A 72089-nucleotide genomic window follows, 5' to 3' on the forward strand; every position below is an offset into this window, starting at 1 on the left:
TCAGAAATTACTCTAGCCTTTCACATTTAATTTCCTTCTACTAAAGCTATTAGAATATATAATATTTTAATTTTTGTTGTATTAGAATAAAATAACACATTTTATTCACTATCAATAACAAATTCTTTGAGATCATTATTAAAGTACCACTCTTTTACTGCAGCAGTGAAGCATAGGTTCTGTATGAATATAACTTGCAAAATCAAAACCAAAATAAATAATGATAGTTAATGCTGCAAATAAAAACAAAAGTAGATGACACAGTCTTAATTTCCTTCAATATTTAAATAAATATAATCAAATAATGTTACTATGGTAACCATTTCTTTAATCAACAAAAGAAAGTGGTCTTCATAGTTTAAGTAATAATGTAAATTTCTGCCCTAGATGATTACAGAGTAGTAAAATAATTCAATAAATTAGTAACTAGTTCAAAATAAAGTAAATTGTGTGGTATTTTGTGAGGAGGATGAAAACTCTTTTTCAGAAGAAGGTGTTGGGTTTTGATCCTGTTCAAATGGAAACACAAAACTAAAATCATCTCTTCCAGCTCCCAATGTATGAGTTGAAGAGTCCAATGGAAAAGAAAAAGTAAAGGTATCTTCTCCTTCTGGTTTCCCAAATAAGTTTCCTGAGGAAGATAAATATTACAATATCATGCTATTCATGTTACATAATATGATTAATTTGGTTATAATCTACCAAATTACAGTTTACTGCACACAATAAACAGGGTAACATTGAATCACATATTTAACTGTTTTTCTCTTATGTGTAAAGCATTGTCCTTTGTACTGTGGAAGGTTAAACAGATCCAAACTTAAACCCCACTTACATGTAATTTGAATTCAAGTATATAAAGAACTAGTATATAAGGTAGAAAGAGGAGTAATAAATGTCAAATGGAGAGAATAACACAAAGGAACAGAAATAGGTGTACATAGGAAATATAAGTGTAACAGAAGTCAATTCAGCTTATCAGAACCATTGAGAAATAACAAAGAGTTATTAAAATGGAATTAATAAAGATGAGCTTGTAAAGACTGCTGAATTTCCAGCTATAGGATCTGGACTTTATTTGATAGATAAGATGAACTCATTAAAAGTTTACAAGCAGAAGGGCTTCCCTGGCGGCGCAGTGGTTGAGAGTCCACCTGCCGATGCAGGGGACACGGGTTCGTGCCCTGGTCCGGGAAGATCCCACATGCCGTGGAGCGGCTGGGCCCGTGAGCCATGGCCGCTGAGCCTGCGCGTCCGGAGCCTGTGCTCCGCAACGGAAGAGGCCACAACAGTGAGAGGCCCGCGTACCGCAAAAAAAAAAAAGAAAAAGTTTACAAGCAGAGATATGACAAGATTTGAACTGCTTTATAAGGATTACTCAGGAGAGAATGTGTAGAAAGCCTGGAACAGGAAAATGTTTAGAAATGGGGCTAACAGGAAAGAGATGATGAAAGCTTGGCATTACCTACAATCATAGAAAAGGGAATGGAGAAAGAAATGCTAGATTTGAGACATACTGTATAAGTCAAATTTATTCAACTATTACTTATTGCATAACTACAATATACTGTTTATGGCATTGTTCAAGGAAATTGACAGAACAGTGAAAAGGATTTTATAGCTTTAAAAGGAATTTTTGAAATCAACTTTACATAAAGAATTACTTGGTTAATGATTCCCAGAATTGCCTTTAAGGGAAAATATTGTTTTTCATTCATTATATTATTTAAGACTATAATTATAAAAATATATTTTCAACATCTTAATTAGAATTTTTAATTACTATTAAACAATTTTAAATGTATGGTAATCCAAAGACTTACTTGAAATAAGTCTTTTAAAGCATCTATATTTTTTCCACAGAGAACCAATTCAATTAATACGTTAAGCAAAACAATTTACTTTGTGCCACTTTGAAATTTCATTTATTTTCAAATATCTCAGTTATTTTACCCTAAATAAAGCTGAGCCAACCAGCAATAGGGTGGGTGGGTAGATGGATGGCTGGAGGGATGGACAGATCAGGATGGACTGATCCTTGGGTTCTTCCTCTCTCCCTTTCTCACTTCAGTACATATCCATAAGACTTAAACAAAGGAAAACAGCTATAACATAGCTATAGATCCAGAAAGAACTAAAAATCTTGAATCTCCCTTTGAAAAATGCATTTGACATTATTTTAATTTCAGAACAAAAGAAGTTCATATGAAGTCTTCATAAAACTCCTGTGATCACCTTAAATAAAATAATAGATTACTGTACAAGATTACTGTGTAGTCTAGGTGCTGTGGAGAATTCAAAGGTAAACAAGAGTCCCTGTCCTCAAAGAACCTATGATTAGAAAAGATTATATATATATTCATAAATAATGACAGTATAATAATGGTATAGATACAAAAAAGTATTTTAAAAAAGACATTCAGAAAAGTGAAAGAGCTTTTTTTTCAAAATAGAAAATAAATTTTATTTCTATGATAACGATGACTAAAAATTCAGAAAAATATCTTAAAAATTTATAATTTGTGATAGTATGTGCAGAAGTCATATACCTAGAAATAACCTAATTAAATATGGCTACTTTACTTTTACCATGTTTTAAAAATGACTAATGGAAAGTCAATTCCAATTGCTGTCTGTCTGTTGTTGATCTGGGAAGTTTTCATAGACTCAGTTACTTAGTCTTCAGATAATATCCTCTTTACTTTCTGTTAGGCAACCAGAGCCCCAAGTTTTACAGCTTGGGGAATAGTCTTCATCTAGGCCCTTTTAGGGAGAGACCTTTTTGGAATGGAATGTCAAAGGGGAAAAATAAAAGGTTCTGTGGAAGAGAACTTGGTCTTGAAAAGATGGTTAGAAAGTGATAGAAGTTGAGGATTTCAGGAAGAAAAAGTGGGTAAGAAAGTGTGGGCAGATTTGGGATGCAGTGAGTTCTTCAGTATGGCCAAAGCACAGATTATTTTTATAGGAGAAAAGGTTTAGGAGCTAGGTTAGAAAACTGGGAGCATAATTTGCTACTCCAGGGGAGCCACTAAAGGTATTTAACCAGGGCAATGAGATGGCCAACATTATGCATAAGGAGAGTAATTGGGGTATGATCTATAAGTAAGCTAAAAGGATGAAAAGACCAATCACAATGTTACTGCAATAGCCCAGGTGAAAGGTAATAAGACTTTGAAATATAATGATTTCCATATAATGAAAATAGAAAAGAAAATAAATATTTCAGAGACAGAGCTGATAAAACTTGATGACTAGCTGAATGTAGTCACAGGCACAGAAAGAAGTTAAAATTAACCCTGATGTTCTGAGTCTTGGCAACTAGAATAATGGAGAGACCATTAGGTATATCAGAAAGAGAACAAGTTTGATTTCAGATATACTGAGTTTTTAATGTCAACAGATGCCTTAGATATAAAGAGATATCAATTATACAATTATAATTAAGGTCCTACCAGACGACTTCACTGGTGAATTTTACCAAACATTTAAAGAAGAATTAATTGTCAATCTTTCTCAAGCTCTTCAAAGAAATCAAAGAGGGAACATTTCCAAACTCATTTTATGAGGCCAGCATTACCTTCGTACCAAAGCCAGAAAAGGACACTACCAGAAAAAAAACTACAGATCAATATCTCTGATGAATATAGATGCAAAAATTCTCACTAAAATACTTGCAAACTGAATTAAGCAGCATGTTAAAAGGATCATTCATCATGCTCAAGTGGGATTTATACCTGGGATGCAAGGATGGTTTGATGTATGCAAATCAATCAACATGATACATCACATTAATAGAATGAAAGAAAAAAATCATATGATCATCTCAATAGTTGCAGAGACAGCATTTGACAAATTCAACTCATTCATGATAAAACTCTTAAAAAATTACGTACAGAAGAAACTCACCTCAACATAATAAGCATAATAAAGGCTATATACGATAAGCCCATAGCTAACATCATACGCAATAATAAAAGATTGAAAGCTTTTCCTCTAAGATCAGGAGCAAGATAAGAGTGTCCACTCCCATTCAACATAGTATTGAGAGTCCATGTCAGAGCATTCAGGCAAGAAAAAGAAATAAAAAGCCTCAAAATTGGAAAGTACGAGGTAAAATTATTTCTATTTGCAGATGGCATGATTTTATATATAGAAAATCCTAAAGACTCCACCAAAAACTTGTTACATCTAAACAACAAATTCACTAAAGTTGCAAGATACATAATAAACATCCAAAAATCAGTAGCATTTCTGTACACTAACAAATTATCTGAAAAAGGAATAAAGGAAATGATCCCATTTACACCAAAACAATTAAATACTTAGGAATAAACTTAACCAGAGAGGTAAAAGACCTCTACTCTGAAAACTACAAGACACTGGTGAAAAAAATTGAAGACAGAAATAAATGGAAAGGTATTCCATGTTCACAGAAAAAATTGAAGACAGAAATAAATGGAAAGGTATCCCATGTTCACAGATTGGAAGAATTAATATTGCTAAAATGCCAATACTACCAAAAGCCATCTATAGATTCAGGATGATCTCTACCAAGATTCTAATGACATTTTTTACAGAAGTAGAAAAAAATCCAAAAATTTATATGGAACCACAAAAGAAAAGCCAAAGCAATCTTGAGAAAGAACAAGGAGGGAGGCATCACACTCCTGATTTCAAGCTACAGTAATCAAAACAGAATGGTACTGATATAAAAACAGACAAATAGATCAATGGACCAGAACTGAGAGCCCAGAAATAAACCCAAGCACACACAATTAACTGATATTTGACAGGGGAGCCAAGAATACTCAATGGAGAAAAGACAGTCTCTTCAATAAATGGTGCTGGGAAAATAGGATATTCATATGTAAAAGAATGAAACTAGACCCACTACCTTACATCACTCACAAAAATTAACTCAAAACAGAGTAAAGACTTAAATGTAAGACCTGACACCATGAAACTCCTAGAAGAAAATATAGGAAAAAAGATCCTTGATATGAGTCTTGGCAACAATATTGGATATGACACCTAAAGCACAAGCAACAGAATGAAAAATAAATGGGATTGCATCAAACTAAGAAGCTTCTGCACAACAAAAGAAACAATCAACAATGTGAAAAGACAACTTACAAAATGGGAAAATATATTTGTAAACCATATATCCAATAAAGGGTTAACATCCAAAATATATAAAGAACTTATACAACACAACAGCAAACAAACAAATAATTCAATTAAAAAATGGGCAGGGCTTCCCTGGTGGTGCAGTGGTTGAGAGTCCACCTGCCGATGCAGGGGACACGGGTTCATGCCCCGGTCCGGGAAGATCCCACATGCCATGGAGCGGCTGGGCCTGTGAGCCATGGCCGCTGAGGCTGCGTGTCCGGAGCCTGTTGCTCCACAACGGGAGAGGCCACAACAGTGAGAGGCTCGCGTACCGCAAAAAAAAAAAAAAAAAAGGGCAAACAATCTGAATGGGCATTTTTCCAAAGAAGATATACAAATGGCCAACAGGTACAAGAAAAGATGCTCAACGTCACTAGTCACTAGGAAAATGCAAATTAAAAACACAATGAGGGACTTCCCTGGTGGTCCAGTGGTTAAGAATCCGCCTGTCAATGCAGGGGACATGGGTTCGATCCCTCGTCCAGGAATATCTCACATGCTGTGCGGCAACTAAGCCTGTGCACCACAACTACCAAAGCCCGTGCACTCTAGAGCCCACGCACCACAACTACTGAACCCATGGGCCACAACTACTGAAGCCCACGCACCTAGAGCCCATGTTCCACAACAAGAAAAACCACTGCAATGAGAAGCCCGCACACTGCAACAAATAGCCCCCGCTTGCCACAACTAGAGAAAGCCTGCATGCATCAACGAAGACCTAGTGCAGCCAAAAAGAAAAAAGAAAAAAACAACAACGGAAACACAATATCTTCTCATACCTGTTAGAATGACCATCATCAAAAAGACAAGAAATAAAAAATGTTGGAGAGGATGTACAGAAAAAGGAACTCTTGGGCTTCCCTGGTGGCGCAGTGGTTGAGAGTCTGCCTGCAGGTGTGGGGGACACGGGTTCAAGCCCTGGTCTGGGAAGGTCCCACATGTTGCAGAGCAACTACGCCCATGAGCCACAACTACTGAGCCTGCTTGTCTGGAGCTTGTGCTCTGCAACAAGAGAGGCCGCGACAGTGAGAGGCCCACGCACTGCGATAAAGAGTGGCCCCCACTTGCCGCAACTAGAGAAAGCCCTCGCACAGAAACGAAGACCCAACACAGCCAAAAATAAATAAATAAATAAAATTTAAAAAAAAAAAGAGAAAAAGGAACTCTTGTGCACTATTGGTGGGATTATAGACTGCTAAAACCACTATGGAAAACAGTATGGAAGTTCCTCAAAAAATTAAAAATAGAACCACTATATGATCCAGCAATTCCACTTCTGGGAATATATCCAAAAGAAATGAAACACTAACTTGAAAAGATATCTGCGCCCCTATGTTCATAGCAGCATTATTTATAATAACCAAGATATGGAAATAACCTGTGTGTGAAATGATGGATGAATGGATAAAGAAGTTGTGAGATATCTAAATATGTATACATGCATATACAAATATTATTCAGCCATAAAAAAGGAGAAAATCCTGTCATTTACAACCACATGGATGGACCTTGAGGGCATTATGCTAAGTGAAATAAGTCAGACCTGTATGATCTCACTTATAAGTAGAAACTAAAAAATTAGAAAAGAAAGAAACCAAACTCCCAGAAAAAGAGATCAGATTTGTGGTTACCAGAGGTGAGGGTATGGAGAGGGGGAAATTGGGAGAAGGTGGTCAAAAGGTACAAACTTCCAGTTATAAGATAAATAAGTACTAGGGATGTAATGTAAAACATGATGCCATAGTTAACATTACTGTGTTATACATATGAAAATTGTTAAGGGATTAAATCCTAAAAGTTCTCATAACAAAGAAGAAAAAATTTTTTTAATTGTTTCTATATTTGATGAGAGATGCTAACTAAACTTACTGCAGGAATCATTTCACAATATAAGTACTTCAAACCATTATGTAACACACCTTAAATTTATACAGTGGTGTATGACAATTTTATCTCAGTAAAACGTGGGGGGAGACTAAGAAAAGTAAGGTCCAGGAGTTTAAGAGAGTTAGGAGAAGTCAGGGAGGGAAGATATGTATTATAATATTTGAAAATGCTGAAGTGAATGAGTGTCAAATGAGAGTGTCAAAGGGGAGAATGTAAATAGATTTAATATTTTAGATAGTCGCATTTAAAGAATGTCTACAATTGCTGGATTCATTCTGGTCTTGTGGCATTTAATAACCATTTATGACAATTCCAAAATTTATGTCTCACCCCAATGAATTCCAGGTTCATATATAAAATTTCCTACTTACTTTCACTCAGATATCTAATATAGGCTTTTCAGTGATAACACTTCTAAAATTAAACTCCTGTCAATCTCAAATTAACTTCTACAGCCTTCTATATTTCAACAGATGTTAATTCCATTCTTAAAATTATTCAGGTCAAAATCTTGGCATCATCCTTCTTTCTCTTAATCCTTACATCCAGTCCATAAGCAGATCCTTACAACTCTACCTTCAGAAAACTTAATAACCAAAATCTGATCTTCTCACCACTTCCACTGACATCATCCGCACTATTATCAGTTCTCACCTGTACTATTTCAATAGCTCCCTGATCAATCTCCCTGATCTCCCCCAGGTTTCCATATGGTCTGTTCTCCGTATAGGAGCCAAACAATTCTTTTAAAACCTGTCAGATCATTTCAGTCCTTGCTGAAAACTCTCCAATAGCTTCCCATCTCAAACAGAAAAAAAACACCCCAAAGTCCTTAAATGGTCTAAGTGTCCCCTATGGTTTGCTCTCCCTCCAACTTCTCTGATTTAATTTCTTACCAGTTTTTCCTTCCTTATTTGATTCCAATCATATCAATTAAGCTACTGTTCAATGAACATGCTGAGCACACTCCCATCTCAAGGCCTTTGAACCCTCTGCCTAGAACAGTTATCCCAGTAGCTTGTACCTGCACCTCCTTCAGGTCTCTGCTCAAATGCTGCCTTTCAGTGATGCCTTCTCTGATTCCCTTGGAACACAGCAACTATCTTCCCAATCCAAATACTCCCTATTTCCCTTACTCTGCTTTAGTTTTCTTCATAATACTTAACCCCACAAGTGAGTAGAGTTAACATCAGGCCTGTGCTGATCCAGGCCCACCTGGAAGAATGACCTTGGAGTCTGACTCCTCACAGCACTGTTTTCTTAGAAAATAAGAATTAAGGTAAATGTATAATGATGTGTTTGACTAGTATACTGGGTGGGACTACACCTGAATTAGAGGACCTGTGACTTGGTATATAGTCCTTCCTAGCTCTCAGGTGGGAAACCAAGGCTGCAGCTTTTGTGTGTCAAGGTGATCTACCTGCATCATGCCTTTTGTCCTAGCAGCTTTACATATCCCATGTAGACGAGGTAGCAAAAGAAAGCTTATTATTTGGGTTGCTGGTGGGCCTCTCAATAAGATAAAGACGCTGTACATGCTGTTATCTCCTATCCTGTATCTTTCTATAAAGTTAAGTAAATCTAAGATTAAAATTGTGACAGTGAGTCTGACTGCCAATTCAAATCCATATCAACTGTTTTTTAGTGCATTACCTTACATATAATCATTGTCTATTTTCAGTTTATCCCACTAGAACATAAACCCTATGAGAATTTTGCATTCTTGTCCACTATTCTATCACCAGAGCCAGAAGCGGTACTTGATATAAAATATACTATATATAAATACATTTATTTTTATATGTTGAATAAATGAACTAATCAACGGATAAATGAAGAAAGAAGGTCCAATAAAAAGTAAGCCCCAGCGAGACAAGACAAAATCCAAAAACTCCAGAAGGGAGATGGGAATAGTCAACAATATCAAATGCTGCAAAGTGACCGAATATGATAATAAAAATAAATACTCATAATGTTTGATAATTAGTAAGTCATTAGTAATATTGGAAAAAGCAAGTTTTGGTAGAGTAGTGAGAAAAGAAGCTAAATTGCTAAAAAATAATAATAATAATTAGTGAATGGTGCAGAAGTAACGGATATTTTTAAAGAATAAACTGAGTGCCTAAGAAAATCAGAGACAAACTAAACACAAATGGTGAAAGTTAACATGGTTTTATATATAGCAAACTTCAAATCACTTACCAATTTCTTGTTGTGATGAGAGAAGATTTAAATTTCCTGCAGAATAATGTTCATGAAACTGAAAAAAATTTTCCATTAAATATTACTCATGAAATCAGTAGAACAGTAGGTATAACATTTATATTAGACTCTAAAGCCTAGTTCGTCTAATAAGCATAATTAGAGTAGACAAAATTGCAACATTCTTTATAGCGCATTATTGTAATTAAAAAGAGATCTATCTTCAAAACTATCATTGACTTATATTAAAATAAGGTTTATTGATTTGACTCTGGCAATAGATAAAATATTAATAGGCTATATATATATATATTATACCAAGGATACTTCCTACTTTGGAATATTAATATAACCTAAAATTCTAATTAACTTTGTTTTATTCTGAAGGCCTTTTACAAATCAGGTTGTTGTTACTGCTTTCCTGACTATAAAAATAATACAAAGTATTACAGCTTCATGTCAGTTCAAATAAAGTTTTGCTGCCAAGAGTCCATTTTCTCTGTAAAACAGGGTTTTCAAAAAATGGGATCATGAAACATAGTTTTCTGTCCTCTTAACATTGCATTATGAGCATTTTTCCACATAACTATTCTTCCAAAACCTTATTTTATGGCATTTTATTATTCCTCTAATATGGACATACAATATAGTTTCAATCATGCTTTTGTTTAAAACATTTAGGTTGTTTCTATTTTTTTCTAATATAAATCACACTTGAATATATACTATTATGCACAGATTTATACTTCTTTGACAATTAATAAGGAAAGCTGATTTTCCCAGAGATTTTATAAGGCACTTGAATTTCTTTTTCGGTGAATTATCTATTCACCAAATAGACTCTGTCCATAACTCTATTGAGGCAGTAATTTTCTTGCTGGTACATATAAGCTCTTTATATAATAAAGACCTTAACTGTTTGTGATATTATTGCAAATATTTTATAACACATTATCATTTTGCCTTTAAATTTTTTTAACATATAAAATTTTGTATGTAACCAAACCAAAACCCTCTTTATTTTCTTTTGGCTCTTCTTCCACTGTTTTTATGCTTAGAGAATACTTCCTTCTCTTAAGATCTGGTAAATATTCACCTATATTTCTTCTGAAATATTTTATGGTTAACATTTTAAAATGTAATGCATCTATAATATCTATTGGTGTACAGTGTAAGACAAATGCCTAATTTATCCCCACTAATTTGTGGTCCTATCTATATTGCATTCTAAATTCTTTTGTTTCAAGACATTTCCCATGCCATTGATCAATCAATCAATCCTTGTACCTTTACCACACTATTTTGATTGCTCTACGCTTATAGGATATTTTAATATGTAAAAGTGAAGTTCCCCCTTATCAGTCTTCTATTTCATACTATTCTCTTATTATTAAAATCAGTAGGAGCCATAATAATATCCTCTCTTTCATTCCTAATATAGGTAAATCTTATCTTTTTATTTGTCAATCTAGTAAGTTTATAAATTTTGTCAATTTTTTTCAAACAACCAACTCTGGCTTTGCTAATTTTCTCTATTGTTTGTTTTCTATTTCATTGACTTCTTATTCTTCGTAGTTTTTCATTCTACTTACTTTGGGTTTACTTTCTTCTTTTTTTAGCTTTTCAAGGTGGAACTTTAGGTCACCGATTACAGACCTTCTTTTCTATTAATTTAATTATTTAAATGGTTAATTAAATTATTTAAAGTTATTTTGCTCTCGTTTTGGCAGCAACCTACAGTTTCTGATATGCTGAATTTTCATAACCATTCATTTCAAAATCTTTTCTAATTTCTTCTTTGATCCATGGCCTAAATATTTAGGACTTTCCTACTATCTTATTGATTTCTAATTTAATTCCATTATGATCAGATAACATATTCCGTATAATTTCTATCCTTTTAAATTTATTAGGAGCCATTTAATGGCCCAGAATATGGTCTATCTTGGTGAATGTACCACCAGTGCTTGAAAAGAATAAATATGCTGCAGTTGTTAGATGTGGTATTCTATAAATGTCTGTTAGGTCAAGGGGGTCGATGGGGTTGTTCAGATTTTATATGAGATCTGCCTAATTCTATCAATTGCTGAGAAAGGAGTATTAAAAACCTCCAACTAAGTTTGTGTTTTTGTCTATTTCTCCCTTTAATCCTGTCAATTTTTGTTTCTACATACACATGTAGTTGAAAAGACCAACTACCTACCTGAAAATTTTTTCACACTGAGAATATATGAAGTTTGTTTAGAATTACAAAGCCAAATTAATTTTTAAACTGCCTTTAACTGCAATTTAAATCATTGCTATCCTGAGATTCTGTTTTATGAACTGATGTCAATTTGAGCCACCTGAGGTTGAAAACATAAAGATAATGGGGGAACGTTGTTATGCTATCAATACTCAGAATCTTTTAAAAATTGCCTCTGCAAGTGGTATTGGGAAAGTTGGAGAGCTACATGTAAATCAACGAAGTTAGAACACACCTTCATGCCATACACAAAAATAAACTCAAAATGGCTTAAAGACTTAAATATAAAACAAAACACCATAAAACTCCTAGAAGATAACATAGGCAAAACATTCTCTGACATAAATCATACCAATGTTTTCTTAGGCCAGTCTCCCAATGTAATAGAAATAAAAGCAAAAATAAACAAATAGAACCTAATCAAACTTACAAGCTTTTGCACAGCAAAAGAAACCTTAAACAAAATGAAAAGACAACCTACAGACTGGGAGAAAATATTTGCAAATGATGTGACCAACAGGGCTTAATTTCCAAAACATACAAACAGCTCATACAACTCAACAACAACAACAAAACAAACAAGCCAATCAAAAAATGGGCAGAAGAATTAAACAGACATTTCTCCAAAGAAGACATACAGATGGCCAATAGGCACACGAAAAGATGCTTAATATCGCTAATCATTAGAGAAATGCAAATCAAAAGTACAATGAGATACCATCTCACACCAGTCAGAGTGGCCATAATTTAAAAGTTGACAAATTACAAATGCTGGAGAGGCTGTGGAGAAAAGGGAACCCTCCTACACTGTTGGTGGGAATGTAAATTGGTGCAGCCACAATGGAAAACAGTATGGAGGTTCCTCAAAAAACTAAAAATAGAGTTGTCATACGATCCAGCAATCCCAGTCCTGGACATATATCCAGACAAAATTATAATTCTAAAAAATACATACACCCCTGTGTTCACAGCAGCACTACTTATAATAGCCAAGACGTGGAAACAACCTAAATGTCTATCGACAGATGAATGGATAAAGAAGATGCGGCATATATATATATACAATGGAATACTACTCACTCATTAAAAAGAATGAAATGATGCCATGTTGCAGCAACATGGATGAACGTAGAAATTATCATACTAAGCGAAGTAAGTCAGAAAGAGAAATATAAATACCATATGATATCACTTACATGTGGAATCTAAAATATGACACAAGTCAACATACCTACAAAACAAAAACAGACTCACAGATATAGAGAACGGACTTGTGGTTGCCAAGGAGGCGGGAGGGGAGGGAAGGATTGGGAGTCTAGGATTAGCAAAGGCAGACTTTGTATATAGGATGGATAAACAACAAGTTCTGACTGTCCAGCACAGGGAACTATATTCAATATCCTGTGGCGAACCATAATGGAAAAGAATATGAAAAAGAATATATATATATATATAAATATATATATAACTGACTCACTTTGCTGTACAGTAGAAATGAACACAACATTGTGAATCAACTATACATCAATAAAAAAATTTTTTAAATAAAATAAATTGCCTCTGTTTTGTACTGTGCTCCAAGGAAGTTTAGTATTAAAGAATTAAACTTTCTGAGGTTTCAGTGTACAATTTTTTTAGAAATAAAACTTTAGCTTCTCATATTACCTGATGTGATGAGATTTCTGAATCAAATACAGAAGAATCAAATAAATTCAATCCAGGAGATCTAGAAGTATAACTCATAAGAAAAGAAAATCCAGGGGATTCCTTTTGTGTTTGACATTCAGTAGCTGTATTTCTATTTCTGATACAGAGAAATAAGAAATCATCAAAATGTTAAATACATATTATTAAATATTGCAGACTGGTAAGCACCATAGGCAATGGCATAGAGGTAAGAATTAGCATAGCAGGAAAAGGGAGGAAGTAGTTATTGAAGTGACAAACCTATGGAGAAAAAAACAAACCTATGGTTTTGGGTGGAGAATAATATTAACTAAAGTAGAATAATCAATTATGAAATGATAATAAAGAATTCCTACTAAGAATATACTGTCAGGCTCTATTCTATGTATTTTCATTATCATTAATTTACTTATTCCTCACAATAACCCTATGAGATAGCTACCATTATTATCACCTCCATTTCAGAGAAGAGGATTTTGAAGCATAGGAAGATTAAATGATTTGCTCAAAAGAATGTAAGTGCCAGAGTTGGGATTTGAATGTAGCAACAAAGATTCAAAGTCTAAGCTCTTAAGCCTGATGCTATACTGTCCCCAAGATCTTGAAAGCAGTCACAAAATTTTAGTCTTAATGAGAAGCCAGCCATCAGATTGCTTCATAAGGGAGTTAAGTTATAAAATGATTTGGGAAAAATAATTAGACAAGACAGTATATAACATGTGGTTAAAACATGAATTCTGGAGGCAGAACTGCCTAGGTTTAAATCTCAACTCTGTCACCAATGAGTTGTATCACCTGTGATTCTATTTCCTCATCTATAAAATAAGGATAATAATGTACTTACATCTCATAAAGCCGTTGTGAATATGAAAGGAGCAATATTTATTAAATGCTTACACATAGTGTTATTAAGTGCGTGTTAAATAATAGAAGTCTGAAGATACTTCTATAACTCTCTCCATGACCATTAATGAGTCACTTTACAGACTGGTTTTCTCATCCATAAAGAGAGGTTTTAGTATACGATTGACACATACTTTTACAGTTCTCAGATTTGATGATGAGTTCCACTTTGAACATGCTGTGTTTGAGTCAACAGCATGACATTCATATATAAAAATCTTAGTAGCAATTTAAAAAACAGAGTAGAACACAGGTGAGAGATTTCTGATGAAGTGAAATCTGTTTGACATATATTTTAGAAGAATCTCAGGGTTCAGATTTAAGAAAAGATTGAACTAAACAGAGAGCTTGAATGCAGCACTATTTTCTTGGCTGTAAACTACAAATCTGTATTTTCCAAAGTTAAATAATGATGTTACAGATATTTATGCCTACTAAGGTTACTTAAAAGAATGGTAACTCTTGTTTTAGACACTATAACATTAAGGAAAAATGACTGCTGGAACATTATTCAATGATGTACACAACCTACCAAATGTGATAGTAACTTTTTAGCTCGACATTTAAAATTTTTCCATACATTTTTTATTCTTCTTAAAATCTTAAATCTTATACTATTGAACTTGATAAGTACGCATGATCTAGTCCACCTTCAGCTAAATGTTTCAGGGAAAATGGGGAAGAGGATCTATGAAACGAGATGGCAGAATGTTTATAACTGTTCCAACAGAGTGATGGGTACATGAGAGTTCATTATACTTACTCTCTCTCTCTCCTTTGTATATTTGAAATATTCCATAATAAAAACTTTTAAAAGTTTCAGGTATTAGGCATTTTACTATTCCTATCAATTACTTACATAACTCAATATGTAGATTCTTTCATTATAATTACTAGTTAAAATCTTACATTTCAAATGAGGGGGTTTTAGGTAATTTCTCCACAGAGTCAGGTGTTCTCACAGCTTCAGGAGTCCTTAAAAATAAAGGAATTTCAGGAGTTCGTGGAAAAATCTCAGCCCTTTCTTCTACTTCATCACTATTACTTTCTATTGGCTTCCCCAAATGTTCGGCATATGTAACCTGCAAATTCAAAGTAACAGAAAACTATAAAAATGAATGTTATTGCATTAATAAACTCATATATGTAAAAATATGAGGTTAAAAACATCCTATTAACATACGATGTTATCATTTCATAGACAAAGTAAGTAAAATAAGAATAATTGGTGAAAGTGATATCAAAATATATCTGTTCAAAAAACAGGAAAATAATTATTTTTGATTTTCCAATTTTTCTTTTCTTCCCAGCTCTATCTCACCTACCCCTACCTGAAAAAGTAACTCATAACCAGGACATACTCAGATTGATGAAAAATGGTTAGGAATGATTTTTCTTTTAAAATTTCCACATCATGCTCTGGGTCAAGATTTGTATACGATATCCCCTTGAAAGAAAAGAGCAATCTTGCTCTCACTTCTTATGTTCTTTGCACTTTTTGCCCTAATAAATTCATTATACTACTTTCCCTGCAAAGATTGAGAACTTGAATACTAATTTTCCTTTATATCATTTTGTAGGCTTAGGAATATGATTTCTCAAATGTTTTGTTACCAAACCCATTACGGAAACAGTTTGGGTCCCTCCAGCAAAAAAATGAAAATGTGCTTTTTACCTGTATTTCTTTACAGCAGAATACTACTCTTGTTTCTCCTGTCTTATCCCTTAGTAGCTACGGTACATTGCCTACACCTATCATCACTAAAGCTTTCCACTATTAAAAAATATTTTGAAGATACTTTTGTGGCAGCCTGGGCAAATAATTCAATCTTACCAAACAAAATTGTTTTCTTCAGTTATGATTTAGTTGTTGTGGTATCAATTATATATAGTCAATTATTAATGACAATTTTTTGTGTAAATTTTCATGTAAACTTTTTGTGGCTTCATTTTTAAATCTATAACTCCTCCAAGGGATAGAATCTGTAACATCACAGCAACTTGATTACCAAACTAATAAGATCTAGACCTCACATAAATAATCTTCATTATACCAAATTGAAATTAAAATGGAAACAGAATACTTTAAATTGTAATATTTTGCTTAGAAATTAGAAACCAAACATTTGACTTACTTGTGAAGTACATTTTGATTCTCTCAATTGTTTTACCGTCTCTTTATCTCCACACTCAGCATCTGTTTGTTATATGAGAACAAAATATATTTTCTGTTTGTAATTTAATTGTAAATGAAACATATTAGCCAAACCATATGAAATTGCCAATATTTAACTATTCTGGGTCTATAAAAATGGAAATTTTAGGGCTTCCCTGGTGGTTGAGACTCTGCCTGCCAATGCAGGGGACACGGGTTCGAGCCCTGGTCTGGGAAGGTCCCACATGCCGCGGAGCAACTAGGCCCGTGAGCCACAACTACTGAGCCTGCGCATCTGGAGCTTGTGCTCCGCAACAAGAGAGGCCGTGACAGTGAGAGGCCCGTGCACCGCGATGAAGAGTGGCCCCCGCTCGCCACAACTAGAGAAAGCCCTCGCACAGAAACGAAGACCCAACACAGCCAAAAATAAATAAATAAAATTTTTTTTAAAAATGGAGATTTTAGATAGTTCAACCCAATACATAAAGAGAATAAAACCTATATGAACAGTTTAACGAACGAAATTATAAAGAGAACATCCCATGTAAGCACCACCTAGGTAAAGAAATAGAACATTATGAGTTCTCCATAAGGCCCCATATTCCACATATCTTCCTCCTCATCGGTAAACACTAACCTGACTTCTGTAATAATCAATACCCTGATTTGCTTTATACAGTTTTATCACCTGAGCAATATAGTTTTTTTCCTGTTTTAAAATGTTATATGATGAAATAATAATACATTTTTCGTGCTTTTTTGTTTAGTATACACTTATGAGATTCGTTATGTATTGTTGCATATAGACATAGTTTGCTTCCTTTTACGGATGTATTCCATTGTACAAACACAATATATCTATCTATCCATTCTATTGCAAATGGACATTTGGGGTGTTTCTGCTTTGAGGCTATTACAAACAATGTTGTTAACATTCTTCTATATATATACTTGTATATTTATGTACTTGTATTTCTTTAGGTATATACCTAGGAGTGGAATTACAAAATATAGGGTAGTGTATCTTTCATTTTACCAGATGTTAAACTATTTTCCAAACTTTAGTTTTGAAACTATTCACCAATTTTTGTTGTGGCAGCTAGCCATCCTGAGCTATCCTAGGAAATCATTCGATTTCACCAGACAAAATTACTAGTTCCAATTATAATTTAGTTATATGACAATATATTTCATTTATAAATGACAGTCCCTACCAATAGTTATGAGAGTTCTAACTGTCCTACATTCTCATCAACATCTAGTATTGTCAGACTTTCCGAATTTTGCTCATCTGATGGGTGTATAATATCTCATTGTGGGTTTATTTTTCAGTTTCCTGATTTGTTGAACATCTTTTCATGTTTATCTGCCACAAAAGTTTCTCTATTTGAAGTGCCTATTCATTTATTTTGCACATATTTCTTACTGGGTTGTCCATATTTTTATTCTTGGTTTGTAGAAGTTTTTTATACATTTTTGGAAACTAGTCCTTTGACAGTTTTATGTGTTGGAAATATATTCTCTTGCCTCCCATTCTTTTCATAGTGTCTTTTGATGAATAGAAATTCTTAATTTTAATATAGCCAAATTTATCAATTTTTCTTTTATGATTGGGCTTTTTAATTCTTTTTAAGAAATTCTTTCCTATCTTGAATAAATGTTTCCCTATTTGGTCATCTGAATGCTTTATAGTTTTGTCTCTTGAGTTCAGTCACACTACTATTTTCACAACATATTAACTTCTTCAAAAGATAGGGTTGGAGATTGTTGAAGAGTCTTTTCTTCTTGGAAGATAATTATATGCCTTCTTGGGTGTGAAGCCTCACCATACATGCTCACTGGCAACTAGGACTATGCCAGATACATGCATTTCCCCATATATCTGTATTAGGGGGTATATTGTTCCTAGAGATTATCTGTTCCTCCCTTGTCTAACACTCTGTCAGCTTAGCATATATAGAGGATTATAAACAGGTGAAATATATCACCTGGGCAGATAAGATATAATTCTTTTCTCCAGAAGAAAGCAGGAAGACTATCCATCTACATTAAATAAGCATATTGTCTTGGTTGAATCCTATATTGAGAGTGAGAGGAATAGACTCATAGTATATTATATGACCATTCTGAATGTGCATATATTTGCAGAAAACTACACTGCCAGAATGAGCCATTTTTTAAATTTCAAAATAAGTCAGTAATCCACATGCTATAGACAAGAAGAGGTAAAGACTTTTATATAGCCTAATGAATAGAATAATTACTATGCGTTATTGGGCTACCAAAAAAATATATATATATACATATCTATGTGTCTTTATGATATATTATATATATACATACATGTATACATATACATACACATATATACATAGAGACAGAGAATGAGTCTCTGTCTCTCAAGGGTGCATCAAAGTTCCAATAGCTAGTTGATTCTAGGATAATAAACTCATACATATATATTCTGTGACCTTTCTATGATTTTATTCAAAGAAAGTAATCCAAGATAATAAAATATTTATATAAAAGAATATAGTAGCGTTATTTATAACAGCAAAAAACCTGGAAATAACAAAATATTCACTGTGAGAGAATGGCTAAATAAATTACATCATACCGATGCAAAGACCTATTATAAGTCATCACAAATAAAATCTATTTAATGGCATGGAAAAATATCCTTAACAGTACATCAAGTGGAAAGAAAAGGATACAAAATAATATACACAGTATGCTTCAAATTTGGAGGAATAAACTAAAAGAACAAAACACAGATATGCATAGAAAAAAATATAAGAATATACAACAGTATTATGTAGTGTCAGTTATATCTGGGTGGTCATATTTTTGTTTCTTTTATATTTTTCTCCATTTTCCAAATTTTCTACAATAAAATGTATTTGTTTTATATTTAAGAAAAATGTATTTAAAAACCAGGCATGCATGGTCAGTTAACCAGAGATGCAATCAATACAAATAATTTATTTGACTAGTATAAAAACCTGATATAACTTGTTACTCCCATTTCTTAGGAAAAATATAAACAGCAAATACCTGTATCTCCCTTTTCCAACCATTGATTGCAATCTGATTGTTTTGGTGGAGTTAACAATCTAAAATACAATAAACAAAATTTTTATATTATTTACTGAGCTGATAAATTATTTCAGAAATTAAAGCATTTTCTTATTTTTAAAGGTTACCTGAACTGCATAAAATTTTGTGAACTTTTAGAAGCCGTAACATGTGAACACTTTGAATGGTTATTCACAGCAGAGTCATTCAATACCTGAACAAAAGAAATTAAGCATTAGAATTGACTACACAAAACAATGTTTTGCTTGCCATGGATACTCAGGGCTCTCCAAGAACACTGTCATCTTCCTCATCCTCACTGTTATTATCAACATCAACAACAACTACAAACAAAACATTAAATTAAATGAAACAACTACATACAAAACATTAAGTCAAACACTGGGAAACAAAAAAGGTTTAACTCTCAAGGAATTTGATGTTTTTGACAAGTATAATAACTATGTCTGATAGTATTTCTTCATTTAAGGTAAACTTTAAAATTTTTCTTCCTTATTCATGATTAATCAAGTGAATCTTACCATTTTCTCAACTAATAACCTGATGTCTGTGTCTCTCCATCCCCTATAATCTCACAAATTGACTATAGGAAAGGAAAACAGTAGGTTAAAAGATTAAAGCCTGAAACTTTCTTTTTAAAATATGTATGATATGTATGACAAAGCTAATATTTCATTTTTAACTTTAATTTTATTTAATACTAATATTATTTTATTTTAACATCTTTATTGGAGTACAATTGCTTTACAATGGTGTGTTAGTTTCTGCTTTATAACAAAGTGTATCAGTTATACATATACATATGTTCCCATATCTCTTCCCTCTTGCGTCTCCCTCCCTCCCACCCTCCCTATCCCACCCCTCTAGGTGGTCACAAAGCACTAATACTAATATTTAAATCGCTACTTTACTAATGTTTGTATTGTCTGTTTCAAGTCTTTCATTCTCCCTGAGTCACTCATTTTGAAGAGTCACTGATTTTTCTTATTTGACCTGAAATTAAAATACCTTTAATAGGAAAGTTTATCCATTTATATTTGTTATAACAGCCACTGGTCTTAATTCTGTCATCTTATGTGCCTTTAGATCATAAGAAAAAGACCTTGTTCCTCAAAGAACACTTGGCCCTTAAAGAACAAGTGTTGTTACAGTTTTGATGTATGTTTTTTTGTTTGGTTTTTTTTTTTTGCGGTACGCGGGCCTCTTGTGGCCTCTTCCGTTGCGGAGCACAGGCTCCGGACACACAGGCTCAGCGGCCGTGGCTCTCAGGTCCAGCCGCTCCGCGACATGTGGGATCTTCCCGGACTGGGGCACAAACCCGTGTCCCCTGCATCGGCAGGCGGACTCTCAACCACTGCGTCACCAGGGAAGCCCTTGATGTATGTTTTAAACAATATACATGTTTGTATATTCCTCCTGGTACAAGTATTTGTACAAGTATTTCAAGTAATTGTTTAGAGTAGGTGCCAAGAAGTGAAATTGCTGAGTGTGTGCGTTTTTATTTTTAATGAGTACTGTGAACCAGTCCTCTAAAGCAGTTGTCCCAAATTATACTCCCACTGGTGTTGACCTCACTAGACATTATCAAATGTTTTAATGTGTGCAAATCTGACAGGTGAAACCAGGTATCTCATTGGTTTAATTTGCATTTCCCTGTTCTCCTGAGGTCAGGCATCTTGTTATGTTTAGTGACCCTTAGTCTTTCCTTTTATGTAAGCTGACTTATCTGACCATTTTTATAGTTTTTTAAATTAATTTTTAAGAATTATTATGTATTTCTTTGTATATTATACATTACAGATACCAATCCCCTAAGTGAGAATTCTGTCGCTCTTTTAACTCTGTTAGTGTCTTTCACCATACAAAAGCTTTTTTATTTTGATATACTCCATTGATCAATTTGTCTTTTATTGTACCACACTGTTATAATAACTGCATTTTGATAATGTTTAAAAATGTTTGGGGATGATGAAAATGTTCTGAAATTACAGTGATGATGGTTACACTATCTTGTGAACATACTATAAACCACTGAATCGTACACTTTAAAACAATCAATTTTATATGTGAATTATATCTCAGTAATGAAAGTTTAAAAATAAACATTTTAGGACTTCCCTGGTGGCGCAGTGGTTAAGAATCTGCCTGCCAATGCAGGGGACACGGGTTCAAGCCCTGGTCTGGGAAGATCCCACATGCCGCAGAGCAACTAAACCCGTGTGCCACAACTATTGAGCTTGTGTTCTAGAGCCCGCGAGCCACAACTACTGAGCCCACGTGCCACAACTACTGAAGCCTATGCGCCTACAGCCCGTGCTCCACAACAAGAGAAGCCACTGCAACGAGAAGCCTGCGCACCACAATGAAGAGTAGCCCCTGCTCGCTCCAACTAGAGAAAGCCCTCGCGCAACAACGAAGACCCAACGCAGCCAAAAATAAATAATTTATTTAAAAATTAATTAAAAAATAAAAAAATAAACATTTTAATATCTGGTAGTAAGAGTCTCCCTAACATTCTTTTAAAAATCTTTATTTAAAATCATTTATTAATCTATTAATATAGGAAATCATATTGTTAGATTTTTCTTAATGCTAAACAATCATTGTATTCTTTGGGAAAACCAAGGTTAATCATAATATATTACTCTTTCAATGTTACATTGCAAAATTTGGTTTGCTAGTAACTTATTTAGGATTTTTACATCTATGTTCATTCTTGAGACTTATGTACCATAATCTTTCTTTTCTTTCACTATCCTTGTCCTTGCTATCTAATGGATTATTCATTTATAACTTGTTGGATAGTTTCCGACTCTTTTTATACTCTGGAATTGTTTGTATAAAAAGATTATTTAATCCAATGGTTCTCAACTGGGGGCAATTTTGCCTCTTAGGAGACATTTGACAATGTCTGGAGATATTTTTGATTGTCATAATTTGGGGATGAGGTGCTATTGGACTCTAGTGGGTCACAAGACGACCCCACAACAAAGAATTATCTGACCCAAAATGTCAACAGTGCCACTATTGAGAAACTCTGATCTAATCCTTAACAGTTTGGTAGAATTCAGCTGAAAAATTGAGTCTGGCGTGTTCTGAAGGGCATGTGTGGTGGAGGGAAAAGGGAGGGAAATAAGGGAGAAAAGAGGGAAATAGGTATTTATATACACTTCCGTTTCACTTACATCAGTTTCTTCTAAGTTATTGATCTATTCATGTTTTTCTTTTTCAGTCTATTTAGCAATTTATATTGTGCTAAAAACCTGTCCATCTTACCTAAATTTTCAAATTTATGGGTATATAGTTTTATAGTATCCTTTTAGGACTTAGAAAAGATGTCTTACATAAGTGTAGAGATATGCACTTTCCCCCCCTTTTATTATTTTCTTTTGTTGGGGGGTATTCTCTTTTTTCTCTACACTTGCTGAAACTTATTAGCTTTTGGCTATATTAATTAACCCAACTTCTAAATTTCATTAATTTCTACTTTCTTTGCATTTATTATTTTATTTCTGTATTTTGAGTTAAGCTTTTCATACTTTGGGTGCAACTTTTCATACTTAAAGTTCAGCTAATTTTAATCTTTCTTATTTTCTAGTATATTTGTTTTCAAATATAAATGTCTCTCTGAGGACCAATTTGGCTACTTTTCACAGGTTTGGGTTTATAGTATTCTTTTAAGTAGTTTTTAAATTCTATTTTGATTTCTTCTATAACCCAGAAGTAATTTCAAAGTATGTGAATTTCTTTTTTCTCAGCCAAATAGTTTTTTGAGGAGAGGGCTATGTTTTCGTTTAACTTGTATTTTTTTATGCTGTGGTTAGTGAAGATAGCAGCTTTTTAGAATTGGTTGAGATATCCTTTTTGTTCTAGTAAATAGTCAATTTTGGTGAATACTGCAAACAAAATTTAACTGAATTCTGTGTATGTTGGGTAAAAAGTTTGCTAATTGTGCTACTCAGATCCTCTACATCCTTACTTATTTTTCATCTATTTGATTTGTTCTTATGACAGAAACTGCCAGTTTTCTATCCTATCCAAAATCTACATTTCCTTTGTGCTGTGATTTTAAAAGCAAACAAACAAAAAACCCATCATATTTCTTAACCTTTCTGCAGATAGAGGTAGCCATGTTACAAAGTTCTGGCCAATGAAACATTAACATAAATTGTTTAAGAAGCTTCCATATAAGATCCCTAAAATGAGGCTGACTCAACTAGCCTTTCTCCCCTTCTTCTTTACTGCCTAGAAGGAAGATATGATGACAAGTTGTAATGGTTAGCTTCTGACCATGAAATAACCTTGAGGTGAAAGCTTAGCGTTAAGGATAGCAGGGAAAGGAAACACCAATGGAGCTTGAGAAATGATGACATTGTGGAGATGGTGCCACAGTTTCCCTCTTCAATACAATTCCTTTAGAAATGTCTTACCGTTTTTGGTCTACTGGGTACAGAGATTGGTATTTTCAAATATGTTTTATTTTTAGAAGTAAGGGAGAAGGCTACAGTATGTGCTCAGGCTGCCATATTGAAACTCTTTTAAGTCTTTTAGATCCTGAGATTGAACTAATGGCTACTTTAACATATTTATAACACACACACACGTCCTAAATGCAATATATTCACTATCTCATTTAATGCAAGCACTTAATTTGTACTATTAAAAAAGAAATACCTACCTGAGTATCACTTTCTTTTTGTCTGAAGTCAATACTGGCAAGTTTTGACTGCTTCACAGAACTTTCTTCTTTTTTATCTAGGTTATTAAATGGTACTACTTCAAATCAATTCCAGAAATAGAATCAAATAGCATGCCCAATATTTAACCTAACCTTGTAATTTTAAAAAATCAAGTTACATTAATATTTAATTTAAATTAAAATAAAGAATTATGAATCACTACATATTCTTAATTCCTCAATATATAATAGCTATTACAATAACCATGAATGAAAAACAGCTGACAAAAATAAATTAATTAAATTTAATTTAAAAAAACAGCTGACAGGGCTTCCCTAGTGGCACAGTGGTTGAGAGTCCGCCTGCTGATGCAGGGGACACGGGTTCGTGCCCTGGTCCGGGAGGATCCTACATGCCGTGGAGCGGCTGGGCCCGTGAGCCATGGCCACTGAGACTGCACGTCCGGAGCCTGTGCTCCTCAACGGGAGAGGCCACAACAGTGAGAGGCCCGCGTACCGCAAAAAAAAAAAAAAAAAAAAAGGGGAAAAAAAATAAAATAAAAAAACAGCTGACAAAACTACATCTTTATAATGGGACTACATCTTTATAATGGGGAACCAAAGAACAAAGAGTGGTGATATTAATGACTGGGGGACTAAAACAGCCAATACAGTTAACCTAACACAATGTAGTTAATCTATCCATTGAATGAAACATTCAAATATCTCAGTGACTAAGTCATAAATATCATTATCACAAGTCTGCCACCCACTTTAATCATACATACTGATAATACAACCTCTCAAATGAAAACTATATAATTATTCATCCTCCCCTGACAGCTGGAAACCAGGCTGAAACACTTTTTAAAAAAATATGGTATGAGTGATTTCTTTTTCAAAGAGAAAAATGTTATGTATAGAAGGCACATCTTGTTTGCTCTCAGAAAAAATCAAAGTGGCACTTTACTGAGTCTATAGGTCTCCAGTATTGTTTGCTCTTGCTTACACCAAATGATAACTAAAGTTGCTCCTTTCTATTTCTTCTTTTATGTGTTTTCAAAGAAAACTAAGTTTTTGAATAATGAACAGATACTGTACCTTTAACTCTTGGTTCTGAAGGATGCATCTTTATTGGTTTGACTAATTTCTGAGATTCATATGGAAGAAATAATTGACTGCTTTGAGGGGTTTTATTCAACATAAGTACATGCTGTTCATCTTTTTCAAAAATTCTAAAGAGTGAATTATAAATATTAGCTAAGTAAAAAATTAACATATTTTAAAGCTAGAAGAGATACTTAGATATTATATAGTTAAAACTCCTCAATTTGCAGATAATGAAAAGAAGTTCCAGAGAATTTAACAAACCTGCCCAATATTATTAAATTACTTACTAGTGTCACAACTAAAATACACTTTTCCTGATTAAGTCCAGTGCTCTTCTCAATGTACCACACCCTCATTTTTAAAACATAATCATTTTAAAAGACTTTCTAAACCTGTGTAAAACATTTTAAACCAAAACTGTATTTGCAAATAGCATGCTTTAGATTTTGAAGTACTACTTCAAACTTTAAAAAGATTTATTCAGAAAAAAATCAACTAGCATGAACACAGACATCATTAAAGCAATATTACAATCATAAATGGATCTCTTAAGTATTTTACTGGAAGAATAATTTCATTGAATTTTTCCTAAATTAGAGAAATAATTTATATTATTGATAGTTAAATAATAATTTAAATACTGGTATTATTTGATAATAACTATCAAAATATAAGTTAAAATAACTAAAGTTATATAAGTTTCTCTCAACAGAGAATTTTTATATTAAAAAGTTAACAATAAATTGAAATTCTGTACATTTCTGTATTTTTCTAATCAATTTCATTATAAAATTAAAGACACATTACCATGGATGTGAGACGTGGGAGTGGGGAAATCAATAAAAATAACAGATCCAAGGAAATAAGATAAGGGAAATTAACTTGGGAGAAGAGTGTGTTGAAAAATCAGATTAAGAGCAATATAGCCTGAGAAGAGGAATTTAAGATTTTAAAAGGGTATAGGCAGAAAGAGAAAAAGTAGAAAGTTTATCAAAAACAGCAACAGTAATACATCTATTTTTCTGTCACACAATAACAGACAAAATCAATCTTTTCTTTTTAAGTGTCTCCAGCACTGATGTCTATTTTATCACCATTAGGATGAAAGACAAGGAAACATATGATGCCACAAATTCAGTAACATTTTGATTCATCTTCACTCTCTGTGGCAAAGGAGAGCTGGTCAAGCTGGCGACAGGGTGATAAAAAGGCAAATACATTGCTGTTCCCATCATTTTTCCTCTTGTTTTACTCCTTTTGGTGACCCATAATGGAAAACTGGGTGAAATGTACAACTGACTGGTTACAGAACAGCAAATGGGCTGCTGCTACCCTATTTCTCTCTACACATTATCCTTTACCTTACTAAATAATAAGCAATTTTGAATATTAGTCCATAATATTTAAAGGTATAAATTAATATTTTTGTAAGAAATGAATAGAAAACAGCCTGCACAATAAACGTTTATAGATACTATGTAAATATTAGTGGCTTGGGCTAGAATATGTAATCAAATTTTAAATGCAGAATAACTGTTCATATAAAATCCCATTTTAAAGTTTACTTATACCTTTCTTTCGATTCCTTTCTCCTTTCTATATTTTTATTTTTTTCTTCCCGAGTTTCTGAAAGATTCTTCATTTCATAAAGTCTTGCAATCTGCTAAAAGGAAAAATGATAAAGCAAAACAAAATAATTACCTGCAAAGCATTAAGGATAAACATATGGTTTATCCTAACTAATGAATATGATTTTTTTCTACATAATCACAAGACATATTTTTGGTAGTATTAGCAATCTTTTAGTGAAAAGAGTCAAAATTAACAATAAATCATACTCCTTTTTTCTTACAACTCCATTAGCAAACCTATTAGATTTCAATGAACTTTCATCTTCTTTTTTAAAAAGGACAGTCAGAAGCAAAGTAGACATTGATTACCTACACAGAGATGTAGTTACCATATATTTTAAAGAAAGTAGCATCCACTTTCTTCTCATTACTAAAATGATATTAATACTACTTGGAACCTCATGCCTATGAATGATAAATATACCATCTTTACACAGTTTTCAGAAAATTTAGAAAATCAGCTATTCAACTTTTTTTCAAGATTTGGAAGTGACTTTGATGGGTTCTCATATCCATCAATGAAAGCCACATTTCAATACAATACTAAAAATGTATTCATGAAGATATCATGCACCATCAATCTTAAAGGCTAAACTAGCTTTATAAAGATTATAGTCATAAATTTTCTAGATTAAGTCTTTTAAATTATTTACTGCCTTGTTCTCTTTTTTGACAACACTGTTGTAAGCTCTGCTAATGCCTTTAAATACCTATTATTAAACTCCATCTTGTTCCTTCCTATCTTCTTTCCTTAGCACCCAAAGAAAGTTAAACTATTCCCCAAAACTCAGAGCTGAATACACTCAATACCTAAAACACATTTTGGCTTCAATGGTAATCTGAGGCAAATAAATTATTATAAGCTTTTCTCTATATCGAGGCTCTTTAGAAACAGCTCTTCTTAGACATTCATCTAACACACCATTACACTTATACATTAACACATATATTAGAAACATATAACAAAATTAATACCTGGTTTAAATAATTAATTTCTATTTCCACATCATCTACTTCTTTCTTCAATTCACATGATCTTTTGGAAAATTTGTTGGCATGTTTAAGAGTATCTTGTGTTTTACATCTCAAATTAACCCTTTTATGTTAAGGAACTATGTTATACAAGTAACTTTCACACTTACATACACTATATAAAAATAATTAGTATTATGTAACATTATTTGTATATGTACCATATAAGCAATATTAATAACAATATCTGAAAATAGCTGTAAGACTAGTACAAACATTTGGCAAACTGACAATTTATTGTTCGTCTATGTTATATATTTAGCTTAAAAATAACATTTCTTCAAAAATATGTGTCAGGATTTTTTATTTCAGTTAAATATTTTCACAGGGTGGTTTTTTTACTTTTGGTTTTTACCCAACTTTATCATGTCATTTGGCATGATGAACATAATCAATTCAGGTCCAAACTTAACATCTTGTGTTTCTATAATTTATTTGTTCCAAAGTTAACATTAAAAATCCACTCAATTTTCCTTTTCTTGCTGTTTAAGATCCATCAGTGCACCCTGCAGAACTCAAAAGAGAGCTGCATCTTCTATCTGAACTTTCTGCTTGAACTGGATTTATACCCAATTTCAAGTAGAGAATTTCTCAGCTGTTAATAGACACCCTGCATGGTTATTAGCTACTACCATTTCCTAAGTTACTCTACAATCCATTTAGGAGAATTTAAAAATGAATAAAACAGTGTCAATGAACAAGAATTCCAGAGAAAATCTTTATCAGACCTTTCCTATTTCACTAAAACTTATGATTTATATGCTAGCACATGAAATTTCAGATGAACATTATTTATAATGCTATGCTGTTATCAAAAGTATCAATTTAAAATTTCAGATATAGACATTTAAATCCTAATCTTCAATTCTCCCTACCTCCATCACCTCTTCATGTCATGTAATCTTATGTCTCATCCGTTTCTACATCCAACTCCCTAAACCCCTGCTGTGCCTTATGCATCTACCAACCTCTGCCTCTTCCTAAACACAGATGGGCAGCAAATGAACAACTAAGTACAGAATAAGCTAAAACCCAAACATGGAGAGAGCAAGCAGCAAAGGAGTTAAAAGGATGATTTGGGATGAAGTAGAATGAAGCAAGGTAGAATGCAGGGATAAAGAAGACTTAGTACAAACAGTGGAGTTATAATCTGATAGGAAAGCATATGAAGGATTGTGGAGGTTGCAAGAGGATTAAAGTTCCAAGTTCATCATCAGGGAAGGTCTCCTTGACAAACAGATGAGACTTAGACCAATTAAGAATTACTTAAGCATCTAATACAATGCCACTGTATTACTTGTTTACATGTCTGTTTCCTCTACTAAACTGTGAGCTCCTTATAAGAAAGTTCTGTATCTTCTTGAGTACTGCCTGGCACAAAGTAGGTACCCAATGAATTGTGACTCACCTCCCTACCATCTTCCATCTTAACAAGTAATAATCAATTGATTTAATTGGAACTCTTTGGTAAGACAGAGCAAGATGACTTTTTCATTGGTTTGGGTGATAAGATATGCCACTTAAAGACAGATACATATACCACTTATTGGCATTAAAATTTCTTGCTTCTGATGACATGCACATGTATGAAAACTAATCCCAAATGATCTTTAAAGTAATCTCTAAATTTTTTAATTAAACAAAATACCAAATCAATGTGATTCTCACAAGGAAATGCAATAACAATTAAAATACAGAAATAATACTTATCCAATAAAAATTCTAAGTAGAAATACTACTGTGGATACATATGTAATGTCCAACTGGTAAGTGATGGAAAGGGAGCAGGCACTGAAAAACAAAGTCATATTTTAGACTAATTTATTATATTTTTATTACAAAAATAATGTTATTAAAACAGTATGTAACAAAACCATTAATACCTAAAAATTCCATAAAAATAGTTTCATTCATTTTTAGTTGTTCAGTACATGCCAACACTCTGTTTTGAATTTCTTCATGTTCTCTTTTCTTCTCATAATATTCATGTGAAAGAGGTGTTTCTGAGTATTTTTGTTGGTATTGCTTTAAAACATCTTTATACTGACATATATAACTGTGGTACATTTTTCTGTTAAAATTAAAAGAAATGATGTCAATATAACAAAAGTATATCTAAAATCACTTGTTAAATAAAGTCTACTAAATTAAGCATAACAGACAAGTTAAAAATCTACTTATTCTGCTTCCTCAATACTGTCTGTCCTTCAAACTTTTTTCTTAACTCTATTACACTTTCCAATTCTCTACTCTTTTTCTCCACTACCTGAGTTACTCACTCCTTAATCATTTTCAATTAAACTTCCACTTCCACCAGTTTAATGAAACTACCCTTCCCAAGGTTATCAATGATCTAATTTGTCCACCTTAGTGATCTCTTTTCACTTTTCATCCTAAATGACACTGCAGAACCTGGTTCTTTTGATGACTTCTTGAATCTCTATCCTCCCTGAGTTCTGAATCTCTATTCTTCCCAGTTCAGCTACCTCTATAACTATGCTATTAAATCTCTTCAGTTTTCTAAGCTAAAGTTATCATGTTCTAGGTGATAGAACTCTGGGCTCACAAACATTCTTGTATACTCCAGAACTATTTTATAAGAAAATTTCAGCACTGTTTGGAGGAACTCCTTCAAGTACAACTAAGGTAGAGGTGCCTGGTCATCTATTTCGGAACCAGTCTTGAATGAGATGGTCAATTCTTGCAAAAGGATATTAACTCTTCCTTCTCATTTGAATTTTGCTTGATCTACAATAGGGGTCAGTTACTATGATCAATGGGCCAAATCTAATCTGCCACCTGTTTTTGTACAGCCTATGAGCTAAGAACAATTTTTACATTTTTAAATGATTAAAATAACAAAAGAATAATAATGTTTCATGGCATATTAAAATTATATGAAAATCAAACTGTAATGTCCATAAATAAAGTTTTATTAGAACACAGTCAATCACTTATGTACTGCCTAAAGTTGCTCTTGTACCACAGTATCAGACTTGAGTAGCTGTGACAAAGACTGTATATTCCCACAAAGCCTGGAATGTTTACTATATGGCCCTTTACAAAAAAAAGTTTGTCAGTCCTCATCTACAACACTGAACATGTTCAATCCAGGTTCATTGCAAAAAACATATTCTTGGGAGGAGAAAAAGATGGCAGAGTAGAGGGACGTGGAGCTTACCTCCTCCACAAACACATCAAAACTACATCTACAAGTGGAACAATTCTCACAGAATACCTACTGAAAACTTGCAGAAGATCTCATACAACCAAAGCTATAAGAAAAATTCCCATGTAACCACTGCTCCTGCAGAAGGGCTGAAATCTGAGCCAATTACCTGCACTTCCCCTTTGGCATGGGGGTGAGGCCTGGGCAGGTTCTTGTGCAGGCAGATTTGCGAGCACACGTGCATGCCTAAAGGACCTCTGAGCTCATTATGAGCACTTCGGCAGTGGATGTGGCCCCTCGAGGGCAGCGCTAACAACAGATTTCTTTGTGGGCGTGCACACCAAGTAGCAGGTGGCATCACAGAGTTGCATGTCCCATTGGACAGCTCCTACGGAAGAACACGCAGTGGCTCCTTTCTCAGAGGGAGAGCTCCCAGTCCCACCTACCTCACATCACAGCTTAGAACCGGATCTGGGGGCTTCTACTCCAACAACTGGGGAGCAGACCCTGACCCTGACAGGGCTGTGACAACCACCAGAGCAAAGAGGAGGCCCCACCCAACATCCAGTGCAGGCTCTGGTCACCACAACACCAAACACATCCCCTATCAAGGGGACAAGGGCCAGCACAAACTGAGGAAAGTCTTGGCAAGCATCCATACCACAAACAGCCCTCGCACCGAAAATACTGCACTCACACAGTCTACACAAGGGTCACTCCCACATAAAAACAGACCTTCAAGACCACAGTAGATAACTGTTTCTCCAAAATTCATAGAGTTGGAGAAATATAAGTAAAATGAAAAAAGCAGAGGAACTACTCTGAATTAAAAGAACCAGAGAAATTCCCTGAAAGAACAATGAAACAGACCTCTCCAATCTACCAGACGCTGAGTTCAAAACGGAGGTAATAAAAATGCTGAAGGAACTACAAAAGACTATCAATAGAAATGCAGATCACTGTAACAAGGAATTAGAAACTATAAAAAGAAGCCAATCGAAATTAGACAACTCAATTTCCAAAATGAAAACTGAGCAAAAGGCATAAATAGTAAACTAAATAATGCAGAATAAGAAGTGATCTGGAAGACAGAATAACTGAAATCACCCAAGCAAAACAGCAGACAGAAAGACAAATGAAAAAATGAAACAAAGCAACATACGAGATCTATGGAATAATAAGAGTAAGCCAATCTATACATAATAGGAATCCCAGGAAAAAAAGAAGAGAAAGGGGGATCAAAAATGTTTTCAAAGAAATTATAGCTGAAAACTTCCCAAACCTAAAGAAGGAAACAGCAATACAGGTACAGGAAGCACAGAGGTTCCCAAACAAGATGAACCCAAACAGTCCAAATCCAAGATATATCATAATTAAAATGGCAAAAGTGAAAGATAAAGAGAGGATTCTAAAGGCAGCAAAAGAAAAAACAAAGAGTCAGTTACAAGGGAACCCCCATAAGGCTACCAGCTAATTTCTCTAAAGAAACTTTGCAGGCCATAAAGGAGGGGCAAGATATATCCAAAGTCCTGAAGAACAACAACCTGCAACCTAGGATACTCTACCCAGCCAGACTGTCATTTAGAATAGAAGGAGAGATAAACAATTTCTCAGACAAGCAAAAACTAAAAGAAGACAGCAATACTAAATCTATCCTAAAAGAAATATTGAGAGATCTTCTCTAAATAGAAAAGAAGCAGGAATCAATAAAAAAGGTAAACTCACAATAGGAAAGACAAATATATAAAAGGATTGAATATCACTTAAATAAGGCAAGTACATGGATTAAAAAAAATTCTGTGAAAGCAATTATAAATACAATGAACAGCAAAAAGATAAACATGAAGATGTAAAACAGGACATTAAAATCACAAAATGTGGGGGAGGGGAGTAAGAAAATGCAAATCTTTTAGAATGTGTTTGAGCTTATATGACTATGAATCTAAAGGAAGTAGATACAGTTATGAGATAACATACTTGAAAACCAGGGTAATCACAAATCAAAAACATAAAATAGATTCACAAAAACCAAAAATAAAGGAACTCAAGCATAATACAAACCACAAACGGAAAAACAAAAAGGGGAGAAAGGAACAAAGATGTGCAAAATGAACCGGAAAACAAGGTTTAAAATGGCAATAAATACATACTATCAATAATTACTTTATATATAAATGGACTAAATGCACCAATCAAATACATAGAGTGGCAGGTTAGATAATAAAACAAGAATCTACAATATGCTGCCTACAAGAGACCCACTTCTGGGTGAAAGACACATATAGATTGAAAGTGAGGGGATGGAAAAAGATATTTCATGCAAAAGGAAATGACAAGAAAGTGGGGGTAGCAATACTCACATCAGACAAAATAGACTTTAAAATGAAGGCCACAAAGAAAGACAATGAAGGCCAACATATAATAAGATGATCAATACAAGAAGAGGATATCACACTCATTAACACATATGCACCCAATATAGGAGGACCAAAATACATAAAACAAATATCAAGAGACAAAAAGGGAGAAACTGATGGGAATACAACAATAGTAGGAGAGTTTAACACCCTACTGACATCAATTGACAGATATTCCAGACAGAAAATCAATAAGGCAACAGAGATCCTAAGTGACACAATAGAACAGACTTAATTGATATCTACAGGACATTACATCCAAAACAAAACAAAATACACATTCTTTTCAAGAGCACATGGAACATTCCCTAGGATAGACCACATACCAGGACACAAAACAAGCCTCAACAAATTTAAGAGGACAGAAATTATTTCAAGCAACTTTTCTGAGTGCAACGGTATGAAACTAGATATCAACCACAGAAAGAGAAATGAGAAAAAAATGATTACATGGAGACTAAACAACATGCCACTAAAAAACCAATGGGTCAGTGATGAAATCAAAGAGGAAATTTAAAAATACCTCGAAACAAATGACAATGAAAACACAACCATACAAAATCTATGGGATGCAGAAAAAGCAGTTCTAAGAGAGAAGTTCATAGCAATACAGGCCTTCTTCCAAAAACAAGAAAAATCTTAAATAAACAACCTAACCTACCACCTAAAAGAATTAGAAAAAGAAAAACAAATAAAACCTAAATTCAGCAGAAGGAAGGAAATAATAAAGACCAGAGAGGAAATGAATAAATGGAGATTTAAAAAATAGAAAAAAATTAATAAAACCAAGAGATAGTTGAAAGGATAAATGAAATTGACAAGCCTCTAGCCAAGCTCACCAAGAAGAAAAGAGACAGGATACAAATAAATAAGAAATGGAAGAGGAGAAATAACAACCAATATTGTTACAGGGAAGAACAAATCTGACTACATGTTGGATCTGTTTCTCTTACTTTAACCTTTGCTTCCTGCTGCTTTTGTTCACTAAAAGGTTACTGTCTATACATAATGGTCTGCTTCAGGGAACCTGCCCCTCTGCCTGAATGTTAAACCAAAGTGCCTTTGTTTGGGGAAACATCCTGACCCTGTCCACCTATGAATGGCTGCAAGAAAGAAGAAATTAACACATCCCCTTCCCAAGGCTGGCTATTCCAGGAGATATCTGCAAGACTTATGGCCTTTTTACTTTACTTCCTCACCTCTGCCCCCTCTCTGTTCTATAGAAGAAACTGGCATCCAGACCCCAATAAGATGGTTCTTCTAAGACACTAGTCTGCCATCTTCTTGGTCTGCTGGCTTTCCGAATAAAGTCACTATTCCTTGCCTCAACACCTCTTCTCCCGATTTACTGGCCTGCCATGTGGCAAGCAGAGTGAGCTTGGACTCAGTAACAATACCATAGAAATACAAAAAATTACTAAGAAGATATTGTGAACAGTTATATGCCAACAAATTTGACAACCTAGAAGAAATGGACAAGTTGCTAGAAACATACAGCCTGCCAAAATTGAATCAAGAAGAAACAGATAAGTTGAACAGACTGATCACTAGAAGTGAAATAAAATCTGTAATAAAAAAGGCTCCCTGCAAACAAAAGTCCAGGACTGGATGGCTTCACTGGGTTATTCTACCAAACATACAAAGAAGAACTTATATCTATCCTTCTCAAACTCTTCCAAAAGACTGAAGAGGAGAGAACACTCCCAAAGTCATTCTATGAAGTCACCATCACCCTGATACCAAAACCAGAAAAAGACACCACCAAAAAAGAAAATTACAGGCCAATATCTTTGATGAATGTAGATGCAAAAATCCTCAACAAAATATTAGCAAACCAAGTCCAACAACACATAAAAAGGGCCATACACCATAATCAAATTGGATTCATCCCAGAGTCACAAGGATGGTTCAACAGACACAAATCAATCAACGTGATACACCACAATAACAAAAGAAAATGCAAAAACCACATGATCATCTCAATAGAGGCAGAAAAAGCATTTGATAAAATTCAACATTTATTCATGATAAAAACTCTCACCAAAGTGGGTATAAAGGGAACATAATAAAAGCCATTTATGACAAATCCACAGCTTACATGATACTAAATGGTGGAAAGCTGAACGTCTTCCTGCTAAGTGCTGGAATAAGACAAGGATGCCCACTCTCACCACTTTTATTCAACATACTATTGGAAGTCCTAGGCACAGCAATCAGGCAAGAAAAAGAAATAAAAGGCATCCAAATTAGAAGGGAAGAGGTAAAATTGTCATTATATGCAGATAACATGATACTCTACAGAAAACCCTTAAGACTCCAAACAGAAACTACCAGAACTGATAAACGAATTCAGCAAGGTATCAGGATACAAGATTAATATACAGAAATCTGTTGCACTTATTTACACTAACAATGAAGTATCAGAAAGAGAAAGTAAAAAAAGCAATCCTATTTAAAATCACATTGCATCCAAAAAAAAAAAAAAAAAACTAGGAATAAACCTAACTGGAGGTGAAAGATTTATATGCTGAGAACTATAAAACACTGATGAAGGAAACTGAAGATGATTCAAAGAAATGAAAAGATATCCCATGGTCTTGGGTTGGAAGAATTAATATAGTGAAAATTGCCATACTACCCAAACAAATCTACAGATTTAATGCAATCCCTATCAAATTACCCATGACATTTTTCACAGAACTAGAACAAATAATTCTAAAATTTATATGGAACCACAAAAGACCCAGAATTGCCAAAGCAATCCGGAGGGAAAAGAACAAAGCTGGGGCATAACCCTTCTAGACTTCAGGCAATATTACAAAGCTACAGTAATCAAAACAGGGTGGTACTGGCACAAAAACAGACATATAGAGATGGAACAGAATAGAGGACCCAGAAATAAACCCCCACACCTATGGCCAATTAATCTTCGACCAAGGAGGCAAGAATATACAATAGAGAAAAGACAGTCTCTTCAGCAAGTGGTGTTGGGAAAGCTGGACAGACTCATGTAAATCAATGAAGTCAGAACACTCCCTTATACCACACACAAAAATAAATTCAAAATGGCTTAAAGACTTAAATATAAAACATGACACCATAAAACTCCTAGAAGAGAACATAGGTAAAACATTCTCTGACATAAATCGTACCAATGTTTTCTTGGGTCAGTCTCTCAAGGCAAAATAAATAAAAGCAAAAATAAACAAATGGGACCTAATCAAACTTAACAGCTTTCACACAGTAAAGGAAACCATAAACAAAACAAAAAGACAACCCACGGACTGGGAGAAGATATTTGCAAAGAATGCAGCTGACAGGGGCTTCATTTCCAAAACATACAAAGAGCTCATACAACTCAATATCAGAGAAACAAACAACCCAATCAAAAAACGGGCAGAACAAGTGTACCCCAATAAAGATGTTAAAAAAAAAAAAACGGGCAGAAGACTAAATAGACATTTCTCGAAAGAAGACATACAGATGGCCAACAGACACATGAAAAGATGCTCAACACTGCTAATTATTAGAGAAATGCAAAGCAAGACTACAGTGAGGTATCACCTCACAGTCTACAAATAATAAATGCTGGATAGGGTATGGAGAAAAGGGTACCCTCCTACACTGTTGGTGGGAATGTAAATTAGTGCAGCCACTATGGAAAACAATATGGAGGTTCCTTAAAAAACTAAAAATGGAGTTACCACTACTGGGCGTATATCTGTAAAAGATGAAAACTCTAATTTGAAAAGATACATGCACCCCAATGATCATAGCAGCACTGTTTACAATAGGCAAGATATAGAAGCAATCTCAGTGTCCATCAACAGATGAATGGATAAAGAAGACGTGGCATATATATATAATAGAATATTACTCCGACATAAAAAAAATGAAATAATGCATTTTGCGGCAATAGGGATGGACCTAGAGATTATCATGCTAAATGAAGTAAGTCAGACAGAGAAAGACAAATACCATATGATATCACTTATATGTGGAATCTAAAAAAAAAAATAGTACAAATGAATTTATTTACAAAACAGAAACAGACTCATAGACATAGAAAGCAAACTTATGGTTACCAAAGAGGGGGAGGAATAAATAAGAAGTATGGGATTAACAGATATGCACTACCATATATAAAACAGATAAACAAGGCTTTACTGTATAGCACAGAGAACTGTATTCAATATCTTATAATAACCTATAATGGAAAACAATCGGAAAATGTGTATATATATATATAAATATATGTATTTATATATATAAAACTGATCACTTTGCTGTACACTGAAACTAACACAATATTGTAAATATTGTAAATCAACCATACTTCAATTTAAAAACAGGAAATATATTTTTGGATCCTTTTTTTACCCAGTTATTAACAAATACATACTTTCAAAAAATAACATTCATAGAAAATTTTCTAAAAATATATAGTCCTTATATTCCTCAAAAGTTTATAAATTTTCTAAATCAAGCCATACTATATGGGGGAATTTCTTAAAAGATACTTCAATGATTATCTTGCCTTAGCAGATGAGAAAAGAAGTATTCATAAACTGCTTGTATAGTAAGAAGAAAAGGATAACAGCCTTCTACTGGTCAGCAGGTCTGAATCTTAAGAATGTTTTAATTTCTTAATATTACTAAACTCTGTCCCCTTATGCAAGATAAAGTAGTTTAGCCTAAAACAAGTTTCTTCCTATTCTTCTAAATGCATATTTGCTAATTAAGCCTTCACTTTTTGGGAAAATAGTCCAAAAGGAGGGAAATACCTATAAGAAAACTGAGTCTGGGACACCAGTTTCAGATGAGATTAGCACACCCCATCTACCCTGTTCAGACTGCATATTCACAGCAACTCTTCTAATATACTCCACACAAGAACCTTGCTAGCCCAAGCCATGATTCAAGAAGAGCCATTAATATCTCATCTCTTGCCAGCAATGCTAGTCTTCGTGAATGCCTGGGACAGGGATGGGAGATTAGGAGAAATAAGTAGCTGGTGCCTCTACTTCCTTCATTACCCATGATACCAACAAATGGACTCTTTTCCTCTTATAAATACATAGTATTGAGTCATCAAGTCAATCAACCTATGTGGCTGGTTTAAGAAAGAAAGAGATAGATGTTTTCACTTCCATACCTCTGGCTAGCTAAGAGAAGTCATCCACAACAAACACTATCAGAGAGGTACTTATTAGACTGGTTTGCTTTAGCCCCTCATAGAATCATTTTAAATAATATTTTATAGCTATAGCTTGCACTGAGAGATGTTATAAAAAGCAGTAATACATATTGTGTTTATTTGGGGGAGGCCACTGAAGATACTGACTACCATATCGCACAATTTCCCCTTTATGAGAATCCAGGGAACAAATTTCTCTCAAGTCTGAGTACTAGGGAAAAAACCTCTGCTCATCCTAAGCAACTGAACTGTTTTTTTGTTTGTTTGTTTGTTTTTGCGGTACGCGGGCCTCTCACTGTTGTGGCCTCTCCCGCTGCGGAGCACAGGCTCCAGACGCGCAGGCACAGCGGCCATGGCTCACAGGCCCAGCCGCTCCGTGGCATGTGGGATCTTCCCGGACCGGGGCACGAACCCGCGTCCCCTGCATCAGCAGGCGGACTCTCAACCACTGCGCCACCAGGGAAGCCCTGAACTGTTTTTTAAACGAATATTCTGAATTCCAAATTGATCACACTTCCACAATGCTTTGACTACTATTAGGAATTTCAAAGCCTAATTTTGCCTACATCTAACAAATGTGTAAGACCATATAGTATGAATTTCTATCAAGATCAAAGGCTTCATCTTCCTATATTACCCTTACTTCCCTATAGCTCAATTTGTATGTCTAACTTTATTTTAACACTATGGTATTATTTATATAAATCATTTCAAATTCTTTTTGAATTGAAGTGGGGCCTATAAATAACAAAGTAAGTCTCCTTTGTTAATTCTACCCTCTGCCTATTTCTTGGATGATTATGTACTCCAGCTTTCTCTTCTTTTTGCTTTATACTTTCCCTGGGCAATCTCATCTATTTTTATGATTTCAAATGCCAATGAAGTCCAAATCTATACCTCAGTCCCTACCTTAAGACCCAGTTTTTAATATGAAATGTACTGCATTCTAGATTTTATGTGGGTGTTTTTAATTAGAATATTAGAATAGGAGTGACATCGGCAAGATGGCAGAATAAAATGCCCCTTGCGCATATCACCCCCCTCAGCAATAAAAGTTTGCCATCCAACCATGGACAAAAGTGCCTTTGTGGAAGCTTTGGGATCCAGGTAGGAGACTGTGAAATCCTGGTGCAGTCCAAGACTGAGGAGAGCCATTTTGAGAAAACGGACTCACATCTTGGTGGTTTAACTTGCTGACTGTGGTGCTGGTTACAGACCCAGAAAACATCTCTGTACCCCTGAGAACTCAGCTACAGGCCTATCTAGCTTTGGGTCTGTAACCAGCCCCATAAACCAAGGGACCTGGGAGAAGTCACACCTACCTGTGTGTCAGACAATAGGCATACAGACCCTGGTCCTGGCTGTGGTCTCAGAAGTGGCAGGTGAACCAGTTCCAGCCCTTCATGGCCACAGTCTGGAAATACCAGGAGATAAACCTGCCAAGCTCAGTGAGACTGTAGATTTTGAAAGGGCCCTGTAACTGGATTCCAACCTGTTCCAGCCACAGTCACTGAAGAATCCTGCTGGCACACAGACCCAGCAGGAGACACTCCTGTCTATGCCCCTAAAGATCCTAAAGCACCCTATAGTTGGTTCCAGCCCTCTCACAGCACAGTTTGTCCACAGTACTGAGGGTCCAGGGTTCAAGCAAGAGACACTCCTGTCTGCACCCCATAGATCATGAAAGGACCCATACTTGATTCTAGATCTCAAGCAGTCTAGCACTAACAGAACTTCTGGCCCAGGGACCCAAAGAGATACTGCTATATGCTCCCCTGGAGATCTTGAAAGGGCCCTATACTTGGCTCCAGCCCCTCTAGCCACAATCAGGGAGCAGTCCAGCCCACGGAGGGAGCTGGTTGGAGACATGCCTATCTGCGCCTTGAGAACCAGGACTGTAGACCTCAATTTTGTTTGCAGAATCTGAAACAGCCCTGAGACTCAGTTCTAGCCCCTCTCAGCCACAGTCCAGGGCCAGTCCTGACCACCCATGAATCCATTCAGTGACTAGGCATGAACTCTCCCAGGGACTTGCTGGGAGACAAACTTGTCTACACACTTGGTAATATGCCTGCTGACTAAGGACCCAACTGTGGAACCTGAATCAGACCTTTGTCCCAGTACTATTCTACTGAACAAAGTACTGGAGGAAGTCTCACCCACCCAGGGACCAGACAGGATCCATACCTGCCTGAGCCCCTGGTAACAAGCACACCAACCATGGATCCCACTACAAACTCAACAACAGCTTCAAAATTAGCTCCAACTCAGCACAACTGCAGTTCTATAGGTAACCCCATCAGCCCAGGAAACCAACAAGAGAAGGTCTTTACCTCCCAAAACCAGACTGTAAAGACTGGAAGAAGTGTTTGTTCGTTCAAGTGCACAGACACCAATGCAAGGCTAAGCATATCACAAAGAATTAGGCAAACATGACACCATCAAAAGAAAAGTAATAAATCTTCAGTAACTGACCCCAAAGAAATGGAGATCTACAGTTTGCCTTGAAAAGAATTCAAAGTAATCATCTTAAAGAAACTCAATAAAATACAAGAGAACACAGACAACTAAACGAAATCAGGAAAACAATGCATGTACAAAATGAGAAGTTTAATAAAGAAATAGAAACCATAAAATAGAACCAAACAGAAACTGTGGAGCTAAAGAACACAACAGCAAGACTGAAATATTCAATAGAGAGCATCAGTAATAGACTTGATCATATAAAAGAAAGAATCGGCAAACTCAAAGACTATTCATTTGAAATTAGCTACTTAGAGGAACAAAAAGAAAAAGAATGAAAAACAGTGAAGAAAATCTACATAAATTATGGAACACTGCAAAGCAAACAAATATTTGCATCACGGAAGTCCCAGAAGGAGAAAAGAGAGACAGAAAAAGGCAGAAAGCTTATTTAAAGAAATAACACCTGATTACTCAGCTATAAAAAAGAACAAAATAATGCCATTTGCAGCAACATGGATGGACCTAGAGATTCTCATACTGAGTCAAGTAAGTCATACAGAGAAAAACAAATATCATATGATATCACTTATATGTGGAATCTTAAAAAAGGCTACAAATGAACTTATCTACAAAACAGAAATAGAGCTACAGATGTAGAAAATAAACTTATGTTACCAGAGGTTGGGGGAGGAGAGATAAAGTGGAAGATTGGAATTGACACATACACACTACTATATATAAAGCAGATAACTAGGGCTTCCCTGGGGGCACGGTGGTTAAGAATCCACCTGCATGGGGACATGGGTTCGAGCCCTGGTCCAGGAAGATCTCACATGCCACAAAGCAACTAAGCCCATGCACCACAACTACTGAGAGCGCACTCTAGAGCCCGCAAGCCACAACTGCTGAGCCCATGTGCCACAATTACTGAAGCCCACACACCTAGAGTTTACGCTCCACAACAAGAGAAGCCACCACAATAAGAAGCCCGCACACCACAACCAAGAGTAGCCCCTGCTCGCTGCAACTAGAGAAAGCCTGTGCGCAGCAACGAAGACCCAATGCAGCCAAAGATAAACATATAAATAAATAAATTTCTTTAAAAAAAAAAACAGATAACTAATAAGGACCTACTGTATAGCACAAGGAACTCTACTCAATACTCTGTAATGGCCTATATGGGAAAAGAATCTAAAAAAGAGTGGATATCTGTATTTGTATAACAGATTCACTTTGCTGTATACCTGAAACTAACACAACATTGTAAATTGATTATACCCCAACAAAAATTTTTAAAAAAGAAAAGAAATAATAGCTGAAAACTTCCCAAATATTAGGAAAGAGATAGGCATCTGGGTACAGGAAGCCCAAAAGACCCCAAGCAAGATCAACCCAAAGAAGATTACTCCAAGACACATTATAATCAAAATGTTAAAATGCAAAGACAAAAAGAATTTTGAAAGCATCAAGAGAAAAATAACTCATCACTAGGGAACCCCTGTAATGTCGTCAGGAGATTTCTCTGCACAAACCTTCCAGGCCAGAAGAGAATGGGATCACATATTCAAAGTACTGAAAGAAAAAACTGCCAACCAAAAATACTACACCCAGCAAAACTGTCCTTTAGAAATGAAGGAAAAATAAGGACATTCCCAGACAGACAAAAGCTAAGGGAGTTCATTACCACTAAAGGAGTTCATTACTACTGCCTTTTAGAAAATATTAAGGGGAGTTTTTCAAGCTGAAATAAAAGGATGCTAAGTAACAACATGAAAACATATAAAAGAATAAAACTTAATGGTAAAGGTGAATATATACTCAAATTCAGAATACCATAATACTGTAATGATAGTATGCAAATCACTTTAATCTCTAGTATGAAAGTTTAAAATATTATTAAAATTATAGCTACAATAATTTGTTAATGGATGCACAATATAAAGTATGACATCGATAGCCTTAAATGTGGGGGGAGGAGAAGTAAAAGTGCAGTTTTTGTATGCAATTGAAGGTTACTTGTTATCAATAAGTCTGTTATATCTATAAGATGTTTTATGTAAGCGTCATGGTAACCACAGAGAAAAAATTTATAGTAGATACACAAAAAAGAGAGAGAAAGGAATTAAAGCATACCACTACAAAAAAAAATCACAAAGGAAGACAGCAAGAGAGGAAGAAAGGAACAAAGGGACTAAAAATACACTCAGAAAACGATTAATTAAATGGCAATAGTAAGTCCATACCTATCAATAATTACTTTAAATGTAAATAGACTAAATTCAAAAGACAAAGAGTGGCTGAGTGGATTAAAAAAAACAAGACCCAACAATATGCTGCCTGCAAGAAACTTACTTTAGCTTTAATGAAACACATGAGCTGAAAGTGAAGGGATAGAAAAAGATATTCCATACAAATGTAACCAAAGGAAATCAGAAGTGCTCATACTTAAATCAGATAAGATAGACTTTCAGTCAAAATCAGTCACAAGAGACAAAGAAGGTCACTTCCCAAGGAATTAGAAAAAGAAGAACAATCTAACCATAAAGATAGCAGAAAGAAGGAAATAACAAAGGCTAGAGCAGAAATAAATGGACTAGAGACATGAAAGACAACAGGAAAACATCAATGAAACAAAAGTTGCTTTTTTGAAAAGATAAACAAAATTTACAAACCTTTAGCTAGACTAACCAAGGGAAAGAGAGAGGACTCAAACAAAGTTATAAATGAAAGAGGAGATACTATACCTGACACCAAAGAAATACAAACGCTCTTAAGAGGCTACTATTAACAATTATAGGACAACAAATTAGATAACCTAAAAGAAATGGATAAATTTCTAGAAACATACAACCTACCAAGATTGAATTATGAAAAAAAATTAAAAATCTGAACAGGTCAATTCCTAGTAAGGAGATAGAAGCAATAATCAAAACCCTCCCAACAAAGAAAAGCCCAGGACCAGATGGTTTCACTGGTAAACTGTTACCAAACATTTAAAGAAGAATTAACATCAATCCTTCTCAAACTCTTCCCAAAAAATGGAAGAGGAGAAGACACTCTCCAATTCATTTTATGAGGCCAGCATTACCCTGATAAAAAGCCAAATAAGGACACTACAAGAAAAGAAAACTAGAAGCCAATATTCCTGATGAATATGGATGAAAAAATTCTCAAAAAAAAATACTAGCAAACAAATTCAACAGCACTTTAAAAGAATCATACACGAATACGAAATGGGATTTATCCTTGGATGCAAGGATGGTTCAATATACACAAATAATTAAACATGAAATACCACATTAATAGAGTGAAGGATAAAAATTATATGATCTCAGTAGATGCAGAAAAAGCATTTGGCAAAATCTGACACCCTTTCATGATAAAAACTTTCAATAAATTGGGTATACCTCAACATAATAAAGGCTATATATGACAAGTCCATAACTAATATCATACTCAATGGTAAATAGCTAAAAGCTTTTCCTCCAAAATCAGAAACAAGACAAAGGTGCCATTCTCACCACTCTTATTCAATATAATACTGGAAGAGCTAGCTAAAGTAATTAGACAAGAAAAAGAAATAAAAGGCATCCAAATAGGAAAGGAAAAAGTGAAATGGTCTGTTTGTAAACAGTATATCCTTATATCAATATATAGAAAATTCTAAGACTCCACCAAAAACCTATTAGAACTAATCAACAAATTCAATAAAGTTTCAGGATACAAAATCAACATACAAAAATCAGTTGCACTTCTATACACAAACAACGAACTACCTGAAAAAAAAATAAAGAAAACAATCCCATTTACAGTAGCATCAAACACATTTAAAAACTTAGGAATAAATTTAACCAAGAAGGTGAAAGATTTGTACACTGAAAACTGTAAGACACTATGAAAGAAACTGAAGAAGACATAAATATGGAAAGATATTCTGTGCTCACAGATCATAAGAATTAATACTGTTATAATATCCATACTACCCAAAGCTATCTAAAAATTCAATGCAATCCCATCAAAATTACAACGGCATTTTTCACAGAAATAGAAAAAAAAATCCCAAAATTTGTATGGAACCACAAAAGACCCCAAATAGTCAATTTCTGGAAATCTCAAAAAAAAAACAAAGGTGGAAGCATCACACTTCCTCATTTCAAACTATGCTACAAAGATATAGTAATCAAAATAGCATCGGGCTTCCCTGGTGGCGCGGTGGTTGAGAGTCCGCCTGCCGATGCAGGGGACATGGGTTTGTGCCCTGGTCTGGGAAGATCCCACATGCCACAGAGCACCTGGGCCCGTAAGCCATGGCCGCTGAGCCTGCGCATCCAGAGCCTGTGCTCCACAACGGGAGAGGCCACAACAGTGAGAGGCCCGCGTACCGCCAAAACAAACAAACAAACGAAAAAAACAGCATAGTATTGGCATAAAAACAGACAGATAAACCAATGGAACAGAATCAAGAGTCCAGAAATAAATCCATGCATATACAGTCAATCAATATTTGGAAAGGAAGCCAAGAATACTCAATGGGGAAAGGATAGTCTGCAATAAACAATGCTGGGAAAACTGGATAGCCACATGCAAAAGAATGGAACTGGACCCCTATCTTATACCACTCATAAAGATGAACTCAAAATGGATTAAAGACTTAAATTAAATGTAAGACCTGAAATCATAAAACTCCTAGGGAAAAAAATCTCCTTGATGTTGGTTTTGGCAATGATTTTTGGGGATATGATACCAAAAGCACAAGCAACAAAAGCAAAAATAAACAAGTGGGACTACATCAAACTATAAAAGCTTCTGCACAGCAAAAGAATCAATCAACAAAATGAAGAGGCAAACTATAGAATGGGAGAAAATGTTTGCAAACCATATATCCAATAAGGGGTTAATATCCAAAATACATAAGGAACTCATACAACTGAATAGCAGAAAGACTAATAATCCAAGTTAAAAATGGGCAAAGGGCTGAGAGACATTTTTCCAAAGAAGACAAATAGTCAACAGGTACATGAAAAGATGCTCAACACCACCAATTATCAGAGAAATGCAAATCAAAACCACAATGAGATAGTACCTCATATGTGTAGAAAGGCTATTACCTTTCTACACAAAAGATAGATGTTGGCAAGGATGTAGAGAAAAGGGAACCCTTGTATACTGGTGGTGGGAATGTAAATTGATACAGCCACCATGGAAAACAGTATGGAGGCACCTCAAAAAATTAAAAATAGAAAAGCCATATGATCCAGTAATCCCACTTCTAGTTACATATTCAAAGGAAATAAAATCACTATCCCAAAGAGATATCTGCACCATGTTCATTGAAGCATTATTCACAATGGCCAAGACATGGAAACAACCTAAGTGTCCACTGACAGATGAATAGATTTTTTGAATGTGATATATATAAAAATGGAATGTTATTTAGCCACTAAAAAAGAAGGAAATCCTGCCATTTGTGACAACACAGATGGACCTTGAGAGTGTTATGCTAACTGAATAAGTCAGACAAAGACAAATACTGTTATGATCTCACTTATATGTAAAATCTTTTTAAAAAGCTGAATTCATAGAAGCAGAGAGTATAATGGTGGTTTCCAGGGGCTGACGGGTAGAGGAAATGAAAAGATGTTGGTCAGAGAGTACAAGCTTCCAGTTAAAAGCTGAATAAGTTCTGGGGATCTAATATAAAGCATGGTGAATATAATAATACTGTATTATATACTTGAAAGTTGTTAAAAGAGTAAATCTTAAATATTCTCACCACAAAAAATATAATAGAGTGATAGATGTGTTACCTAACCTTATTGTGGTAATCATTTCACAATACACACATGTATTAAATCATGTTTTACACCTCAGACTTACTGCTATGTGTCAATTATACCTCAATAAAGCTAGGGGGAAAGTAGTAAGATAAATAAATAAAAATTAAATCAACACTGCTCTTGTCCAATTATGTTAAAAATAAAAACATTGCAATTTTTTAAATTAAGCGAAATTATAATGCTATATAACGTGTTCAAAGTTCCTCGCCTTGTTTCATTATATTCATTAATTACATTTACTCCCCCAAACCAGGTGATTTAACACATAATAAAATAAGCCCACACAAATATTATTGGGTTGGCCAAAAAGTTCATTCGGATTTCTCCATAACATCTTAATTTTTGGCCAACCCAATAGTATTTCTCTGTCAGAATATAACACCCCACTAAATCAGCACTCTGTAAAATAAGTTCAATATAAATATACCCTTCAAAAGTCAACACTCCAAATTTTTCATAAGCTAATTATACAGCTAGCTACTCCCCCAGATGTTTGACTATAGCAATTCAGTCATAAAAAATATTAATTGAAGCACTCTGCCTTGTAACTGCTACTGATAAATAGTTTCTAAGGACATATTTAAATATATCAAAGGTTGGATAGAGCTTTATAACAAACAGGTAGGCCAACAGTGACAACCAGAGTCCAAAACGCTGAATTTGCTTTAAAAATAAATAAACTAAAAAAATTTTTCAATTAATATTTTTGCAAAGAATATTTTATTAATACTAAGTTATAGAATTGATAAGCTTAAATTAATATATGTACTGTACCTGTCTTTTTCAACAGTTTCTTGATAAATAGTAAACTGGTCCTTCATATAGTCTTCATGTTTATGAAATATATCACATGTTGGCCTCCAGCTATGGAAAAAAATACTGTAATTAGCATCTCAGAATGATAAACTAATTTAAGAAATAATAAAAATGAATGTAACCATTTAAAGATAAACAAATCTTTCCTTTCCTGGAAAAAACAAGCTTACATCAAGAAAAACATTCCCATCTCCGATCACCACCACTATGACCATTCATGCAATCATACATATGCTCAAATATCAATATCGATTAATTTTTACATAAAGCCTGTTTTGGAACCATGACTAGGGAAGGAACAAATATGACATGGATGGACTGTGTATTACTATGGCATTTCTGGAATATACTCTGCAACACTCCAACATCAGGCTTTGTTTCTCATCATACTTCCAAGATCTTAGCTAAGAAATTCTTTTGGAGTAAACATTTAAAGAGCTAGGATAAGGGATAAAGAGAGGCTTTTTTCTCCTTTGAAATTTAGAAAGTCAGGTTTTATACCCTCCTGAACTTGAAAGAAAGAAACTAGACCATAATGAATTATGAAATCAGATAGTTAGAATAAAATGAATATTCAACTTATACATTTGTTTTATTACATGACTCAAAAAATGTTGCCAGTGTGAAGAATCTAAAATTAAGTATACACCATGGCAGCTTACATTCTAAGTATTGTTCAAATATTTCCTCTAGCTCTTTTTTCTAATCTTTTTTATTTTTTCAGATTCAAAAAGTATGCATACCCATTTTGGAAGAACAGAAAAGTATACATAAGAAAATAATTATCATCTATATTCTCAACACTGAATAATAACTACTAATATTGATATTATTTTAATAAATTATTTCCAGATTTTACTATAAGTATATAGTTTAACATCTTTGAGATCATATTCACATATACAACATATCATCCTTTATCACTTACTTTTAAACTATCAATATATACATTTTCTTTGTCACTAAGAATTCATTGTAAAAGTTTTAATAAATACAACATATTACACAATTTATCTAACCATTCCAATATTGTTGGCCATTTTGGTTAGTCAAAGTTTCTCTTAAGAATTTGTACTTAAACACTTGTCTGAGTTTGCAACCATTTCCTTAGGCAATATTCCCCAAAATAGAGTTATAAGGTCAAAGGTTATATATACATACATTCTGAATATTTTTTAAATTCCATAAGAAATACATGTTCACTAAAAAGATATTCACTGTAACCATTTTGATGTACATATTTCTAGACTTTTTAAATTATACATAAATACACAATTACTAAATTGAGTTTATTCTATGAATGTTGTTTTAATGTTTTGTTCAATTTGTAATATACTGTTAACACCTTTCCATGTCAATATTCACTTATATCATAAACTAATGGGCTGCCTACTGTTCATTCATATGGATATACCAAAATTCATCTAAACAATCACCTAATGTTGAACATTTGAGTTGCTTGCAATGTTTTCCTATCGTAAAAAAGTTGAAATAAATACCTTGTTGTACATTACATCTTTGAGAAAATGCCTAATTATTTCCTTATGAAAAATTATCAGAAATGGAACTGTTTAATCAAAAGTCATGCTTATTTTTAAAGCCTTTGAAGTATACTTATATGTCATCCAAAAGGTATAAGGTATATACCAGTGTACATTCCTACAGTGTATGAGAGGGGTGATTTCCTTATTTCCTGGTCAACATTGGGTATTATCCTTCTTTAAATTTCTGCAAAACTTAAAGGCAAAAGAATATATAGTATTTTATTATTGCTTTAATTTGGATGTCTTTGATTATTAGTAAGATTGAGCATTTGTTCACATTTATTAGACATACATTTCTTCATTTTGGTATTTACCTGTTTACCTTCTTTGCTTATTTTTCTAATGGGACTTTGGCTCTTTCTTATTAATTTCTACAAGCACTTTATATTTTAAAAATTAACCCTTCTTTAACATTTTTCTACCTTATCCTTTTGCTTTTTGTATCATTTTGAGGTGTTTTTTTAATTTGCATATGTCATATTTATCCATTGTTTCCTATGTGGTTTCTACCTTTGATGACATACTTAGAAAGGCCTTCCTCTCTCAAAGATTATAGTCACCTATATTTTCTTCTAATACTTTCATGAATTCATATTTCACATTTAAACCTCTTAACCAGCATGCTGAAATCATGAACTAGAGGTATTCATGCATTAAAATCAACAGATCCTAAAATCAACAGATCCTACTAACTGCCCTCAGAACCCAGCAGAGAATAATCTTGTTTAAAGTAAAGTACATCTTGGACACAGTAGGTTCTGCGGGGAAACTACCAGTACTTTCCCAGCACCCTTTGCAGCTACTTGAGGGAAACCACTGGTAAAACTTAACTACCATAAACCTAAATCAAACTAAAAGAAAAAGTTCAACAATATGTAGTTTTTTCGTTGATCAGATTCCCAAAAAATTTAAACATTGATAATTTCAGTGTTAGCAAGGGTGTGAGGAATAGAAACTCTCATATATTGTTGGTGAAAGTATAAATTAGTATAATTTTTTGGGGAGAGCAGTTTGGCATTACTTATCAAATATTTAAACATGCATACTCTTCAACCTGGCAATTTCACTTCCAGAAGGTCATTCTATAGCAACTGGTGTAGAAATATGGAAGGATACCTGTACATGTTGTTTATAATAGGAAATAACTGGAAATAACCTAAATGTCTATTAATAGGAGAATGGTTAAATAACTTAGGATACATCAATACTATAAAATACTATGGAGCTGTTAAAAAAAAAAAGAATGAAATCCATACATAATCATTACATGTGTAGTACCATTTACATTACATATTGTTAAATTTAAAAAACAAGTTGAAAAATAAGTATGGTATGATCGCATTTTTTAAAAAAGGAAAGGCAGATATACAGGTGGATGTATATATAAGCATATGTAATAGTGATGTTGAATACATATTTTAAAAGGTCTGGAAGGGTACTCACTGTTAAGAGTGATCACCTGTAAGGAAGAGGACAGGGTGGGGATGGGGACTACAGGCAGGGAAAACCTTTTTACTCCATACATTTGTATAGTCTTTGAATTTTTATACTAGGCATGTGTTACTTTTATAAAATTTTAAAACCAATATAAAAAAAGTAATGAGGGAAAACCAAAAAGTTTATGAAATTTTAAAATAACAAAATATTTTTAAACAAATATGATTCTTAATATAGTACTTATTACAAAGACAGTGATCCACATAAAATTAAATACAGAAAACTAAACATTTTATTTTTGTAAGTACCTGTCCATACAATTAAGTTCCATTAACAAGTCTTTGTTTCAAAATGTTTGTCTTATAATAGATGTAACTACTAGAATCCAGAACCTGAAGCTATATTGAAAGAATTCTTAACTTACTAAATAGTTTTATTTTGAAAAGCTACTAATTTTAGGCTAGGTTCCCTTAGACAAAAATAAGATCTTGAAAATTCGAAGATGGAAATTATTTCAAATTTATTTATCTAATCGGAATTTTCTATACTGAGCCTAGATTATTCAACATACTGTATTTAGACTAACTGGATCTGAATTAGATCTTACAGCTCTTCTATTTTTCTTTTGAAACTTCTGTGATCCCTTTTACAGTGGCATGTAACAAGGAAATTTAAGACTTGCTTCATCATTTTCCTAATATAAAATACTACTTTAAAGCAAGTGTCTTCAACTATAAACTCAAAAACCTCGAATTAGAGAATCTAATGACAACTATTGAAAATTTCTTTAAAATACTCACTTACTACAGTTGTCTTTGATCTCCTTACTATGTTTACAGTAATGACCGATTTCCTCATCAGTTGTATTTATAGTTTCATGTATCTTACAAATGGTCGCTTTGTTTTCTTTAATATCTTCAAAGCATTCTGGAAATCATAAATTCAAAATAAATACAGTAGAAAAAAAGGTATGGCAACTGACCTAGAAAAGGAGAACCAGAGAATGGAGAGGAAGTGAAGCTTGAGATGGGAAGGGCCCTATACTAAAAAGCACAGGACCAGAGTCAGGCTTGCTCCTAGACCCAGAAGTTAAGAATTTGTGTTTTAGATTGAAGAGAAATAAACGTCCCCTGTCCCACATCTTTAATGTAAGATGGCTGGATTAAGTAATATCTAAGATCAATGGCATCCTATGATGCTATGAGTTCATGTAAACATTTACCCATATGATACTAACATAAGAGTTTTGTTTTTGACAAATGTGTAATTTCTATTCATCAATTCCATGTCATTATTTAATGCACCTTCAACTCACTTATTTCTTTGTTATAGTGAGTAAACACAAGCTAAAAATAAAATGTAATTTCTTAAAAAGATTAAAATAAATTCTTAATATCCAATATCCTTTTTTGCTGCAGAAAAGATAACCAAATTCTATAATACCTTTCAGAACTATTAAGAAATTATTGAGTGTAGTTTCTTTTGATAGTTTTTATGTAGGATCTTAAAATACTATACTTATGTAATCTGCTTTGTCATTCCACTCATAATATTAATTTTCATAATTAGCATTCCTGAAAATGTGGCTTCCATTAATCCTGGCCACTGACTTTTGATGATTTCTAAAAATATTTTAAAATTTTCATTCAAATGTTTAAAATAACCTGTGTTACTTGAGAAAAATAACATTTTCAATTGTATTTCATTAAGGGTGATATCTACTTAAAACAAAATTCTTAAACACAAAATAATTAAACACTGAATACAGAAAATTATTGAAAAAATAGGGTAAATAGCTCATTATTAGTCACTAGATAGAACCAGGGGAAAAGTTCTAATGCCAACTATAAATTACCCTAAACAAGGCAACAGCATAATACCTTATATTCCATAAAAAAAAAATCTTTGTCATGCAAAACTACTTACTATTAATTCGTTGAATCATATCTTCTTTAGTACTTATATCTTGCTCATACTGGAAAACTAAAATAAATTACTCTTTTGTGACTTCATTTCATTGTTAAAATGTCCAATGATAATACAAATAGTTATCTACTTTTTATTTCCATTTTATACCTACCAAATTCTAGCAAAAGTCTGTCCAAACTGACAAATAGGCTGTCATTCATCTTGGATACTTTGCTAAAAAAAAATAATAATAAGGAAGGGTTTTCTAAAAACAACCTTTTGAAATAGCATTATTACATAAAAATGTGGGTGGAGCAAGAAGTGGGGAGGGAAGAGACACCTTCATCCCGGTACTGGGCAGAGCTCTAGCAGGTATTTAATAAATGAGTGTCGTTATATATATTAAAATAAATGTATACAGTTATCTATAATAAAATAAATTGAATGTCGTTGCATGACTGAAACTTCATAATTGTTTATACATGGTCGTGCCATAAGTTATTGGATATTCTGGAGTCCACGGACATCCAGATTTCTTAAAAGGATATGCCTTTAAAATAAATAATATCTCTAAATATGTCCTTTCTCGGCGTGTGTACTACTACACGCTGAAAAACTCTTAGAGAAAGTCAGTCACCAACAGCGAAGTAAAACCTACAGGAACCGTGCAATTTGACACTTGCGAATTTACCACCGAGAATCCAAAAGCGGAGGTATTCACTGGACTACCAAGCCGCATTTAAAAAAAAAAAAAAATACGCGTATGGCGGGGTTTGGATCACTCGCTACCCGCAGAGTCGAGGAGCTACTCTTCCCGCGCGTTTTGAAGTGGGGAGTTCGCTCGCCGACTACCTTCACAGCCTACTCTCTTCTCCTCACCGGAGTCCCACCCCGAAACTCTGGCCACACGGCGGCCCCCGAAGCCTCGGGCGGCAGTGTGACCAAGGGCGAGGCCACGCGCTGGGAAGCCCCCAGAACGCGACCTCCGGTCGTACATCGGGGACAGGGCCCGCCAACCCCCCAAACCCCTCAGGGCCGCCTGCCTAAGGAATAACCGCCACACGCAGTTCTTTCCCACCCACCTCATTGGCCCCTCTGGGACCCGAACGCCCACCCTTCCTTCCCGGATCCCAGACTCTAGTCAGGGTCGCGAGCGCCGAGGACACTACAGCAGGTCGCGACACAGAACGACCCGAGCCCAACCTTGACCCCGCTCGGCCCCGCTCGGTCCCAACCAGTCCGACAAAGCCCACGGCGGGAGCTGCAGATCACGCTGAAGAGAAAGACGCAACTCCACGCGAGATCTGTGCGGCGGCGCCCCCTCCTCCCTCCCGCGGCGAAGCGAGAACCAGAAGGGTGTGCTGGGGTCAGAAGCCCTAAAACCAGGCTAGGGAACGTGTCAGGGGCTGGTTGTTTTTTTTTTTTAAGGCTATCCATTCCGCTTGTGAAATAACAGTTTAAAATATATTGTGGAGAACAGCACTAAAATTGATATTAACTTTTAACGTGGCAACAAAAACCACTCCAATCGTCAAAATTCAATTTCGCATTCAGCATTCAAAACTTCTTGAAAAGCAAGTATAAGAATTCAAATACGTTTTCTTTCAACAAAATGTTTTGAGAGTGACTCATTTATTTAGTTTCAAATAAAATGCACATTAATATTTTCTGTCCAAAATGCTGTCTTTGGGTAATTTATGCTCTTAGACTTTGCCTATACAAGGTGAAATAAAGAGTTCACTTTATTTATAATTTATAAATTATTTATGGTTTATAACTTGTTCACAATAATTAAACAAATAGTCCCCCAAACTGCCTTCATTATTGGTGTATTTCTGGTGAAAATATTTTTAATACTAAATGATGTAAATAGTTGCCTCAATTCCCAACAACCTGTTTCACAATTAAAATGAAAAAGATACTTTCAGAGATTTGCTTAAGTACTTCAGATCATATATGCATAACCAATTTTATTATAATGTGATGTAATGCTGCTCATTAGTATTAATGATAGTCATCAAGGCTAATTTAATGTAAATTTGATGACATAAGAGATTTAGAAGCTTTATTCTTGTTTATATTTATTAGCTATCCCTTTTTAGGAAGGTATGAGAGAATGGATATGAAGGCTCAATTATCATTAGTCTTGCTAGCACTGCTTTGCTATGACTGTCAAGAAAATATGACAGGTCAAAAGAGCTGTCCACTTCAACTTAATAGTAGATTCTCTTAGGTAAAATTGTGGAAACCTAGAAACACCACCTTACTGAGACCTGAAAATCAATTTATTTGCATTTACGTTCACATTTATGCATATCCTAATTACTCTCATAAAAATATACCTGAGTTCTACCAACTCCACTACCCCTTATTCCATTGTGAAAATTCCTTCTGGAAAAGCAATAAAGATGAAGATGTTCCATCTACTGGAGAGTTTTAAATAATAAATTTTATTCTCTCGTCTAAATCCCCTCAATGAAATATAATGTTCTGCTTGAAAAATTGTAGAATGTTGACTCAGGTCAGCATTTATCCTAACAACTCATTAAAATCTCTCCCTACCTATTTTTAGCAACTTCCCCTCTTGCTCCACACATGTAAATCAGAATCTAAAGAAATTCTTAGTTTAAAACTGCTGCCCATTCTAATTGCACTGTATCACTGTTACATTTACCGCTAAATTTATCAATAGAAAGCACGTCTCCTACCTACAATTCCTTTCCACTCCTTTCTTCATTGACTTTTTCAACTCAACCACTGTACCCCATCACATTTAACTGCTTTCTCAGATAATCAATAAAATACTTTTATTCCAAATATAATGGTGTTTTCTCAGTCTTATCCTTCCCTCTTTTTTTCCTAACTCTCTTCCATACTTGGCCCCATTAAAATTCTCTGCAACCCTAACCCTCGCTTCCAAGACACTACTTTCTTAAAGTTCTCCCACTTCTCTTACCTGCCCTTCTGATTTTGGCTTCTACTTCTTTCCCTCTCACCATCACTACACAACTATAGACTCTTATCTAAGCTTTTTCTTTAACTATACCCCCTTCTATACATTCTTTGGATTATTCATTCAAAATGTGCTTAAAACTCCCAAATCTATATTCCCAGTTGTATCCTATTATCTGAGAGTTATCCAATATTTACATTTACATGCCTTTCCATCAATCTGGGTTCAATCTGATCCAAATCCAAAGTCATCTCTTCCTCTCCCTCTGACATACCTGTCTCAGTGGCAGAGTAATTCTCCACAAAATCAATACATGAAGAGTTGGTATCTTACATGACTCATTACTCCCTCTTATAAATAATTATTCACAAAATCTTGTTGATTTTTTTCTTTGATATATCCCTTGTATACATCCAATCAACTCTGTAAATAGTCTTTGTAGTTAGATATGGATTCAACTTCTGGTTCTGTTATTTGTTAAGTCAAAACTTTGGGCAAGTTTCTAACCTAAACTTCAGTTTCCTCAAATGTAAAGTGAGAATTAATAATTCTACATCTTGGCTTCTAAGACACAGTATTTACTTGATTTTTCTTCTATCTCTAATAATTTTTCTATCTCCCCTTTCAGATTCATCCTCTTCTACTCAATCATTAACTGTCATAAATTTCATAGGCTCAGTCCTAGCCCTTTTCTTTCATTCTGTTCTCTATGTTTAAGTAATCTCATCACTGTCTATAGCTTACCGCTATACATATGACTCACAAATGTGTATCTCTAGCACAGACCTCTAGTATCGATTCAAGTCCTTAGTGGCAAATAACAGAAGTTGATTCTGGCTGATTTAAGCTAATATCAAATTTGTTAAAGAGGATATTGTGTAACACACAATCCCCAGAATAGCTTGAGACCCAAGCTCTAGCAAGGAAGCAGCAGAGCAAGGATCAGTGCCCAAACTCATACTACAGAACTGGTGGTCAAGATACCCAGTCACAACCAAGAGCTACAGGCTGCACCTCACACCACTACTACCGGCACAAGATGCTTCAGTACCACAACCGCCCTAAAAACTTGATCTTATTTCAACTGCCTCCACTGCAAGAGGGGGTTCTTCCTAGGGCATACTTCTTTGTGTCATTTATTCCCAATCCAAAATTTTGGATGGATACATTTGATTAGAGAAGCCTAGGCCCATACTCCACTTCTTTGTCCTTTCAGACTGTTAAGGTATGAACTCCAAACATAAGAAGTGGATTTAAATGCTGGGAAGTCAAAAATAATAGGGACTTTCCATGATATATAACCTCTGAATTCTAAACCCACACATCTAACTGCCTACATGATAAGTCAAAACACAACTCGTGTGTTCCCCCCACTAATCCTGGACCTTTTTTATCATCTCTCTTTTCATGAATGGGATCAGTATCCAGCTGTACATACCAGAAACCTAGGCATCATCCTTGACAGCCTTCCTCTCCTATCATCCCCCATATCTAATCCATCACAAATCCTACCAAATTTACCTTTTAAATATCTTTCAAATCCACCCATTTCTCTCCATCTCAATTGCCACCATCTTAGGCCAAGTTACCACCAGTCTCTCATTTAGATTATTGTAATAGCTTCCAAAATGGTTTTAATGCATATCTACTCTGGCCCTCTTGTCCATTAATCATCCATCCTTCAACAGAGCAATTCTTAATTGCAAATTTTGTACTCTCTCTGACTCTCTCTGTCTCTCTCCTTCTTTCTCTCTCTCTCTCTCTCTCACATACACACACACACACACACACACACACACACATACACACACAACTTAAGACACATCAATGGCTTCCTATTCTTCTAAGAATAGGGGACAAAATTCTTATCATGGCTTACAAGGCCGTTTATGATCCTGTCCCCATCTATCTCTGCTTCTTCATATTATACCAACTTTATCTTCCTCCTGAAATCCAGCATTAACATGCTTCTTTCCATCACAGGGACAATGCACTTGCTGGCTCCTCAGGCTGGAATGCTCTATCCTTCCTCATTTAATAACCTCCTACTCATTTTTCAAATCTCAACTAAAGTATCACAGCCTCAGCAATGCCCATTATCAACTCTCAAAGTTGTTATACTTATCCTTCATAGCCTTTCACATGGTTATAATTTAAATTATTTGTGCAGGTATTGTATAAATATCTATATCATCTACCATACTGTAGGCTCCATGAAAACAGGCCCCCCTTTTTCCCCTCCCCCAACACATACAAATATCTTGGCAGCCACAAGAATAGGTTACAGCAGTGTTTTGTTATAATGGCTATAGTCCTAATTCAATTCACAAGCAATTCCAAGGGAATAAATGCCACTTCATTCTAAGAACAGTCCTTATAGGGAAAATAGTCATAAAATAGGAAGTGAAGAAATGTGAATCTGCTAACACAAATTTATTTACATGAATAGAAATCAGGTCGGTGGGAAAAACAACAGGATTAAAGTGTGCCAGGATTTTCAAATATGTATGATTAAATTTACATTTTAATATTAAAACAAAAACCTCTCCTTTGTTTTCTCAGTTGATCCCCTGTGTTGAAATTAGTTGACTTTCCCGGTCAAATTAGGTCTATACCTTCATCACCTCCTTGAATTACCAAGTCAATAAAATATAGGTAGTTGTCTGACAACTCTGCTGACCTTTCTTGACAGTAATCCTAACACTAGTAGGTTTCCAAGTGTGTGCAAACCATATTAGGCAAATAAAAAAAAAAAAGCCGTTTTTGTTCTTGTAGATGCCATTTAACATTAATCTGACTCATTCATTGCTTTACTGTTCATGTACCTTTGATTTTATTCTTGGTGCAAGGCTATTTCCCTCAAATATGTCTACTTACCTCTAAAATCCTATTAAGTGGGATTTTAAATTTTAATTTACTCTTCATTATACTATCCTTTATGTCACATAATTCTTTAATTTTATTCTTTTTTTGCTCACCATTTATCCCCAGCACCTAGCAGAGTGCCTAATACATGATAGAAACTCAACAGATACCTTAAGGAATAAATGAATGAATGGTAAATGCTCAAAAAGTGGTTACATCATTTCATATCTGGGTTACTGTAACAGGCTGGGGACAACCCTTCCCCTTTGATCTATTCTATATTCTTCCTATTCCATCCTATAACAATACTGGTTTTTCTTACATGCATTTCATCATGATTCTCATATAATTCAAAGAAATTATTGATTATATTTTCCTCTGCTTCAAATTGGAATGCCTCTGCACTATTTTAAGATCTTCTATAATTTGACCTCAACTTTATTTCTCAACAAAATCTCTCTATTTTAAGCTGTTCCCTCACTGATCCGTGAAGACATTATGTTTATTTAAGCCTCCATGGCTTTGTGTTCAATGTTCCTCCCAACTGGAAAGTTTCTTTCCTTGATCCAATCAAGATCTACCCATTCTTCAGAGTTCTATTCCCAAGAAAGCCTTCCCTGACTATTATAGATATTCCTTTTGTCTGCAGTATATGGCACTGTGTGTACTACTTAACAAACACTGGTTTTATAAAGATGAACAAAGTCCTTGCTCTCAAAAACCTCAGCATTTGACAGTGAAGACAGATACTGATAGTTATGACTACTATCACAGAGATACACATATGTGATGGGATGATAGTTTGGGGATATTAAATCAGTGGCTTCAGTGACCTTTAATTCAAAGTCAGTCAGCAACTCTGTACCAGTCAGGGTTCCAGCAGGAAACAAAAATCGCCCCAGATGATTCAAGTGATAAGACTTTACTGAAGAGACTACTTATAAATGTACAGGCAGAGGACAAGGTGTATGGTGTTTCACTCATAAAGGTAAATGTCTAGAAACCCAGATTCTAGCAACAGGTGGCTGTTCAACACTCCAAAAAGCCATATGGGGCCAATCCATACTGTAAAACCATCCATTCCAAAGCAGAGACCAGAAAGGATCCAAAGAAAACCAAATGTATCTGAAGCCCCATCTACCCCACAATGAAGTCACTTTTACTCCACTCCCCATACATTAAAATGCCATTTTAGAGAGGAAGGCAAAGGAAATCTAAAAGATTTAGCATACCTCTGAAGCAGACTGTTATCTAAAAGAAACTTTTAAACTGGCAGTATCTATCAGAAGTTTAAAGTTGTCGCCCTGACTGCCCCTGGTATCCAGCAGGGTAGAAGCTCGCAAGAAAGATTCGATCAGTTATAAAGAGCTAAAGTCTCAGGACATCCAAGACTCCCTTCTCAGACAACAGAACTCCTCTTTCATAACAGTAATCAGTAACACTACTATCTAGCTCCCACAGGGCTCTGATCTCAGAAATGGACATGTGACTAGGTAGGGAATGGCCTGGCCAATCACAGCACTCCACCTCTGAGGCCAGTCTTTCCTTAACTGGTACATGTAGAATAATAGAAGAAAATTGTCTCTCTGAGCTGGTGAACTCCAAAAACCTTGTAAAGATGGAGCAGGTGATAACTATCTTTCTCACCACATGGAAAAATCTGCCCTATAATGAAGACAACACAGATGAACGCATAAGCAAGATATAGAAGAGTCAGCTAGTCAGTTCTGTAAGTCAAGAGATTCTCTTTTCATTCAAGATAGCCTGAGTTGGGTTTATATTGCCTGCACCCTTAAGGTCTTTTTAAAGAAAGTAGAAAAGTAGAGATGATGAAATTTTGTGTCACTACACATGCCATTTGAAATTTACTTGCATCAAATTTCCAAGCATTGGGACTTCCCTGGTGGTCCAGTGGTTAAGACTTCACCTTCCATTGCAGGGGGTGCGGGTTCAATTCCTGGTCAGGGAACTAGATCCCACATGCATGCCACAACTAAGAGTTCGTGTGCCACAGCTAAGGGTTCACATGTCACAACTAAGGAGCCTGCCTCCCGCAGCTAAGACCCAGTGCAACCAAATAAATAATAAATAACTAAATATTAAAAAATAAAATAAAACCAAAGTGTCACAAAATTTGTTTTAAAAAAATGGTCCACATCAAAAAAAATCTAAAAGTAAAAAATTTCCAAGCATCAAAATCAATTAAATTTTCTTTGTTTAGTCTCCACCAATTGATTATAATCATGCCATATTTTCATTTGTTTCACATTTGATCCTTGATTTCTTATACAGATTTTGTTTTCCCCAGAGTTTCTAAGTGTACTTTTTCCCCCTGTATACAGAAGAAACATATGTCTTCTTTACCATATCACTAAATCCCTCAGGCTCCTTACTGATTTTTGAATGCACTAGCATAATTTCTAAGCCCTGAGTAAGTATAAATTCTCCACTTTGAAAGACCTATACCTTCCCAGGCTAACCACTCAATTTCATTAAAGACTATTTCTTAGGCTTCAGTCTGGGTGCTTTCACAGGAGTAGGGGGCAGATAGGAAAGGCCAATTATCAAGACCCTGCCCTAGACAATTCCTCAAGCTCTAACCTCATTTTCTGCTCCTCTTCCTGTTCCAATTATCTATATCTACCAACTCAAGGGGACTCAACGGAAAAACTTCCTCATTCATTTTAAACAATAGTAAATGTTAATTATTGTACCATGCTGTAATACAATGATGCCTTCAAAATCCATAGAGTTGTATAGGACTTCAGACCTTTATAATAATAACCTCAAGCCATGATGCTTTTTCAATTCTCATGTCTGTTTTTCCTACATGAGGGAAGTATAAAATTTTATTGAAGGACATAAAAGAGTGTTTGAATAAATGAGAGCCAGTCTATGTACCTGAATGGGAGCATTCAACATTGTAAAGATGCAATTTATCCCAAATTAATCTATGTAATGAAACTTGTTACAGGAGGTCATCAAGAGGACATGACCGCCAGTTGACCCAAGAGCTGGACCCAGGCAACTGGAAGCTCCTCACCCCCTCCTCTGTCCGTAGAATGTACACTTTGCTTACCATTCCAACAGTGGGGGTCATCTTCAAGGATGAAGCTTTAAGAGAGTGAGGTGTTGTTGAGACCATCTGGACTGTATATGTGACTGAACCCAGTTAAGGCCTCTATTATAAACTTTTAAGATTTGGTGGGTTGGTTCGGAGACCTACTCAAATTGCAGTCACCAAAGACAAGTCTTGTAAGCAAGTTCCCTTGCTTATTAAACCTGCCAGCTACCAATCTGGAGTAGTCTGCCTCTTTCTTTGTTCTCTCCTTGCTGTCTGTGTTCAGGGGGCCAGTTTGCAAACCAACAACTGGTGAGCCAGCCAGGAGATGGAATAAATTGGCCTTGAGAAAGAGTAATCTGTGGGGGAAATCCTGAGTTGGCCATTGACCTCTATGTGAGGAGAGGTGGCCCATATGTCAGATGCATGTGGACCACCCCATGAGTATGAGGACACCCCAAAAATGTGGCTGTTTTAATGAGCTTGTTTGAGAAACTACATTTAAGAGAGAACTTAAGTAAAGAAGGGAAACAAATGGCTGCCACAGTGGGCTGGCCTGTACTGTGGGCAGTTTGGCTGACCATCGATGCCCAACTAGAGACTAACTCGAGTTAGAAAGTTGGAAGAAGAGCTGAAGTTAGAAAAGGACATGCAGTTATCCACTACTCTGCTAGTTTCAGGAGCGGCAGACAATTTTGGAAGACCAGAATAATAAGTTGGAGACCTTAGAATGCTATTTTGGAAAGCTAGGAGATCACAAGCTGCCATTGATTAAAGTCCATATGCTTGTGATAAAGCCTGATTAGGACAGTAAGAGGTAGAATCTTTGGGAAAGTGAGGAGAGCAAAGAGGAGGATATTGTAGTGATTGACAATGAAATAGGCAGAGTAGGCCCATGCCATCCGACCTTTAATACAAAGAAAAATTTTAACTAGTAATTACCCTAGACTTTGATAATAGAGAAATACACCCCAAAACTCCCAGGAGAAAACTTGCATTCATTTTCTGTCCCTTCAAGTTGTAAATTTTATCTGAAATGTAAATACCTAAGGAGATAACTAAAACAGCCCATGACTGCCTGAGACTGAATAGAAAAAAGGAGGGAAAGAGACTATTTAAAATACAGATGACTACAGAAGCTCCCTTGCTCAAAATCTAATCCACAGCTCCATAAGATTACCAGTAAAGGGCAAATACAAATTTTAATTTTAAAAGTCTTCTCCACAAATATTAGTAAAAAGCTTTAGCCATGTGAGTGGGTAAACTTAACTTGTTCCATCTACCAGAAACACATTTGGATTCAACTGGCTTATAAATTAGCGAGTTTTATATTGTTGTACTTGATTCTTGGCTAAAGTTTTAGAATGAAAACTATGGGGTCTCTGTGTCTGTCTGTATGTTGATGTATGTCTATGAATATATGTTACATATATGTGACATTTTTCTACCTCTGGAGGGTGTTGTCAAAATTAATCTGTAAATGAGCTCTATTTAATTGGCTTAAAGAAAAATAAGCTTTAATATCAATAGTGTACTTATGTAAAAATGAAACGATTTTTTTTTGTCTGCTAAAAGGACAAAGTTGTTTTGGACTGTTGGTCTGTTCTTAGTGGGACTGTGAAAGGTTTTTCTTCACCTTTTAAGTAATCTGCCTAGAAAACAGAGATTCTGTGTTTTATCAAAATAATTTTCTGTGCTTCATGTTGTCTTTATCAGGCTTTGATTACTTAAGAAAACTGAGTCTTCTCCATTAAAAGAGGTACGTTGTGTTTTTGTTTTTACAACTATGTAACTTTATGTATTTGCCTTTGAAGTCTCTAATTATCACTTTGGTTAACTGGATAACTAGGTACTGTTTCACGGTGACCTATGGTCCTATTCAATCAAGTGTTTTAAACCTTTTGATATTTTTGACAAACTTACCCCAAATCAAATTCTTAACAAAGTCCTGTTGACCTTGAACTAACTGGGATTTTCTAGAGGGCCCCTGGAACATCTCAGAGATATGTAATCTCTCCTTATAAAAGAGAATTAAATTAATTAGGCTTATTTGATATATTAAATTACATGGGAAGCACTGTCAAATAAGAAGTGATGTTAAACTTTCTTTAGGTTATTTTGTATAAATATATGTTATTAATATAAATGTTCCTGCAAAAGTGCTTCATCTTCAAGGTGTTTTAAGGAAAAGACTCTGACAGTACAGGTTTCTGATAATTAAGATCAATTTGCTTTCATGTGGGAGGGACAACAATAGACCTTTCAAATATCTCCTTAAGGCTACCTGCACAGCCCCACAGTATCTTATGGGATGGTAGCCCAATATCTGTCCCTGTTCTCCTTCCTCACTACAGTAAAATGGGCCCATTACACTGATATTAACATGTGAAGACTTGCCTCTGCTGTAGGACACTCTGCAGACTTTGCTGGAACATCTGTGAGGGAGAGGATGGGTGGTGAACCCATAGAATATTCAAGGCCCAGGCACGGCCATAGAGTTTGGGGGAGTTATTTGGTTGAGTAAGATGTGCATTATCCTAGTAGCTGTGATTGAAAAGGTGCAAGCCTATCCAAGCCCTAAGAACATGAAAGAGGTCCAAGCTTTTGTAGGAATTTGGGGGTTTTGGTTTTATTCCCTACCTAGCACGGTGCCTCCATCCTTTACCTGCCTGCTGAAGAAAGGGCACATGTGGGACTGGGAATGAGAGCAACAAGTTACCTCTGAAAAGACAAAAATATTCGTGAAGCAGATTAAAGCTCTGGGCATCTCTCATGCAGGGCTACCATTTGAGTTAGATGTATCTGTGACTCTGGAAGCTTTGGGTTGGGTGCTGTGGCAGGGGCAACAGAATGAGAAAGTATCCCTAGGATTTTGGTCCCAGTCCTGGAAGGGGGCAGAAACCCAATATACCCACCCCACCCCCAACACACACATACAGCAACAGCTCCTGACAGCGTATACCGTGCTCCTCAGGGTACATTCTCTCACTAAAGAACAGCATATCATGGTAAGAACTTCCCTTCCTATCAAAGGGTGGATGGAGAATATGTTTCATCAACCCACTTCTGTCATGGCTCAAATTCCCACTTTGACTAAGTGGCATGCCTATATGCAGCAGAAGAGCACCCTGTCTGCCAGCCCACTGTCTCTAGAAATACAGGTGCTACTAAGTCCTGTAGAATATGAAGATGCTCTGAATGCCTCCACCCCTATTCCTGTGGCAGCCCCTGCAGCCTATAGAAAGGGAGTGGAGAAAATTCCTGCTGATATCTGATAAACAAATGCCTGGAAACAGGAACAAACCACAGCAGCCAGTGGGCTGAACTCAGAGCAGTTTGGCTGGTGATCACTCATGAACCCTGGTCATTAACCCTTTGCCATGACAGTTGGGCTATTATAAAGGGATGAACCCTATGACTTGGACAACGGGAAGCTAAGGAGTGGATGATAATGAAAAAGCCTCTGTAGGGTCAGGATGTGTGGAAAGACTTTTAGGTTCGCCTGGAAGAGCTTCAGGCTGTCCTTACTGTCTTCCACATGCTGGCTCACAAGGCACTGACACACCCTGGCAATCAAGAAGCTGATGCCCTAGCTCAGGTACAAGCCCTAGCAACTGACCCTTCACTATATATGGCAGATTGGTTGCATAGAAAGAGTGACCACCCACAATAGCAGCATATGGGTGGGATGGCATATTGTCAAGGATGCTGGATTGCCCTTGAAATACAGTGACTTGGTTAATGCAGTAACGACGTGTCCTTTGTGTTCTAAACAACACCTAAGGCAATTACCAAAGGAGTCTGGGGCCATATACTGGAGTTCCCAAACAGTGAGGTATTGGCAATTGATTATATTGGTCCCCTCCCTCCAAGTAAGGCTTCTAGATATGCCTTGGTTTTCGTGAACACTGCATCTGGCCTAACCCAATCTTTCCCCTGCCACGGCTCAAACCAGGCTGCCACCATTAGGGGATTAGAGAAGCTGAGTACCATGTACAGATACCTTCATCAAATAGATAGTAATTGGAGGTCACATTTCAAGGGTTATGATATGCAGGACTGGGCAAAAGAACATGACATTGAATGGAGGTTTCATCGCCCCTATAATTGGCAAGCAGCAAAGTTGATAGAAAGGAAAAATAGGATATCAAAGCAGCAGATTAAAATACTAACAGGTAAAACCGCCTTGGCTTTAATACATTTGAACGATCAACCAGTAGGGCCTGTTGCCCCATATGACAGACTAGGGACCCCTGACGAGACACTCAATACCGTAAAGGTATGGAAGTTGTAGGAAATAGCCTGACTCTCACCACGGATCAATCTGCTATGCTGCTGAGAACACCAAAGGCCGTATCATGTCTGGGAAAGGTGCCATCTACTATAATCTGCAATGGTACATGTCACCCGGATGGCCAGATAGCTGCTAAACAAGCCACCGCCATGCTAGTGAAACCCCTTGCTGGCCGCTCAGGGCACACTGGGAAAGAGTGGCTGTGTAAGACCATAAGAGCCAGTCACAAGGGGTGGAGTGTTGGAGGAAGTCATCAAGAGGACATGACAACCAGCTGACCCATGTGCTAGACCCAGGCAATCAGAGGCTCCTCACCTCCTCCCCATCCTTGGAATGAATGTTCTGCCCACCATTCCCACGTCGGAGCCATTTTCATGGATGTAGCCTTAAGAGAGTAAGGTTCTGGTGAGGCCATCTGGACTAAATGCATGACTGAACCCAGTTAAGGTCTCTATATAAACTTTAAGATTTGGCAGGCAGATGCAGAGATCTACTCATCTTGTGGTCAACCAAGACAAGTCTCATAAATAAGTTCCCTCGGTTATTAAACCTGCCACCTACCAATCTGGAGTGGTCTGCCTCTTTCTTCAGTCTCTCCCTGCCTCCATGTATGGGGCCAGTTTGCAAAACAGCACAATTCCATGAAAACTCCACTGGAATCTGGGGTTGTGAAAAAGACTTGACAAAACTTACCTTAAAGTTGATCTGGAAGAAAATATTCACAAAACAGCCAAAGAATTTTTCTTTAAAAATACTGAAGAAGAACTTGCCCTATCAAATATTAAAATGTATTTGAACGACAGTAGGGGAACCATAGGAATAAATAGACATATCAGTGAAAGAGAAAAGAAAGTCCAAAAGAATACCTATGTACACATAGAAATTTAATATGTGATAAAAGTGGAGTTTCATATCTGTGGGAAAAGAATTATCAATCAATAAATAATGGCAGGATTCAGAGGTGGTAAAACTAAACTCTGGGAAATATATAACAGAGGCAATTTTTGGTCTAAAAAATCTCTTAGAGCGCTGGTTTTAATCTCCAGACTGTCTCCAGACCACTTCATTATCTCCAACCTGAATCTCTGCTCATCCCAACAAGTCCTTAAGGCTCAGGTCAAGAGCTTCCCTCTCCCGCATGGTGACACACTCGCTCCTGTCTTCTTCCAGCCGCGCAAGTCTTCTTGGCACCTTAGGCAACCCCACCTGCTTCCACCCTCTTAACATTCCGAGAACAAGCACAGTCTAGACACACCCAGGCCAAGCAAGACTGCCAGAGAAAGAAGAGAACCCAGGCTGTCAGAAGACAAACCCAGGTCTGGAATGGAAGGAGGTTTCCAGGACATTCTGAGGCCTGAGGTGAATTAGCTGAAGCAGAAGGGGGAAGAAAAGTCACAAAGAAAAGTTTACATTCTTTTGATTGAAGGAGGAAGGGGCCTAGAAAGGAAATGGGGCCAGGGATGAAAGGGGATGCGTTTCTAGTTTTTTTGGTCCAGGGAAGGAAGGAAGGAAGTGGGGGGGGAGGGAGGGAGGGAGAAGAATTAGAAAATGATTTGAAGGGGGAAAAAAACCTGTTAGAGTCCAAATTTCCATGAGACCTCAAAATAAATCCAGATGGCTTAATTTTTTTTTTAATCTAGAAAGAGCAGGAGAAAATACACGTTATCTATAACATGGAAGGGACACTGTACTAAGTATAACACCCGAGACAGAAACAGATTTGATAGATCTGACTATGTGAAAATTATAAAAACTATAGGACAAATAACACCATAAAGTGAAAAAGCAAGTGAAAAAGCAGGAAGAAATATTTGCAATATATGACAGGAAAAAATGCATCCTTAATGTTGGAAGAAATACTACAAATGAATAAAAAGAATAAACATCCCAAATCAAGGGATAGAATTGGGAAGTTCTCAAAAGAAGAAATACAAATGACCAGTAAATATGTAAAACTGCATAACCTTATTAATAACCAAAGAAATGGCTATTTTGAAAACATGAGAAACCATTTTTCAAATATTTGTTTATTTATTTATTTTATTTTTGGCTGCGTCGCGTCTTAGTTACGACACATGGGCTCTGTAGTTGCTGCACGCAGGCTTAGTAATGGCAGCGCACGGGCTTAGTTGCCCTGCAGCATGTGGGATCTTAGTTCCCCGACCAGGGATCGAACCCGCGTCCCCTGCATTGGAAGGCGGATTCTTAACCACTGGACCACCAGGGAAGTCCCAAAGAAACCATTTTTCATCTATCAATCTGGCAAAGATTTAAAAGAAGAATAATGGCCAGGGTGTGGGGGAAAATGACACTCACACGGTGTGGGTATAAGTAAAAATCCTTTTGGATGACAATTTGGAAATACATATCACTTTTTAAATATGTAAACCCTTTAACCCATTCATCTTACTTCCAAGAATTTGAAGGAAAAATTGAACAATACATAAAGATGCTCATTGTTCCACTGTTTATAATGGTGAAAATTTGGAACCAATTTAAACAATCGTCAATAGGGACTGGTTAAATAAGTTATGGTATGTATGCTGTGGAATACAGTGCAGCCATTCAAAATGATAACATGTATTTATTATCAGGAAAAATGTTCATAAAATGTTATCATAAAAAAAGAAGGCTAAAAAAAAAAGAAGGCTATAAACAGTATGGATAATATGACAGCATTTCTGTCAAAAGAAAAAAATCTGTATCTCTGTGTGTAGAAAAACAAAAGTATATAAGGATATGCACTGAGCACTAATAGTGATTTATCTATGGAATAATGACATTATAAAAAAACTTTCACTTTTGACTCCATAAGTATATGGATATTTATTGCAGTGAGCATGTGTTCCTTTTATAAAGAGAAAAACACAAAAGGTATTTCCAGTAGGGGAAAAAATAACACTCCAGATGAGGAAAATACATGAGAAAAAAGAAATCTAAATATCAACAAATGAACCATAGCAGAGGGAAAGAATGGAGAGGAATATGTGTCTGTATGTGTGTGTAATAAGAATAGACTGTCTAGAAGTGTGTGACATAATTGCTAAATAAGTATTTTTAAAACTGAAGGGATACACTACAAGGAAAACTCTAGGTACTACATCATTTCAGAAAACTTTGGGATCGGGGTAACAGAGGAGGAGGAAAGTGGGGAAGTGAAAATACTGTAAAAGTCTAATCCTATTTGGATGGCAAGAACAATGGGGAAAGTAATGCCATGGTAGGAAAAACAGTGCATCTTAATGGGGAAGATATTAAGTGTCCCGTTTATAGACAATGATAGAGTCATATGTAACAATTAAGAGAGCAAGGAAAGGAGAGATAACCATTGATGGACTAGAAAATACTGCAGAACTTCTAAATTATTATTTCAAGGACAAGGATAAAAAGATGGTCAAGCAGAAAGGAGATGAGAGGGGTAGAAAGAAAATTTAACTAAATGAAGGTTAAAACTAAATATTAAAATTCCAAAAAAATCAGTTCAGCCCCAAATTTTAATCACTGTAAAGACAAATTCTCTTACATTAACTTCAGAAAAACCTAGGAATAATAGGGAAAGTAACAGATAAAATACAGAACAGAAAAATGAGAGGATTAAAATTCCATAGTGTGAAGGATCTGAGGGGGAAAATATCTACTGTTAAAGGAAACATGCACACATTTCTCTGCCTCTTAATTTTTTCTAAACCTACTGTCACTGTCTGCCTATATAATTCCGTGCCAGAGCTTTGCAGCTGGTCCCCACTCGGGCTTAAGCAGACTCCTCTCTGTGTTTCCATTTAAAAGTCTTTATTTCAATAGGTGGGCCTAGAGCATCTGCACTTCCAAAATTACCACACAACTGATCCAAAATGAGTGAAACAAAATTGGTTTGAAAAATTGCCTTAGGCTGAAAAGAAGATGAAGGCTAACATTTCAGACCTAAAGAAATATTTATCACAATTCTCTGTCTGTAATAGACTTCTGTGGTTGTAATAGAAATGTTGACAGCTTGTTAATTATAGAAATGCTAGTGAGCATCACTGTTATTCTTTTGAAAGACCTGACAAAAGAGTTCGGAGGTTTTTTTACTTAAACCAAGCCTTACAGCACCTCAAGTCCAGTCTCTCCTCCCCAATGAGCCTGAATTCAGTTCCATTTTCCTGTCAGCATACAGTGTGATGACTCAGAGAAAGGTCTTCAATAAACCCAGACTCCAACATTCCCACCCCACAAAGAAGATAATTGAAGTCCGAGAATCACATTTGAGATTCAAGGACTTTTTAGGGTTTGCAAGGGTACACCATTTGACAAGACCCAGAATAGTTTCAACCTCTCTGAGATCCAAGAACTAGTGTGCATCAAACTATGAAAGTCACATCATCAGGGAATAGCATAGGACCTTACACATGGCAGCCACCAATAAATATTCATGTGTGATTCAGATCCTCACCCTCAAACTCAATGGGAATTATACCATCTTCCTTGGGTAGGGAAAGCAAGGTATGTGATAAATAGAGGATTGCATCTGTGTTTTAAATGTATCTCTGCCACTAACTAGTTGTATAATATGAGTAATCATTTAACCTCTTGGTCTTCGTATTTTATTCACTTGTAAAATGGAGAGGGTCTGAGCAATAGCTTTCAACCATTGTTGTCTGTCCCACCAGTTACTCAAAGAACATAGACAGGAACAAAACTCCACTTTCCTCAGAGATATTTCTAAATTTATAAGTATTCAGTCACCATAAGTATCAATTACACAAAATTACAGTGGGTCCTTAGGAAAAGATTTTATAGGTGTGGTGGCCTAGACCCAAGATGAAATTAAAAGGGCACTGATTCCTTTAAAAGTGCTTCAACTCCAAAATAAACACTTTTAGCAGGTTTTGTATGTCTGTGTCTTGTTGATTATTTTGAGCTCCTCTGAAGCAGAGTTTCTTAACAGTGATGCTACTGACATTTTTGGTTAGGGGTGGGGGCCGCTGTGGCGATTCGCTGTAAGATGTTTAGCGGCATCTCTGCCTCCATGCATTCAGGGCCAGTTGTGACAACCAACAATGTCTTCAGACATTGCCAAATGTCCCCTGGAAAGAGGGGGTATAATTGCCTTCCTGAGATTTGCTACTTTGAAGGGTAAGATGCCATGAAAATTATATTTTTTAACGTAATTCTTTAAAAGTATTTTCTGTTAATGAACTGGATTAATGCAGAATATTTAAGGTATTTATTGGAGGCTAATGTTTCTATTTGATTTTACATTACTCAGAAGGAAATTATCATTTATTACACATATAATACATGTAATTAATGCATATATATGACATACAATACATAAAATCAAATGTGAATAATGTTTGACTCATGCCAGAAGACATAAACAAATTTACACTCTTTCACTTCATTGAATTATAAGGTGTCTAGGTGTATTTTAGAAAGATACTTTGATCTTAGATTTGAAAATGGTCAAAAATAACCTGCTAGTGGAAAAAAACAAGGTTCTAGTAGAGAATTACAAATTAATTATTCTTTCAGTCATTCAACTAATGTTTCATTACTGATAATAAAGTGTTTATAAATGACATGCTGGTTACATTTTTAAGAGTTAATCCTTCACATAAGAACCCATTGATACATAGCCCTAAGCAAGCTATGCTGTGGTGTGGTTAGCCCTCTGAAGATTTAGACTTACCCTCACAGAAGCAGAAGAGAGAGAGAAAAGTGAATTTAAAACCATAGTTTAAATAAGGGGTATAACTTGCAATATAGTCTTTGGCTTAAATACAAATTATCATCCAAATGCCTAGAAGCAGCAACAAACTGGAGGTCAAAACAAAGTTACATAGTCAGCCTAACATTTTAAAAAACCATTACTGCTAATTAACCAATACCTTCAAATGGTACATTTCCTCACATTTAAACTTATAAACATTTCCTCCAATTAACAACACAAGCAATTTTGCATCATTTAAAAAATAGATGGTAAATAATTTTGCAAATCATAACAAAAATACCTAACCTATTAAAATTAGATCAATACTTTGATTGTAATGCTTTTTTGCCAGTTAATTTTACAGCACCAAGAAATCTACAAAACATTTCTCAAAGAGGCATCTCTGTTCTTTGTTACAAGGTGCATACATACAGTCAGGGGAAGAATGCATGAAAGACAGCAATCTATCTTGGGAACTTATTAGGATAGTTGGTACTTTAAAACTAGGACATTCAATTAATTTCATAATCTGAAGAGCTGGACCACCACATACATAAACAAATATATATTTATATTTATACAGTATCATCTAAAAATCAGAATTCTAAATTCATGAGTAAATGAGAGTGTGAAATT

General features: G+C 35.2%; 1 protein-coding gene across 1 annotated transcript; it reads right to left on the bottom strand.

The window, feature by feature from the left end:
- Positions 1-431: 431 nt before the first annotated feature.
- Positions 432-52809, bottom strand: CUNH14orf39 (chromosome unknown C14orf39 homolog). Its single transcript, XM_029236226.1, has 18 exons — positions 52761-52809; positions 52607-52663; positions 51481-51607; positions 47658-47747; positions 29681-29868; positions 29546-29588; positions 27741-27861; positions 26706-26797; positions 25126-25259; positions 24025-24101; positions 19454-19539; positions 19305-19363; positions 16231-16292; positions 15005-15177; positions 13602-13607; positions 13172-13310; positions 9262-9319; positions 432-631 (listed from the first exon to the last, which is right to left on the bottom strand). The coding sequence occupies exons 1-18, from the start codon at positions 52807-52809 to the stop codon at positions 432-434; spliced, it is 1761 nt and encodes a 586-aa protein (XP_029092059.1).
- Between the last annotated feature and the right edge of the window lie 19280 nt (positions 52810-72089).

This window comes from Monodon monoceros, unplaced genomic scaffold (assembly GCF_005190385.1).
Source record: "Monodon monoceros isolate NGI ecotype Baffin Bay Population unplaced genomic scaffold, NGI_Narwhal_1 Super_Scaffold_21, whole genome shotgun sequence".
Taxonomy (NCBI): Eukaryota; Metazoa; Chordata; class Mammalia; order Artiodactyla; family Monodontidae; genus Monodon; species Monodon monoceros.

Coding starts and splice junctions, on each gene's coding strand:
- CUNH14orf39 (XM_029236226.1), bottom strand. CDS start 52,809: ATGAATGACAGCCTATTTGTCAGTTTGGACAGACTTTTGCTAGAATTT. Junction 47,748..51,480: donor ATCAAAGACAACTGTAGTAA/GTGAGTATTTTA, acceptor TTTTTTCCATAG/CTGGAGGCCAACATGTGATA. Junction 29,589..29,680: donor TATTTTTATGGAATTTTTAG/GTATTAATGGTT, acceptor TTTGTTTTTCAG/TGCCTGCTCCCTTTCCATCA.